This window comes from Myzus persicae, unplaced genomic scaffold, assembly GCF_001856785.1.
Source record: "Myzus persicae strain clone G006 unplaced genomic scaffold, MPER_G0061.0, whole genome shotgun sequence".
Taxonomy (NCBI): Eukaryota; Metazoa; Arthropoda; class Insecta; order Hemiptera; family Aphididae; genus Myzus; species Myzus persicae.
In genome coordinates, this window is record NW_019103902.1 from 34,394 (window position 1) to 106,482 (window position 72,089).

Here is a 72,089-nt window from a genome sequence, read left to right on the forward strand (position 1 = left end):
AAAACACTGTATTTAGTGTATATATATATAAGTACATATCATACATATACTTAAACCGGGCGATCCTCTCAACGTACGGGTACTTGCCTCAATAAAAAATTTAGTTTTGGACGGGTAGTGTATGTGTTAAAAATAATTTAACTATTTAAGCTCGATGAGCTGAGTGGATATGGTATCGGTATGTGATACGTCTTGAAATGTTTGTCCACTACACTCTGCTCATCAATGCTGTAATACTCATAAGTTGTTAATTATAACTGATAAACTACTCGTCGAAATTTGATTTTTATAGAATGAAATATTCCGAAGAAAATTGTGGTCCAAAATAAAATATTATAAATGTAAGTAGTCATATTCTGTCATTTAAAAGAATAAAAAGCTTAAAAATAGTAATAATTATAATGCGTGTGTGAGCTCGTAATAAATGTGTGTCCGCGTGTTTGTTTTTGCGGTACGTTCGTCTTTTTCGGCGAAGGGTTGACGGCCGGCGAAGCCGACGAGGTAGCGTTATATATGCCTTTAAATAGTATGTGCACTGATTTATCGTGTTTCGGACAAGGGCAACCGCGCAATGTGCCACTGTATAATAATAATAATAATAATAATAATAATAATAATATGTAAACGTCGGCGTCGGGGATGTGTGTATAAAATATAATGTATATGATATATATGTAATACTACGCATTCGAAACGATCCGCAACGCCAGTTTTCCGTGAGGTTATAATAATAATGCCCCTCGGCGTTGAATTTAAAATATATATAAAATGCGTGTGCACCAACATCCCTGTGGGTACCTTTGGGATGATACGTTTTTGGTTGTACGAGGCTGCGGTCGTGGCCAGTTACACCCCGTTGTAAAAAATATAGAATACAAAAATAATAATAATATAAACAATTGTTTTTTTTTTTTTTTATCATTTGGAGATTATCAAAATCTGCGAGTACATAATATTATTATCATATTATTTTGTGTGCGTTTTCATCTATTGGGTGAATGACAATATGTGTGCAGTGGTGTACTAGCGTGAGCGTGTGAGAGTCTATACAGTACACATAATATAATAAGATATGCGTGGTGTTTTTATATAGATTTTATTATCGTCGCCCGCCGGTGGCCGTTTTGCGGGGCAAATTCTGCACCATCATCATTATTATTGGTTTTAGAGCTACGATTCCGGTCGTCCGGGTACCTACCACTGCAAGTATATATATTCCACAACAGTTTCAAAGTGTGGCCGTCGATATCACTATCGATTGAATATTTCATTTGGTTGATATAAAACATTAAAGTTTTTGAAAATAATTTTTTATATTATATTCTAAGGCAATAGAAACAAATTTTTTTTTAAAAAAAGATAGTTTAAATATTGTTTTTGGTCATTATTTTTTTGATTTCCCGCTTTTTTAATGACAACATGCATTTTTAATTCTTTATTTCAAAGCAACATATTTTCTGGAGTTCTTCGATATAAAAAAAATCTAATTTTGGGCGAGCAGTTTACATGTTATGAGCATTTAAAAAATGGTTGAGCTGAGGAGAGTGGTACACGAGTACCCCACAAAATGTTGGTTTAACTACTTTACTCATATAAACTTTAAATGGGTACTTATAACTAACGAACTACTTGTCCAAAATTTGATTTTTATAGATCGAAATACTCAAAATAATAATACCCTCCGGGGTATAAAAATAGTGGAAATTATAATTTTTATATTTTTACTTTAATATTTTCCGTACATGGTCAAATAATGAGATTAGTGTTATACAGTATTTTTTTGGCATTTATTATAACAAAATATAATTTAAAATTGTTTACAAAAACTTACAAATAGAAATGATACAATAGAATAGGTTATAGGTTATATTATATAATAATAGAAGTATTATAAATAATAAAAGGGGTCCAGATGATAGTAAATACAAGAGTTTGAAGAATAGAATTATATAAAATATATAAGTATTTATTTTTTTGTAATTATATTAAATCATTATTGTTCATTGTTTGAGTCTACGAAGAATAGGCTCAGATGAAAATTGCTTGCATTATTTGAGTATTTTTGTAGGTCAAAAATGTTGATCGATAAATTGTTTATGTAAATTTTAACTGTAGAAAGTGTGAAGTCTATGTGAAGGGCTTCGTTTCTCTCTTCAAGCAACCACGGCGCATTTTAAATTGTTCGTAATATTTTGGACTGGAAAACTTGAATTTTATTTATATGTATTTTGGCACAGTTTACCTAAATGGGGACAGTATAGAGTACTAGGGGTTGCATAATTTTTTTGCAGAGAAGCAGGGAACATTTCCAACTTCAAACCGTTTGTCGATTAATTAAATGTTAACGTATTTTAAGTCGTTGGTATTTTTGTTGTAGTTTTAAAGAAATATGATGGTTCCGAGTAAATTTTTCATCTAGGATGTCACTTAGATATTTTTTATAGTTGGAGACCAAGAAATATTTTAACTATTATGTCCTAGAGTGAGTTGAGTTTTATGTCAATGAAGTGTGAATGATACTGTTGTACTTTTTGATGGATTCAAAATTATTTTCAATTTTTTCGAAAAATGCTATAATATTGTAATTTATTTCCAAAAACGTTGTCTTGTTACGACTTATATTATTATGTCAAAGAAATATTTTCAAAATTGTAGAATTTTTTTTTTGAATTTTTAGTACTTAAGTTGAATGAATTATCCCGTACATATCCTAATTACAAAGTATATGTACTCGTTACTATATATTCGCATACATTATATGTTATCATATATAAACTCGTCTAAGTTATATGAACAAGTGTGAAGTTTTATATGGTCCTAACTCAATAATATGGGTTTTATTTCTCTCTGTTAAAATGCTAGGTCTATATGTTTTACTAGCTGCCCGATCTTCCTCCGGAAGAAATTATTTTTTTATAATTTAATTTAAAAACATAAGACTATTTTTTGACTATACAAATAATATAACGATTATAAAATATACAAAAAATAAATAAAAAAAACAAACAGACATCGTTTTCGGTGAATATATGAAAATAATTGGTAATTAGTTAATTATTATTATTATTATAATGAGGGTTCAGAACCGGTTTCCTTCGTCTCCAAAATCAAGTTAGATTCTTATATATATATATATATAGAAGATAAAATATATTGATACTCCATGAAATATTTCAATTTGTTTGTAGTAGTTTATAGGGAAAAGCATAACATAACTAATAACGATATTATTATCATGTTAATTTTACTTATTTTTTATCTCCTCAAGTTCGAGGGTTTCCGCACTGGTGGGCCTCCCTCCCCACTCCATACGAGTTCTGTATATCTTTATAACCATCAAATTTACTTATTGTATTGTATATAAATATTACAGATTGTAAATACTCTTTAATTTAATAAAAAAAAAGGTATAAATTCATATTTTTTTTGCTATGAATTTATTAATAACTTTATAAATATTTATAAATATTATATATTCCGATGTAGGAAATGTATAATTTAGTTTTGTTATTTCTTTCTGTTTCAGTCTAAAATTATTCTACATAATATACTAGAGTAGATGTAAAAATAACAGAACTAGAATATTATAAGAAAATATATTGTAGGTAACTCTTAAAATGTTTATCAAATTATAAATTAATTAACCTACATGGTATTATATTTATTCTTAAAATGAATATTTTACGATTTTGAGGTATAGCAATCGAAATATCTCAGACTGTGAACAATCAACATTATTTAGTCGCTAGAAAAATCGTTTATCAAACGATATAATTACCTTAACCTAGATTAAACAGTATAATATATTTGTACATTACAATATCTATATGCATTATGATCAAACGACAAAAACTGCACCCTACCATGTGGCCCATCAAAATCCTGCAGCTGTATTTAATCTCGCAAATAGACAACTTTTTTTTTCTCTTTTACATTTTTTATATACATAAATGTATCAAATCACTACGCGTATAAACTTTGCACTCGAGTTTCACGATTCGCCGCGTCGGCTTCCGCAGTCTGTTGAGCAAATATTATACGCTTGAGTTTAAACGGTTTTAATATGCTACTATACATTATACATAATATATAATTATACTTATATATAATAGGTTATACGTTTTTGAAATATTATCGTAATATTTTGTAAGCAACTCTCCTTCGTGTGGCTATAGTATTATACCTAATAGTCTGATTTTTACCGCATATTCATCATATCCATACATTTATAACATACCTATACATTCTATACCTACATATATAATATAATAACATCAGTAAGTATCTATATTTTATTTACTACAGTGTCAAACGCTGGTTATCTAATGAATCCTTAAAGTAATAAATTACTATTTAATATTTTATCCATGTCTTTCAGTGGTGCTGTTACTGAGCCATTTCGTTTCACGATATCGGCATATTTAACTAGTGAGAAAATTATTTTCAAAAATCAATACCATACCTATCGTCCTTTGACGTAAGTAGATCATTTTCAATAATTTATTTAGTATAAATAATGATTATATTAATTATATGTTATGATTAGTTTCTATACTATATAGTTTACTACTTATGTTTAATTCAGTTCATAATAGACTATAGCACCTAAATAATATACATAATATATGTATAGGAATTTATATTATATTATATATCTAGAACCACATAGTTAATTGTATGATATCTCAAAACGTTAATATTTTATTTATAATTAAATATTTAATACCCACCTTGTTTCATAATGTTTTGAAATCATGTAACTAAACATTTTGCTATCTAATGAACGGAGTTGTAGCGTTTGATGTCACGAATGTGCTATTTTATTAATTTTGTACACGTACGTCCGCGTTTAAAAAGTGACGAACGTTGAACGCACGCAAACATAATAATATATACAATACACCAATTATTATATGGGTACATGAGTACTTGTGTACTCATAGTTACCGAGTACCCTAACTGAGATTCAATCACATTTTTGTAGTAAACGTTTTAACAGCAATTATATTTTTTTACGTTTACCCAACAAAACCGTAAACTCACGAAACAACAAATAACTAGAGTTTAAACATCAAAAGTTTTATATTAAGCTTATTGTTCTATTTTATATTATAATTATTTTTTTTTTTACTGAATTTGCAACAAATGGTGTATACTTTTCATAGTAATAATTATTAATACAAGCAACAATAAAACATCTTAAAATTAAAAATTAAACTATTTCGATTGAAATATTTAAAATACACATCATTGTGAACCAGGTTAACAACTTAACATCTAAGAGACCCATTATTTTAAAAACTGTGAGTGTAATTGAATAATTTTTTAAATTATTATTTTAAGTTGTTAGGAAATAACACTTATATAAAAATTAAATATCCCCAATTTATTTATCGTTATAATTATTTAATTTTTATTGAAAACATTTATTTTTATTAATTTATTTCAAAGCAAAATATTGTTTGGAGTATTTAGTTACATAAAATTCGAATTTTAGATTAGTATCTTATAAGTTACAAGTGTTTAAATTTTAGATAAGTAGATAAGTGGAGTGGAACAGGGTTACCATAAACAAATGCTGGTCCACTACTTCACTAATCAAAACCTTAAATACTTATGTATATTGTTTAACTACCTACTAATAAACTACTTATTCGAAATTTAATTTTTATGGATTGAAATACTTCGAACAATACATTGCTTCGGAATGCAAAAATCTATACTCGTATCGTCTTTCAAAAGATTATAAAACTTAAAAACGATAGCGATAAAAATATAAAAATTTAGTAACAACTTGATGATATAAAATAATTGTTTTCAAAAATGTTAGTGTTTTCTGAAATGATGAGTGTTTTATGTTAAATGGATCACTCCGTATATCTTGGTTAAATGTAAAATCGTAATTATTAATATTAGACATTAGTTCATTCAAAACCTCTGATATTATACATTTTCCTTGTATAATAATATGATTGTGAAGTTGACAAAAGGATTTTTTTCTCTAAGAAAGCTTTTACGATATTTCATTTACTCTGTTGTCAAAATTCTCGTCGTCGGATACTGCAACTATTAAAAACATTGTATATTTTTTTTAAATGGACCCACACTCGTCTGCCAAACAATTACGGAAACAGCTGGTCGAAGTCGTGTTTATAATAATGAGGCACATAATATAAAATATTTCGTCAACATCTGAAGTCTTATTATACTATTTTATAAAAGCATCGTCGTTACCACGTTCCGTCCTATAATATTTAATATAAATAATAATAGGCGCGTCGGCTTGGGTATTAAGTATTATAATATAATAATAATACACAAACGCCTTGAATAGTCATCAATTCAACTGAATAAAAACGAATTCGATTATCGTCTTCACCGTCTTCGATGGCTTTGTGTATATAAAGTCGAAACGGGCGTCAAGGACCCTATTCGTCGTTGATCGAATCGTGGACCCGACCGATTTAAGGTGGGGGGAGGGTGGAGTGAGAGGCATTTATACGATATTATTTATTAAAACGGCTGCATCCGATCGACCAGGGCGGGTTGCGAGATTAAAAAAAAAATATGTTTAATCTGCACCGTGCTGTACCGAAGAGAGTGCAAACGTCAGTAATTGTAGTATCTTATATTTATTATATATTATATTATATGATTTGTATTATTATTATATTCACCTCAGTACGACTTAAAAGTATAAAAACTATAAATATGTCTACAATCTTCTGCAAATATTAATTATACTCATATTCTGCTGTGGCCTAATCGTCGTTCAAAACGTGCTATTTGTTTTGAAACCCTTTTCTCATGTGATAATGCGGAGAGGATGGTGTAAGAGAATTAAACATCTGTATAGATAAATCGTTATCAAATCGACGCGTTTAGGAAAGGGAAAATAACTTTTTATAAAAATTGCGCAGTATAGGCGGACTCAAGACTGGCTGTTCGGAGCGTTGATCCCGCCCCTGATCAGCTTTTAGCCGACCAATTTACTTTCAATTAATTTTTATCAGTTCAATTTTAGCTTTTTCTCGAATACGAAGAAATAATAACTTGTTTAAAAGTCAAACCGGTAGAATCTAAAGATGGGCTCTAGAATTTCAAATAGGCGGATTTCTGTCTTCTATAGATCCATACAGCAAATGGAGCAAAAATGAAAATGAAATTAATTACTATACACACGAGTGTACTTTACAATGTCTTGAATAATATGATTTTCGTAGGGAAATTATAAGGAATGTATATAATATTATTTATTTTAAAAGACAAAGTTTCAGAATTTTCACAGATTGATTGTGGGGTGTGGGTGGTTCAAACCCCAAAGACCATACTCCACCCCGCAGATGACGCTCGGGAAAACAACACACGTTATAACACGAAAACGCCAGTGCCTAATAACAGTAACTGTAACAATAAAACCGTTATGCTATACGTCCAAAGTCGTATCAAAATTTAAGTATGACAATAGGCAGCGGAGTCTTTTAGATAATATTTTATAAATCTCGAGGACGAAGATAAAAATTATTCAACAATATTATATTCCGAGGCACGGCGGAGGGGCAAGCGCGTTTTCGTCGAAAGTTTTGGGCCGCGAGCGCGCCCGCTTGCACGTGTATCGAAAAAACCTATATAAGGTAATTGGGTGGTGTCGGTGGTGGTGGCGTATGTGAATGAGCGCGCGAGCGACCAGGGCAGAGTGAGGGGGTCGAAGGGTTGGCGGTTTAAGGCGAGGCAAGGCGTCACAAGGTGGCGGCAGCGGCGGTGTCGACGGTGGCGGAGGTCGCGAGCGAGTATTACGCGGGTGTAGGTGGGTGACGAAGACGGGGTCTCGTAGACGGTGAGGACGGAGAACCGGGTGTCGGGCGGCCCGTGCCGAATCAATACGACGCGCGCGGCGTACAACTATGCGCGACCGCCGCCGACCCCGCCACCACGTGCCGGACCACCGCCGCCGCAACGCTCGCGAGAGTGTTGGTGCGCGCCAAGCGGAATACCCGGGCGGTGGCGGCGGCATGGGGCGTCCCGTCGCCCAGCTGCCGGAGCGCGCAAACAGCCCTGGAGAAAGCTCTCCGGGACCGCGGCGCGCACGGACAATCGCGCTCGCGGACGGACGGTCGCTCGCGCACATAACACACCCGCACACCCACACCCGCACACACACCCACTCACTTACACACCTATACACCCGCACATCGTGCACATCAATACGCACGCGCGTGCGAACACGCTTTTTCCTATTTTTCCGGTCCTTTTTATTCCACATCTACTGTCGCTGCTCCGCGGCGGCGTCTCTCTTTCGGCCGCTCGGGCGCGCGCGGTCTCTTTCGCGCTCTCTCGTACCCTTGTCGTCTCCCTCTCTCACTCTCCATCGTCCGCAAAGCGCACGGCGCGCGCGTCGCACTCTGCACCACGTATAGGTACGTCGCGTACGTGTGTATACGCGAGCCCGGCTCTGCGGACATATCCCGGCTAAAGTCGTCCGCCGTGCTGTTAAACAGGTATATTAATTTTGTTGTTGTTATGCGCATTTGACCCGCCGGCAAACAGCAGCGCATATTTACCGCGTGTCGCGTTTTAGTGATTTCGCTTACGTTTTCTCCGACTGACAAGCCCGGCCGACTACGACCCCCTGGAACGTCGAGAGAGGAAAAGGCGGCGGTTGGCCAACCCCCACCCCCACACCTTGTACACCTAGCTACGACGACCGCGACGACGACCGCGGCGACGACGTTGCCGTATATGGTGCTCTGGCGACGGCAGTGCCAGATCGGTGGTTGGCCCGCGGGACGACCGCGACGACGCGCCGACAGCACCACAATCACCGCCCGTACCAGCCGCAGCGGCCACGGCCACGATGACGTGTGGCGGCCGGCGGCTATCGCCATCGTATTACCGACACCACCGGCGCCGGTGCCGGCACACCGGCGACCCGCAGCACAGCCGCCGCGGTCTGAATCACCAACACGATCACCGCAACCATCACCACTATCACCACAACTATTACCGTCATCACCACCACCGGCATCATCACCACCACCATCATCATCACCGTCAACACGACCGACACGGGCGCGGCCCGTCCCGGTTGCGGGCCGCCGTGGCCACCGATAGCCGCGCCCGACTGCCGTATCCGGCCGCTGACTCTGTGGTCTCGTCGGACGCGTCTCCGCTGCCGTTGCCGGCTATGAGGCACTCGCCTGCTGCAGCCCGCCGACATTCTTCTTCTTCTTCGTTGTCATCGGCGGCGGCCGTCCGCCGCATGTCCGCGTGGCTGGTGGCCTGCGTCGCCTTTTGGGCTCCATCGACACCTTGCACGCATGCCGCGTGAGTATACTGTTTTTTGTTGTTCCTTGTTATCAAAATTTAAACTTTTCACAACTTTGTGCACCAAGTCCCGCCGTTGGTTCATATCAGAATTGAATTCGTGCATAAAAACTAACCGAAATATCGTAAAAAGAAAATTTTTAAGAGTGTATTTCCACGGTATTTTGTGTAGGGGGAGGGTAGTTTGGAAATTAGTACTTTCGGCTATGCTGAATCGTTTGCGCACCAAGTCTCATCGTTCGTGCAGAAACGCTTTCCTATATAGGTACCACAAAAACAAAATGCGGAGAAAATATATTTTGTAGATCTAGTCATAAAGGACTTTGTAGGCAACACCTTTTGCACTTAAAAACCGTACCGGTGCAGAGGAGGTGTACACGTATAGTTAAATTCGCACTGAGCAGAGTGCCTTTTCGGGGAGAGTCTTCTTATTCGAGTACCTCACTCGGTTTCGAGGGACTCAGGGTTCGTATACACGTATATTTATGTACAGATAATAATATAATAACAATAATAATATAATAAACGCGATGAACAGCCACTATATAAACGACGCCACCGTTGTCGCGTCCTCGAGACGTAAAGAGCTCGTTCGAGCCGGGACTTCGGTGTATAGATATATAGATGTTAACAGCGAGGGTATGTCCTCGAAACGCGCCCCGCACACAATGCCCGGGACTCGAGTGTAACGCACCACTACACATAATAATATTATATTATAATATAGTATTGTTATCGTATATTATAATATATAATATTATTGTTGTTGTATATTCCAGTGCCCCCCTCTCCTAATCACCCCCTCCTCATTACGAGATGAAAGGCACATACAATGAATAGGAGACGTGTGTTTGGGCGGGACCTCGGTTTTTCACCAAATATGAGATACTTACTTTTATACTAAAAAAAAAAAATACTCAAGAGTTATAATTTCTCCACACGTTCTTTGTACTGTATAATCACGTCTATTTTTTTTTCTCTAAAATACATCAAAATCATCTTTTAATTATTAAAATTATTTATTTCATAATGTGCTTTATGTACGAAATGATGACAGAAACCATTCGAATTATATTCACAGGTAGGTAGGTTATATAATAGTATAAAGGCAGGCAATTAAAAAACGTACGATAATTTATAATGATATATTATATTTTAATTGGAAGTTAAGAGTTCACAGTCATATCATAGTTCAAAGCTATCATAAGAAAATAATATATCACTATGTATTTATATCAAGATGATTTTTAATATTCTTTACCAGAAAATGATTCAAATGAATAAGTGGATGGAAATTTATTATTTTGATAATGAAAAATTGATGGTCCAAGAAAACGGTCTAGATATTGTTTTATTATTATTATTTTTTTTTTTTTTGAAGGAATCAAACACTCGACGGTCACAGTATCTCATTTTTGAAGCAATGTGGCCACTTTGTTTACAACATTTTTCTGCTTAGGTTAGATAAGGTTCAGGCGGTGATGGTATACACACGGAAATACGTAGTTTGTCCTCAAAACAAGAACTTTGCCTGTACAGATATTCCAATACAATACTACTTGAAATTCCAGTAAAATATATCTGGTGTGTTGTACATTTCTTGTTGTCCAGTACAAACCATTCCAAAAAGTTTCGGTACCTATACAAGTGGAACTTAAACGGGTTTATTACGGTTCTCGCGGCTGAGGAGTAGCTATATCATGATAGGTTGGCGCGCGGATTCATTCTGCTCCATTCGACCAGCATTTAAAAAATATTTCGATTGTCCTTTTAGTTTTGATTTCCGTTTTCCATCAGGCTCACATATGTTATGTGTCTTTCTAAATATTGTTTCGGCGATTTCAGCGGTGTAGATACTTAAGCTTTGGGTGCATTTTAGTTATTTATACTAACCGTGTCATCATCAATATTATTGCACATCCGGACGAATAAACATATTATGTTATGAAATCTATCGATAGACGTTTCTTTCGATTTTCATTCCACGAGTTTTTTTTTCAAATAAAAGACTTTTTGCTTTCTCAGCAAAGTTTATTTTTATAATTTTCTCGTAGAAAATATTTAATTGCATAAATGTTGTTTATGATATGTTAACGACTATTCTTACATAATATGTATGGTGTGTTAATTGATTTAAGAACCCTCAATATTTCAGTTGGATAGAAATGACATATTTTTTGACAAACTAATGGAATTTTATTAAGATTTTGAAAATCGAACAATTTGTAACGTATTATTGAATAATATTAACCTTGGTTATTTCAATATACTTACTGATATTCAGCTAAAAAAAAGAAGACCTAAATACAATAAAATCATAAAAAAAAATATTATATAGATGGATTTTGACAATTTAATATATAAAAAGATATATTATTTGAAGTAATGACTTTTAAATGTACAAATAAGAAATTGGTATATCTCTTCGTATGTTTTTTTTATTTTCTCCGCAGCACTTGTTTAACTCGACCTCAGGGTTTGGATCGTTTTTTAGTTCGTTATTCACAATTAAAATATTTATGCACCTATTTGACAAATCATAGTAGTTAAAAATAACAATAATCATTAAGTAAATAAAATTAATAAAAAATTAATAATCAATAATGTAAATTAAATTATGTAAAAAGCTTGTACATAATCCTTAATAATTGTTATGTTATCATACACTTATCAGATATTTGTTATTTACAATCTACTAAAAACTATATTTAATATTATAAGTGTTATAAAATATTTGAATGTAAACAAAAAAAAAACAGTTTATTATATAATTTTATAGATCTTAGCAAATGTCACTAATATCAATAAGTATTAATATACAAAATAAAATAGTTTCTAAAATTATAAATCAATTTTGAAACCACTTTACAAAAATAAATATAATAATTAAGCTTTGAATGTTGAATTCTTGTTAATATTATTTCAAGATTAAACTGAAACAAAAGTCTAGACTAATAGGCATGCGACTCGTATGTGCCGATCTAATTTGTCCTTCGTGCTTGGAACCCTCGACATCGGTAGCCAAAAATAGGCACTTTTCGCCAACTTTCCCGCTAGTTGCACAGGCACTACAGATTTAAACTTATTCGTTTCAAATTATTTTTATTTGATACTTTTTAAGTTAATATTCTTCTAAAATAGAGATCCATAATTAATTATTATCAAAATATTTAATATTTTTTGGTTGACCTGAACAGAAAAAAAACATTGCTTTTTTTTTAAGTTATAATGTAAAATCGATTAGAGATATATTCATTAAAACATGTATTTTACTCGGTGGTAAATGATTCTTAATAATAGCTAATATTTCCATTAAAATAAATAATCATAATATCAGAATTATAGACTTATTTTGTGTAGCTCATTATTCCCTAAACTATGTGGAATGTTCACCTGTAAATATTGTATTATACGTCAGAAATAAAAAGGAAATAATGTAGAATTTTATTGATGATAAATGTATACCTATTTTATATAGGTATATTCTTATAATATTCATTTAATATTTAATATTTATCATTTATTAATTGTTGCAGAAAAATATGTTGGTCTTTTAGTTTATATCTCTACTGTGATATCTCTACCATATATTACGTTATCCATAATTGGACCAACTGCATGTTATTTAAAAAATAAATAAATAATATATAGAAGCTCTTATCGATTGAAACTCTCATATGTATATTTTTGACAGTTTGAATCCGTCGTTCGTTCGATATAATAATATTATCGTTATATTCGCGTACCTATTTAATATAATATGATTAAATATACGGACGGAAAAGTCATCGAACACCAAGCGCGTCGCACTCACACATACACACCCTCTCGCGTTCGGAGTAGAATGTCAGTGCCAGCAACAATGTTTTAACACTATACTGTCAATCGATGCTCTTATGCCCGTAATTTCCATAACACTTACACACACACACGCACACACACACACACACACGCACACTCTATTTGAAGTGCGTACTTTTCGAGTGTTTTCGCGGGTGCCGTAATGCTGTGTGTATTTATTTTTCGAACCGGAGAAATATCAACATAATACTATAAATAGCGTCGTATATATTATTATGCAAAAGAATACGTGTGCGTGTGTGCGAATCGGTTTTTCGCCGTCGTATACAATATTATATAATATTATTATTATACGCATTTCGTGTGTATATCGACAAGAAACGACGAGTACGTAAAAAGTTTTAACTTTCGAGCAACACGTGTTCTATAGCCACGAAACTCTTCCGATACATAAAACTACGCAAAATTTGTTACAATATAATAATATTATACGACATCGTATGCGCATAATATTATTATTATTGTTATAAGTACACGAGGCGAGTTTGTTATAGATAGGTCCACGGTCTGCGAACACATTTCTTCCCTCCGGAAACTGCAGTGTTATGATTATATTATATCGACGATTGTTGCAAGGGATCAAAAGATGTAAGTACATCAACTTTTCTCAAAACCGCAATTCTATGATCGTTTACTGGGTGAATAGGTGGACGATTTTATTGTTCGGCCAAATATCATAACTTACAAGTCTAGTTTAATATTCTCTTTCGATATATCGATATATCTTACTTTAATATATAAACAATAACTGACAATGTCTAATGAGTGATCGATATAATATACACTTGAAATTATTATTAAAAATGTATTATTGATACCTAACTAGAAGTAAGCAATTCTTAAACACGTTTTTTTTTCATAGTAACTTCTTAAGTAACTTTATTTTCATGCCTTATTAATGGTCATTCGATAACAAAACATAATACAAGCCAATAGTCACGGCTATCGAGGCTTTTTATTTTCTTAAATAAAATAAAAAAAAGAAACATAATGAGCAATTGAAATCTCTTGAATTATAATTTATAGTTAGTATCGTTATCAAAACATATAAACAATATCCCGTGTGGCACATTATCTAGTAGGACATTTTACATAAAGGATGGTTTTATTTCATATATTTCACTTGTAACCACGTGGGCCAGTAGTATTACATAAAACAATAAAAATATATCATTATTGTTGATTCTTTATGATAAGCTGGAGTGTCCAAGAGTCATGAAGTCTATGATCAATGGCATCCATGTATATAAACGAAAAGTATGTACGGTTTTCGTGAGCCAAAATTAAACTAAGATATGATTAAACCTACAGCTATTTTAGGTATAATATGGGATTAGCAACAAAACATTTATATATAATATAAGTACATACTATATAGATAGATAATATTGTTACTGAATTTTGAGCCAGTACCAAATATGACGCTCAATTTTTTTTTTTTCAAATTCCAGTAATAACAATTTTAAAGAACCTTATATTACCTTTTTAGACATTTTAACTAGCAATATGTTTTTTTATCAACAATTACCTATTTAAAAAAAAACCCCCACTAAAAATGTCAAACATCTATAAACATTTTATAATTAATATTCTATAAAAAATATTTGTAAAATTAAACTATAAAATATTATAGAGAATACTAAAACCAATACTTGGTTAAACATGTCAAGTGTATACAGTTATTAGTTTTTGAATTGCAACAAAATAAGAAATTCGAGTTCGTCAAAAACTTGTTTTGTAAAAAATTCCCATTTCCCATATTTTGATTTTGTTTTTTACCAATAATTATTAACAAAAAAATTTGAGAATCTTTTTATATTGTCTACCCTAAAGTGAAATTGAATTCATTTTTCTGCTAGAAAAATCTACTACAAAGTGTCTTCAGACACATTGAACACTCATATCATTGTTCTTCACTCAGAGTCTAAAACCATTTATACTTCTTCGGTAACAATGTGGGAAATTACTTTTGTTGTTAAAAATATCAATTAAAATAGTTACTTAGAGGATACTTTTTATTTGGAAATACAAGGTAAAATGCATAATAATATGATGCATTACATTTTTAACAAATTATACATAAACTCATTTTATTCAAAAATTGTTAGTAAGGAGCACCTCGCTATTATTTAACATTCGTATTTAAAGTCTAAACAAAGTCTGTCAGTTAATAAATATTTGAACTCGTGTACCTAAAAAAAAATCTTCGAAATCGTCTGAGGAGTGCTCAACCGGAGAATACTCGAAAAAACTTACAGTTTAAAGTGTATAGCAATATACCGCTGTTGCAGTGTACCGAGAGATAATTCTTTGAACTGATTAAACGCTGTTCTTCTCGACGTTAGCTAATAACGTTTTATCGATTTTTCTCGTCCCCCACTCTGTTTTTTGGATAAAATATACTTTTATTTTTTTCTTATTGTAATTTTGTTCTTTCAGCCACGTGCAGTGTATAATGATATATTTTTTTTCTATTATATTTCCTCAATCATCGGAAAACTGCAGTCGTGGATGAATCTTTCGAGTTGCTATACAATTTGTCTATAGTTTTATCGTCGTCGAGAGAAAAGAAATCTCACCGATATAATTATATAATTAGACATAACAGAATACTATTGTAATAAATGTTGTGAATAGTCTCTGTAGCAGAAAAGTCAGTGCGAGTTAAAATTAAAGTTTAATATTACTAACTTGTAACTTCGATTTGAGTCTTATTCGATGATATCATACTATTATTATAATGTAAAGTGTACGTTTTAATGTTTCACTCGGATATGCATAATGCATTACAATAATAATTTTATTGTATATTATTAAAACAATTTATTGTAGTCCAAATGATTGATCAAAATACATATCTATTAGCTTTAACCAACATTGATTCTCCACCGGATTGATGATATGTAATAAAAATGTGATGATGCATACATCATACTGTGGTTGTAGCAGTTATATAATAATGATAACAATAATCTCGGATATAATATATTTGTATTGTAGCGACAGACGAGTGGTTTAAATTTTAGATAAAAATAATATCACGTCTTTCATAAATCTATCAAAGCGTGTTACTCGAACTTTTCCATTATCCGTTTCCCACGCCGCATTGAGTACATCTAATATGGATACAATATCATATGTATCGGCGGACTCCCCGCATAGCCTTTGCCAATCTTGGCAAAATCTCAAAAAATAATAATAAAAAAGAAAAAGAAAAATCCGTTTGCAGTAAACTCTGATTCGTATCTTGTATTTTGTTCCGTCGTCCTAACTACGGCGTGTGAGTACTGCGTAGATTTTGGTTGTCGATCGCCCGACCAATATAATAATAGTACCTTCATGTTATAAAAGAAAGATTATTTTAACGATAAACGAACATCATCCCTGGAAATATTAACTTGGTTTAAACATCTTTCTGCAAAAAATATTCACTCTTGGAATATTAAATTAATCAGATATGTACGACGCTGTTGAAATAACTAAGACATTTAAAAATTATAACGATACAAACAAATACATATAAAATATGAGATTTTAATAAATTTAAAAACAAACTAATGCTATCGGAATTAAGCTGTCCCGTGGTATAGTATAATATACATCACACTATTTATTAGTATTAAAATTATCAGCAATTTGATAGTAAGGTTTTCAAATAATTTATCGTTAAAATATTAAATAAAAAGCACAAACGAAATATTATGATGTTATACTTGTTATAGTATACTAAATATTACAAATTATCATGTCATATTTTTAAAAAAACCCGAATTGAACGCGTGCCGACGAGTCTAGACGAAATTCATTTCGATTACACTTTGTGTTGACAGTTCTATATACACAAAAACTCGTGTCTTTTCCTGGGAAACACGCATCGCGTATCGATACCCTTATAATAATATAATATATAGTTAGATACTGAGATCTAATAACTGGGTAGGAAAGTAAATATTTGTTGAGAATTTGATGACGTGTCGGTAAAACGTCATTTCAACCCACCGGTGTCGGACCTTTCGTTTTTAAAAAGGTTGCACACACACGACGTCACGACGGCTGTCGTATACTGACGAGTGACGACGAAACCAAACAGAAGAATCACGTTATTTTACGCTTATTTTGAGGAATAAGTTAGCCACTTATTGAAATGTTGATTTTAATTTTTAATAAAATTGTTTCAAGAACACAAAGCATATTTATCGCATTGATCCCTATCATGCAGTCGTTTACCTTTTCCAAAGTCGCTGTTAATCAATACAATAACATTGTGTTTTTGTTTTATTTCTTTTTGCTTCAGGTAGTAGTTAATCTGTAATTAAAAGACTCGTGTCGGAATAACATAATAAATGTTATAATGTCGCAATAAGTCACGAGTAATTGTGTTATTAAAATCATATTATTTAGGTTAGGCCCACCGTCACACTATTATGTATTATTTTTTATCTTCATATTTTCTATCAGATGCAAGACGCAAGGGTAGTTGGGACGTTCTTCTTTTGCGTTCTTTAGTCATATATTTTTTTTATATAATCGGTATTGTGTTTTATATGAAAAATGTGGTGTTTATAACTTTAATTAGTATACGTAAAATAATAAACATTCAGAATTAAATAACTGTTTTAACTCTAAAGGTACTATTGCACTGTCACAGTATTTCGTTTAACTATGTTGTTTGTGTTCAGAATATTCTTGTTATTCATCAAATTAAATAATATTGTTTATGTAATTTGATTTCACTAGTCATTAAACAACACATTTAAAGAACAACCTAAATCCTAGTGGATTAATTGAATATTTTCAACTATTTAGTATATTATGGAAACGTGTTACGGGTATACCATAGTTTACACGGAATACGGAAACAGTGTAATAGAACTTTAAATTAGGTAATATTGTAATAATATATCCATTATACAAAAACGTGTTGTCAAATTATTAAATACAATAAACAAATAATGACAGTTATGACTATTGAAACAAAATAGACGTAAATAATATTTTTTTTCCGACTACATTTTTATATCAGAATTTTATCATTCACTAGCTGCCCGATCTTCCTCCGGAAGAAATTATTTTTTTATAATTTAATTAAAAAACATAAGACTATTTTTTGGCTATACAAATAATACAACGATTATAAAATCGTCTCCAAAATCAAGTTACATTCTTATATATATATAGATTACAAAATTGATGTAAAGAGGCTTTAGATAACAGCAGTTGGCTAAGAGCTGGTTACAAAAAAGAACGATATAAAAAAATAAAGAAAATATCAGAGAAAGAAGCAATATAAGAAAACGCGAAGAGTATCACAACAAAAATTAGAGAAAGAACAAAACGAGCTATAATATTTAGATATCAGTGATATGATAGAAAGTTGGCAAGTGAAGCTAGCAGGAGGCAAAGTTCTTACAAAAAAAATATTACCATTGAGACAAAGGTTTTTTATAATTAAGTAGGTTTTTTTTAATAATATTGTATTGCATTTTATAAGTATGACATGAAGTACTTGATAACATTTAAAAATAATAATTGGTCTAAAGTGTTATGGTACAGAATGTTTGATTGTATAAAATAATATATTGGGGGACGAGGTGACCGAGTGGTCTGACGCGTCCGCTGCGACGCAGCCGGTCGCGGTTCGATCTTCGGCCACCGGGCAGCATTTTTCTCCGGACAAGTCGTGGTGACCGGAGAACAAGTGCTGCCATCCCCTACCCCCGGGGCATGGTAGAAACCTACGGGTGCCCCATTCGAAATTCTGCCAAATCAAACACACACGTGTTCCCCCCTACCGTCCCAAAAACCTACAATACAAACCTATGCAACACAAACCTACAATACCTACTCTACAGCTAATGGCCACAGTTGCCGGGCTCAAGATCAATAAAAAAAAAAAAATGTATTATATTTAAAACATTTAACTTGATACTGAAATATTATTATGTCACAGTGGTAATTGGTAATTTTAGGAAATATGTTTATAAAGTATAATGTAATATCTTCATTTGGACAACATTTCAAAGAAGTAGCAAACATTTTTTTAAAAAATTATGCCTTGGACCATAAAGTCTTTATTCTTTAATGTGTATTATATTATTATGACAATGTTATATTATTAACTTTATCAGGTCTAAAAGCTACATATGCTGTAATGTAGCGAAATTGCCTACATGCTGCGCCGGCTAACATATTTAAAATCATCACTTAATAACTAAAAGGACGTTTCTAATTATTGAAAATTCATAACTAAGGACTGTTTTTTCTCCATAGTAAATCGTACACCATAGCTTACACGATTTTATATGCGTGCAGCAGACTATAAATGCGCTGTAGTTAAAAAATCAAATTAATATTCTATAATATCACGTGACTTAAAATGTATTTATTCAAAACATTAACGATAATGTAAAATATATCTTGTACCTATATATAATTACGTTGTTTGAAAATGTCATAAATTAAAACACTTCAATCATTTCCTTTTTAATTGATTTACTGGTAATTGCTAGTGTGCATTTTTAGTGCATAATATTCAATATTAATAATTGAAAAATTATAATTATTTATATGTTGTTATAATAATATTGTATTTTTCAATACAGCATTTATACTTTTTTACTTTAATTATCTTACGTAAATTACTAATAATATAATATTTAAATATACAGTGTGTCTATTTTTATAATATGTACTAATATATGTCTCCGCCAAATTACCTTAGATTGAAATTTGGTTTGTTGTAATAGTTGTAATACTATCTAGTTAATGAATGGTGAAATACACATTTTAGAAATTTTTTGCAATTTTTTTGATGACATGAAATTTTTTGAATACTGTCCTCACTAGTGTTTTGTTTTTATTACCTATGTACAGTTTTTCTAAATATTTTAGTTAATTTTGATTCATGAATATACAATAATATGATGCACATTAACTTAAAAATAAACTAAATATAGCAATTGTAAATATAAAAAAAACTATTGCACAATTTTAGTTGAAAGGGGATTATAATATATAAAGAATAAGATATGTTTTTTTTTTTGTAAAAAGTATCCAAATCGATGAAAATAGTTATTTTTAGATGTAAAAGTTTTTTTTGAAAAGTAATAGAAAGGGATTTAATTTCATACTTTGAATATCTATTTATTGGAAATTGTTGTGTTCATCATTGGTAAAAATAAGCTTTGCTAAAAAAAAAAATAAGGTGTAAGAAATTCCAGCATTTTCGATTTTTTTGAATTTTCCCAAAATACGAGTTTTAATTTATAATTAACAATATTACCATTACTGATAGTAGAGCCGTCATATTTCTGAAGTATTTATTATTGTGATGATACATTTATAATGAAACACTGTACATATTAAAGGAAATGATTGATTGTACTTTTTTAATTTTTTAGTACCTATATACATTATGATATAATAATTTGTTAATTAGTATATATCTGGCAGCTGCCAAAATTTTACCAAAATATAAATTATTTTCTATATCATATCATATTTTGAATACTATTATGTTTGTTCTAATAACATAATAATCTTGAAACAATTAAATATTACTAGAATTTAAATGATACTATTGCAACTTACCTACTGTTATTAGAAGGCATCGCGTTATTCGTTTTGTTTAATTTACAACAATATATTGTAAGTCGGTCTTTACCATATATTAAGTATACCACAGCATAATACTAATATTTTATAATGCACTACACCATATTGCACAAGATCTTTGTGGGAGATACTAAATGATAATCTCCCACGATGGTCGTTTTCATGAACAAACACACTGTGACGATTGCATCGATTTGTTTCAGCAGTAGTATGTACGGAGACGTCAACATATCGGCCATACTCGATTCATTCAGCGGCAGTTACGACAAAAGAGTAAGACCGAATTACGGAGGTGAGTCGATATTTTTTTATTATAAAATATATCCATAAAATAATAAAATTATTACTATATTTTATCATAATAATCATTATAAAAACATGTACTTCGTGTATTATATTTTATAATTATTAAAAATCTCATAAATATATTTATACAACAATAAATTACTGTTGGATAATATCGGTAATGATTGTACAACCATCGTTTAAAATGCTCGACTTCAGGGTACTATATTATGATATCATAATATCGGTACCCAATTATGATATACAAGAGCATTATCATTATAACTAGGTGTTGTATTGTACATTTAATATATAATGTTAATAAAAATATTCGTGAATATGATATTTCCTTATCTATCTATTGATGATAACAGATCTATTATTCTGTAGAATCTTGGACGTAAATTTTTTTTGACGCAAGGCATTATATACTGCTCTCTCGGTAAATCGTTAAATCAGTTAATTATATTTTTATTTTTTTTATAATCATAATATTTAATGTTAGTACCTATTATATTCTCATATCCTACATCCTCAATTGCTTTCATAACTCTAGTTGTATTTCAATGATGGACTATTCCAATTTTATTACTATAAACATTTACATATTATGGTTAATAATTATTAAATTAATTAAGTAAGATATGTTTTTTTCTAAAACTCAAACTGAAACATGTGTGTCTAATAGTACGTCAAAATTAAATTTTCACCTCGTTGTAGTCTTTTTGTACATTTTATGTGACATCACTGAGGAAAAATTTCGGCCTTTCAACCACCTCTTCAAACTCCATTATTTTTTTTATATCTTGAAACCGTATATATATACAGTACAAAACATAATATAAAATATAATATAATAAAATAGTAATACATTTTCTCTATTTTTTTCAATAACTCACTCCAAACGTTTTTTCAATTGTTACTGCTTTGCACATCAAAATTTCATGATATTATTGTAGTATCGTGATACTTCCATTGTACAATTTCGTTTAACGTTTGAATTTAGTGGTTTTATTTATAATTATAATAATTCTCAGATGATATTATTCATATTATTATATAATAAGTATAATTATCAATACTAAGTGATATAAATATAATTCAGTTGTATTATGATCAATTTAAATTCGGATTAAACATACTATTATGTTCAGCACTTCATTATAATAACTTTACTTCTTCGTATATGTGCGACGTGTATATCATAATTGTAATTTAAGTATATATGTTTAAATCTCGAAAAAGTGTATGGAAAAAAACGGTGGTGTTACTATATAAAATACATAAAATGTATAATATGTACATTATACATATTATATATCTATTTATATCGTTGTATGGTTATATATTGTGCTTATAGTAGATATATGCGTTTAAAGTTTAAGCGATCCAAATGTGGAAATGCACACATAGTTATATGCGCACAGACGAAGAAACTGTGTATATATTCTCCTCCACCGCCACTCTTGGAAAATACACGTCTAAACTTTAAACGGATCTCACACTCTCTCTCACTCTCAGCTGTATACGAATTGTGTGTGTATATTGTTATGAGCGTGCCACACGCACTGTTTGTTGTTTAATAATTTATAATATTATATAATCGGTACCTATTAAATACTATGTTAATATTTAGAAAAATTGAATATACCCATCGCATATACGTCACGTCAGCCCGCCTCCCGAAAGTGCTTTGTATACAACAGCTCTTTAGGGATATCTGTACCTACAACCAGAATACGAAAATGTTATTGGTCAAATATGTTTTCAAAAATTAAAAATCGGTGGGCTAATGTGACGTTCGTCATTGTATCAGATAACCTATACGAAATACAGCAAACCGTGTAATGATTTGAATACAATATACATATTGTGCGTGGGTGCGTGAGTGCATGTTGAGGTTTCATGTGGTTTGAACTAATTCCGATCGATCTATACTTTATGTATTATACGGAACCACGGAAAGTTGATAAATAATTAAAATTTAATAATTATGATTATAGAAATATGTATGTAACTTGTTGAAATACGACACATAATTATTTCAATTTTCGTTTTTAATTTTTTTTTGAACATATATGTCCCATATTTTAATGGATAAAAAAAATGTGCCGAACTTCTCGTTTAAAATGCATAAGACAGTCTGCTTGTATGCATACAAGCCAGACGATTTTATATCTCAATAAAGGAACGTTTGTATCATGCTTTATTATCTATTAATCACTGAGTATAAACGGAATGACCGCTCGCCGCCGTCGACGATTTACTTTCAATAAGCACCAACTCTGTGGGTCTCTCATAACGATAGATCACACCCCGCAAAACGGGTAGGTGGATGCACTTCGTTTTAAGCGAAGGTATAAAATCGTCTTACGTTTTATTTATTTTATCGTAAGATATTTTTGTCGCATGCAATTTGGTTTCATCCATTAGGGTCTATCGATATAATATTTTTTTTATTCCTATTGAACATGTAAATTATAGGGAGCAGCAGCATTAGCCCATAGAATCAGTCAAATGCGCCACTCACACATACAGAGTAGTATTTAGGAATTTGTTACTGTGCTAGAGGCAACAAAAACTGCCCAATTGTAAATTTTTAAATAAAATTAACTTTAAAAATTTTAATTTAATTTGTGTATTGTGATTTGTCACTTAAACAATCCTTTAATTTTAATATCATGATTATTAATGCGGTGGAGGTCAGATCACTTTCGGCGATATTCCCTACGACTCAGGAATTTATTCGCTTATAATATGAAAATACATATTATAAATTATGGAAAAAAATAACAATTTTATATTTATCAATATTATCAATGTAAATAAGTCCAAGAGTTATGATAAGATTAAGACAATGGTCAAAAAAATAAAATTATATCCTCCCCTGTATAGGCCACTCGCACACACACACAATCACACACACAATATGTATGTATTATGATATATTTATTTACACTAGTTTGGTGAGTGTGCAGTAAAGGGTAGGTCATGACGCATGGGAAATTACATTATTCTTCCTCGCGCCACTTAAGCACGCGGCCTCCACTCTGTATACCTAGGTACAATCGACGTGTACAATATCTGCGTCGATGATAACGATGACGATATATCGTATGTGTTACGAGTTGGCCCACATTAGCCCCAAAGCGCACGTTTAATGATATAAGTATAATAATATATGATTATACATATTATATATAAGCATATACCTGATACTCGACGATATCGTTACCGCGACACCACGGTTGTGCTGCTGGGATTTTGGCTATATTCAGCCGAATCTGTAGCAAGGCGGCGGTCGTGTACGTAGGTCGATCCGTTGGACACTGGTACAGTGGTACACAGAGTGAGGGGCTGTAGCTAGGGAGGCTAATATGTGGGTGTGCGGAGCGCATAGCGTACAACCCTTCTGGCCATACATCTCCGGCCCACTCGACCACCGTCACCCATCCACCACGGGGTAACTATACATTTTACCTATATAGGTCGCACTGGTACACCGTACCAGATCTAAATCATATTACTCGCGATGTAATATATAGATGCGCGAAACTTGCGTATGGAGAGAGAGAGAGAGAGAGAGAGAGAGAGAGAGAGAGAGAGAGAGAGAGTAGAGTAAGAAACGGGTGACGGGTGGTGGTGGGAGGATGGGTCGAAGTAAATGCGTACAAATAATATAAAAGCACACTGTCGCGGTGTTGGGTGCTTCTGGTGGTAGCGGTGTACACATCGTACGGTTATGAAACAGCAGCAGCAGCAGCAGCAGCACTGGCGTGGACCGCTGTTACACCGACACAGGGTTTTGGGGTGGTGTAGCATATACTACGGTGCAGGACTCGACGACCGAGCAGCGGTGGTGGCGGTGTAACGGTGTATGGGCGTGTAAACTCCGGCCATCATCTCTCCCGAAATCGATTTGACCTGTAGCGCCGTGACTCTATTTTCGATTTCACCGGCTCCCGGCTTTTTTAGGCTAAACACGCCCCGGAACACGATATATACACCTAGCTACTATACTACATACACACTCGCACTTTAGGTGTGTAAGACCTAAACTGCACACACACACACACACACACACACACACACGCGCGCACACACACACGCACGCGCACTTATAAATAAATGTATATATACGCGTTGTTCGACTTACGTCGCGGTCGGCGGCGACCCGAAAGAGGTGTACGCCGATCCATACATTGTACACATATACAATATAATATGATATCCTACGCGAATATAAGCTTCGGTAGCAGTTTTTTGTCGGCGTACATACGACAGTCGAGTCATCATTTTCTTTCCAATTTTCGCCCCCGGCGTTCTAGTATTCATGCCGCAGTTTTCGATTGCCGTCCCTACAGTTTTCATCTGGTGTTCAAGACAATAATATTTTTAATCAATATTGTAAAATAAACTATAGTTAAAAGTGTTCAATTACAGATCCGGATACTTATTTAATACCTTATAACAGCTATTTGGCAGAAAAGAATTCTAGTAAAAAATACGGACACATTAAAAAAGTATTTACAAATATTGAATAAGTACATACACATTCAACATTTTTCAACTTTTATTAGTACATAATGTTTTTGTTTAATCTTAAAAATGAACAGAATCAAATTTTTCAGAATTTTTCATATTTAAACAATGTCCGAGTACTTTTTCAAAACACTAAAAGCACTTATTTGAATACTTCAACTAAAGTATTTTGAAAAATTGTGTAGAATATACGTAACATATATGTACAATTGCTTAAATTACAAAAAACCAAACGAAAACACTGGGCACACGTTTTCATGGTCAGCAATGCGCATTTTATAGAGTTGAAACATAGGACTTGACGATACTTGATTTTACGATTGTTTTATCAGCTTGAGTCGTACCATCTCGTGGTATACAATTTAAAATGTGCAATATATTTCTTATATTTACTATTATATGAACACACAAACACACCCACACACCACTGCAGCTACTTCAGGAACGTATATAATATTATATTACAATAAAATTATAGTTATACATGAAGTTTACATCGTTCTGGACGATCGCGAATAGCTAAAATGTATTCATCTACGGGTCATACTGCAGTAGGTATAACCTGTATATCTGTATGGCCTGTCTGGTTGATATTTTGTTTCATATCTAGACCTCGAAAATGAGTATAAAATCCTTTCGAAGAAAATAGCGTGAAAACAGTAACGGCAACATATTATTATTATGTGTTAGCATTGCTATTATAATATTTTAACTACGCCGTCTCTGCGGCAATCGAGTTCAAATAGCACCGCGACCTCAGAATTTCAACCACGCAATATAATTACAAATCGGCTTGGAAAATATATAATATCGCTGTATATTCACGCTGTGGTAGCTTTTGAACGAAAAAATAACACAAAAAAATGAAACCCTTATCCCACGTCATTAATCCTATCTATGGGCCACAACCTCCTCACCTTCATGCGCGACTGGTCAACTGAAATAAATTAAAATCTAGCGGCTTTCGTCTGCAAAGCATCGTGAGGTATACAATATACATACAGATTCGTCGGGATAGGTTTTATTGTTTTAAAATGCATTATACGGGGTGAATCAATAGTCACGCCCATGTTTTTTTGATTTATTTGGATTATAATTTTTATAATTATTTTTAAATACACGTATAAACAATATTTTCAAATTCTTTAGATACATTGCATCACATAAAAGAAATCTCAAGGCGATACAAACTTCTGTTTTCCTAACGAAAATTTAAACTTTTTACTGCAAATTATTTAGTGGACACATTTTAAAAAAAATTTAATTGATCCAATTCAAAATTAGAACAATACGTTTTGTTAAATATTACAATTTTTATACTTACTAAGAATTATTATTGTCATTAAAAATGGTTTTACTAAAATATAAAATACATTATGATAGATTGGAGTTAAAATGTACTTTGCTTGGACTATTTATACAAATTACAAATGTTGAGATATTAATATTAATCATTAAAATGTTCAAACCACCATGAGCCGCATCTTCTAAACCCATTATCATGCACCTAGTACTCGTCCAATTTTGATTTTGATGAGTCAAAATGTTCGCAAAAATTATTTTTTAAATAATATACAGTAGAAAAGTGTGATTCTCAATTGGAAAAAAAATCAGAAATTTGGATCTTCCAAGATACTTATAAATGCACTGCTTATAAAGTATAAAAAAATTTACAAAAATTGAAAACATTATGTTTAAATTAGGAAGGTATTTAAAAAAAAATTCTTATTTTAAATTTTGGATGATTCACCCTTTCCTTTATACTTATACTTACGCCGTCTAAATTTCTCCTCTTCAAACACTGATTAAAAATGTCGACCATCATAATATTATGTCGTATAATAATAATATCGGTCTAAGATTGTAATATTATTATGACAGCATTGGCACGCCGTGAGAGTCATGTTTTGCGTTTTCTTCGAAAGCACTTGATAGTTATACTTTGTTTTCAACGTTTTACTATAATTTTTCCTTAATTGACTAATTATATAACTATAGGTAGGATGAGACGTATGTCTGTGTTTATCATTTATTAAATCAAATTTCACGTTTATTGAATGACATTTTGAATTCAAAGCATAGAAATTACCTGTTGTGGTAAACAAATAATAATAACTGCTATGTTAATTCTTGATGGAATAGAATTACTCATTCCGGTTACCTGTATAAAATACAGAGGGATCTTCAAATGAGTGTGTATATATATATTTATTAATACACATAATATATATTATGTACCATAAAATTATATAATATAGATATTTAAATTGATCATGTATGTATGTCATAGCTAGGACGTACATATTTTGGTCCTTGTACTAGTATGACGTACGAATATAGTATTAATATGACGTAATATAAATTATACTGTAGAGCTCAACTATATTTTAGTATAATTATTATTGTTACATATTTACAGGCTCATAGTCGTCAGCTTAGTCGTTATTTATAAGGTCGTCGGTAACATACATGAAAATGTTTAATATTAAGTTGATGATGGTACAGCGTATGTACTTCCTTAGTCCTTATCGATGTCATATCATTGACATTAATATAATGTGTTTTATAATATCTTACGCATGTATACCATGATAATATGATAAAATGTATATATTATCGCTGCTTCAGAGAATTTCCAATAATTCGTATCATTTTTAATTTTGATTTTGATTTTTTTTTTAATCTGCCGGGTTTCAGGTACTCCAGTAGAAGTCGGTGTCACCATGTACGTGCTGAGCATCAGCTCATTGTCTGAAGTGCAAATGGTACAATAAAATATACCTATACATTTTTAAGCAAACTATATAATATTGATGTGCATATCGGACCATATTTTATATTATAATGTGTTTATTTATTACTATTATTAATTGTATTATCATTTTATAATTTAAACATTTTTACGTAACTCAAATACACACTATCTATTATTATGTTATATTATATCATCATAGCTGAACTAGTTGCATCCGAACGAATATATTCTTAAACCATTAACCTCATCTAGTCTCATTATTGTTATTATTACTTATTATTATTATGTTACAAACCATTTGGAACGCTTTGTTGTAATACATAAACGTTGGGTTTGAAGCACGTTGTAGACTATCGTTTTTTCGTTGTTGCGCTATATATTATATATAGGTATATACGTATATTGTAATATAATAAATATCCCGGAAATTTCGTAATAATATATAAACATTAATCTAATCTTTTCGAACCAACAACGACAAGAGTATATGATATAAAACAAACTGTATGATAATAATCCAATCACGCTACATTTGATAACGCAACAGGTTATATCGTAGTAAGCTTTACGCGTAGCGTGTACTACTTAGACGTGTACATACTATTACTAATAGACAGAATATAATAAAAGAGAGTCAGGAAAAAATATATTTTGCGATGACTGAGAAATGTAATTTTGTATTTATATCGTCATGAATGCTCAAATTATAATGGTCTCATTTTTGCGACGAGGGGTAAAATTCGAGGGTTCACGGATATGGGTCGGGGGTAACGAGATGGACGTCAGTCTCATTGCCGTCTGTAAAATTTAAAGATGAACATTTTTAAAAGACTTTTACTAACCTTAAAAATGCTCATAACGATTATCACTGACTCCCGCGGTCAGCCTCTCCCAAACGTTGTATACGTAATCATACGTTATGAAACACCCACACACCCACACATCACCCATAATGCATTCGAGTTGTAGAGTGCGCGGAGTACATTTGTTCACCATTTTTCCGGATTTCCACGAAGAGTATATTTTTGATAAATCGTCGATCTGATCAGCCAACCTTCGGACCACACGTTTATATAATAGGTACATGGCGTAAAATACTAGTAGCACCGGGAGGAAGCCTGCAGGATCGCGGTGGAAAGATATTTGCTGAAAATCATTTGCGTTTTAGTACGTTTTTATGTAAATTCAGCGATGTTGGCGTATACGTATATTATTATAATATATAATATAATAACACGCTAGGTTTCTCGTGGGAATACCAATGAAGTTTAATAGTGGCCGCCGACGCCACTTTTTACGGACCTCGCGTCTTCTGCAGCGCGAGAAACCCCAACCGACTGAGTAATAATAATATTATTAATAGCTATGTATATATATGCACACATCATATTATACAATATAATATATTACAACGTTTGCAATATTATACTGTAAGGATCATCGCTGGTTGTTTTTATATTATTATTTTGTATTTTTATACGCTCTGCGCGTCATATATTATATATTATATAGAACATCAGCTATATGATCCGTTTAACTGGCTACACACTTATTTGCTATAACTAGCTAGACGCTTGTGCTTTTACAATTTTCAAATAACACACAACATATGTACTAAAAAGACCCCAATTTTTTGGTATTTGTTTTACATTGTGTACCTTTTTAGGTTAGTTTTTGAAGTACATTTTTATATTGGAATTGGTCCGGAGTTTATTTGAAAACCACTATTAACGTTTCGGAAAACATAATTTTTACACAATTTTAAGCCTTTATGAAACATATTGTTTCTAAAAAATATTTTTTACTATTTATACCTATAATTTTTAAATTATTGTTTTTTTTTATTGCGACTTGCATATTTTTAATTCCATATTCAAAAGTAGAACATTTTTTGGAGTTCTTTAATCCACGATAAAAAAAAATGAAGAGTATTTTATGAATTATAAATTATTTGCATAATTATAAATTTAAATAGGTGCTAATATAGCAATAACTACTTGTCCAAAATTTGATTTTTTAGATCAAAGTTCTATGAACAATATTCTTTCAGAATATGAATTTAAAATAGCACGGTTTTGAAATTAGCAAATATTTTTAAAAAAGTATTGAAACATATTAATTTTAACCAATCATTTTGTTTTGTGCGACTTAAAATTATACAAAAGAAATATTTAAAAAAAAAAAATGTTATATATCAAATAGAGAGATCACTCTTTATAATATAATGTCGATTAAAACAAAAGTGTTTATTTTTGTTTTACATTAGATAAATTCCTATCATATTATAATGATTAAAGCATTCAAAATATGGCATTAAGTTTTGGGGGTATTCTTTACCTTTTCGCTTTAAAATTTGACTTTGAAAATCAATGCTTAGGACTAGTCAGTCAAACGGATCGCGTCTATGCACTTCTTCAGCGTATCTATAGCTTAAAATAAAAAAAGTATATATAAAGTCGTCGACATCGTGATACGCACCTCTAAAACCAAGAGGATTTTCGTAAAAAATCGGAAGTAACGGTGGTATCGTTCACCACACGCGAAACACGAAATCGTGTATAATATAATTTATAAGCGCGATGAACCCTTTCTACCAGAAAAGAAAAAAAACACGTTAAAAGAATATTATCAGTTATCACCCCTTATAATAGGAAAGCGAAGATTTAGAGGTCGAAATTTCCGGTGAAAACAAAAATCGATCAAGACATAACCTTACCCGGAAAATATCACCCGACCGGAAATGGTTGATATTATTATTATTATTATTATTATTATTATTATATGTTATGTGAACGCTTTACATGGCAGGAATCGTTTATAAACGTTCTCAATTTTACGATCGTATATGATAATATATAATATAAACGCGTGGCGTATAATAGTGTACAATATTATAGTTTTTTGTCGACTGGAAAATCGGCCGCAAGAGTGGACCACTTTTCTTATTTTTTTCGGACGACGGTTTCGCATCTGCCGCTTATAATATGCCGCCCTTTTGTATCGCCGTTCGTTGAAAAGACGGACGTAGGTACCTACGATATTATGTTCGGACGAGGATGGCTTTGCATTATTGAACGCGGCTGACTGTTTTGATATTCATGGGCTGTACGGCGGCTGCGTTGGTTCGTGCCATTATTACAACGGAAACCTGCGCGCAACGTATACATATATTATTATAATAACAATATAAACATATTATATATATTTATGTGCATACAGGGTGATGCATTTCTGTCTCCTTTAGTTCGTTTTTTTTTTTTGCGTCTGGGCGTATCACAACATTAAAAATCGTCAATTTACCCAAATATCATCCTAATAATAGTTTTTTTTTTAGTTTATATGAAATGACAACTGTTTAACATACTGACTCGCGTTGTGTATGTCGCATTATGTAAATTCGCTCAGGTTAACAGAATACAGGAACTTCGAGTACGAGCGTATTATTTATTATTTACACAGACAGTGTAGTCGGTTTTGGATTGCGAAGTAGAGACTAACAACAGTCAACTTTTAAATCGATTTACCAAGGGTATAATAACCAACGTTACGGACAAATAATAATACATTTCGCCATCATAATATATTAATATAGGTACATTTAATTGTTCACCTGGTACTTCGCCACTCCTCTGTTTCAATTGTACCCTTAAGAACAGGGTTACTCAGGTGATAGTGAACTGTATTATTTTATTACTACTTCAGATATTTATTAAATCTATGCATACGTTGATATATCGTGTTAGTTTGACACAGGTCATACGGTTCTATAGTAGCTTAAAAACACTACTTAGAAACTTTATTTATATCGGACAACTACACGGTTTGGGAGGCCGGATCATGTAGAGAGAATCACCAACTATAACTAATCGTTAGTTAGATAGGATTAGGTACAAATGTCGTCAACACCTATTTGGTTCGAAAGAACAAGGAAGGTGTGGTCCAAAATAGAAAACTGTAAATTTGAAGCGTTGACTTTTCCCCTATTTCATACATATAGTCTATTTTTTAAATATATTATCAATACCTGTTTGGTAAATATTTAAAACCTTCCACTATTTTACTAATTCCATTAAAAGTCATGTATGTTTTAGCAGTTTGACAAGAATAGTTGGGGTACAGGGGCGTGCTTTGTGGCTAGGATGGCGAGAGAAGTGACGAAGACAAGCACATTGAACACTCTGTGTACTCTGTCGTCGTCTGGAGCATTTGCGAAATCGGAGGGTTATTCTAATATTTAGTTTTTATAATAATAATTTTTTTGCTGACATTTTGGGTTTGCAAGTGAAACGATTTTCCAAACATCATATCCGCTGATCGATCTCTATGAACAAGTCCTCCGACTTTATGATATCGTAACCATTTCGAGTTTCATTCCGGTTAATTACAACGTTAAAATTACCAGAGAAAAAACTCTGTACAATAATTAGGTCAACCCACGGTTCAGGCATACAGAAGACGACGACCCGGTCAAAACGCCGCTGGGAAATAAACAGAATACTAGGTAGATTATTATTATTTTATATAATACACGTCCCAAGTACGGCGGTTTTGTCGTCTCGCAATTAAAAAAATAAAACGAGGCGCCGAGTTCTGATCGTTTTTCTACTCTTTTGAAAATATATAATAACGACACTTGCGGTTGAGTGCTGAATAACAGTCGTATATATTATACATATAACTATATAAGTATTATAATATATGCTTTTTTTCCATATATATTTTAATTTAAAAGTTATCGTCGTAAGCTTTTTAACAACGGGTCGAGGTTCTCCGTAGTAACTGCGTCTCGTAACGAGTCAAAGACGTATGTATAAAGGTGCTGTATAGCCACGACACACGGCAGCATGCCTTTGTGAGACAGTTGTGTGATTTTGTTTGTACCCCCTTTTAATTGCGTCACTAACACAAAGCGATTGGTTTTATCCGCGTTTGCGATTCATAAAATCCATCGGGTAAATTTCCCGAGGTTTATATATAATTTTTTTATTTACATCGTATACGTTTCTAAAAAGCACAAAGTTATTATTTCACTTTTATGTTTATACCGTACTTTAGTTTTTTACTTGGTGATGAGTCTTTTGATAAATTCATATCACTAACTGTCTGTCCTTCTGTATTCTTAGCTATGTACATAATATATTATATACATATATGTACAAGATAACTCACATATATGCTCAACCCTATCATCTATTTTAGGCTTTAATACCTAAAGCATTTATTCAAAGTCTTATCATTAAAATTTTTAGATATGCTTAAAGACCATGTTTCATTATACACCTTACATATTGTGTTGAACCATGATTCTAGTCCACACAGTACACTGACTAGTAACCTATTTTGCCTAAACATTGCGTCTGTTCAGACACATGAAAGTACCCTGTAATTGCGGTTTTAATATAACCCGTGATTTCGTAAATTTTAGCATAACGAAGTTTTTTTATTCTTTAATAATCTTAAATCAAAGATCGGGCACCACGGCTAATGCCATATTCAATATAATAATTTTATTGTGATTAATTATTTTGTATTTTATACGATTACTATGAATATAGGTTTTCAATGTTCACTATGCTATGAAGGTGGCCAAATAGTGGATAACAGATGATTTCATAATTGATCCCTTCTTTGTTAAAGTTTATTATTAAACACATAGTAGTCCTACTAAAAAAAACCACTGACCACTGTCGGCAGTTGTATGCATTTGTATTTTGTATGGTCTTTCGAAGGAAAAATAATATGTTATCAATACCTATATCTTAATCTAAAATCAAAACCCATACCAAACTACACGAGATGCATAAAAGAGAAAATTTGTACAGTTCATAAGGAACAAAATGGGTTTAGTAAAATGGGTTTTGGCGAAGACGTTTTGTCTGATGATCATAATTATAACAATAGTTGGCGTAATATGAGAGGAAAAACACCAAAGAAAGATCACGATAAGGACAGCTTTGAGGAGCTAATAAATGGACTTGGAGTGGAATGGAAAACAGCATAAGATAGAAATCTAGGAAGACCGGGGTAGACATTTATTTTGTCGGAAAAAGTCTAAAAAGAGATCTTTAGTAAAAAAAAGTTTTTCCATGACCAGAGATCTCGTCGTTTACATTTTTAACGATCTAGGTTATTCGTTTCACGATGACGGTTATACGTGTATTATATTGATATGGTAATAATAAACATCTAAATAACTTACGACGATTTAATAATATTACAAAATAATTACACTTTTCGTCCACAGACGCATCGGATCGTAGCACACATAACAACACAAACACGCCATCGTGTACCGGGTACGCGCCGAAGTAACGCGATGTCTTACTATATTTTTGTCGAATCGTATGCATCATAATTTATTATGCTATGGTTCTAAATAATATATCAAAATATGTCGTGGCCGAGTTTTTATATAATGACATGAACGAAATAATAAAAAAAACGGTACTCACGATTTTGGAGGAAGTCTGCAGCGGGGCAATACTACGTAGAACTATATTATAATAATAATATAATATTGTAAGTACGTACGGACGGCGTCGCATTATTATACATTACAGTGCCGAGCGGCGACGTCGTCGTATCTAGCGGAGGGACAATTCCGCAGGGAAGTTAAAATAATATTATATTTTATATATTATTATAATATAAAATATGATATATTATTGTTATATGATCAAGCCCGGAGAACGGGTTCAACATCGATTTTCCCATTAATGTTCAGTCAAAAATTCCATGTTCGTTTGTCGCGCACGTTCATAAAATATATAAAAATAATAATAATATTTTTTATACTTAACCAGCGTTAACAGCCCCGGTGTGGCATTTTGTATAAACCTCTAAGTTGTATTATGCGTTCACCAAGCTCGATTGAACTAATAATTATAAGTTACTATTAAAGTCATCGCCGAGTACGTCATTATTTGAATTTAATATAAAGTCCACACTATGTAGTCACACGTTGGCAGAATCCAGAGGAGATTGGGGAAGCTTAGCTGCAACCAAAGTAATCCAAGTCACCCTCTTAAAATCAAATTAAAAAGAATATTAATATTGAATTTCTAACATGTCCATAGAAAAGTATCATGTATAATAAAGAATATTTTTTTCAGTAATATTGGTCAATATTTTGACTGAAAAAAAACCTTATTTTCCTTGGAGTGCTTTGTAAACAGCGATAAACAGCTATTATTTTTTTTTTAGCATGTTTCTGCCACAAAGTCAGTTTGAATTCATAAATTCGATAAACCATAATATGTTGGTATACGAAAAAACAATTCTGATCAAAGAAGACAAACAATTTGAACTTAAAACGATTATCGAAAAAAATTACAAATAAAAGTGCATGTCTTTTCAATATTTAAAAATATCGAAAAAACAAAGAACAACCGCAGAAGGACATTGTTTCACAATAAAAATGTTAGGTATTTAAATCAAAAATTGAATGAAGTTTTAAATATAAAATAATTAGTGAATTTCCGGATTTTAATAAATATTAAACGAACCAAAACTAAATAATTTTAAACTTTAATAACATTCATTGGTAGGCGATGAGAGAATATTTTTTTATTACATTGTCAGGTAGTAGTTTGCTAGAAAATTTTACCGATACAAAAATAAATATAATTTGTATAGATCCACAAACGACAATATTGTAAGAGATACACACATTAGACATCAATGATCAGCGTCGAATGGAAATGCAATATGTTGTAGTCACGAATGAGGTAAAAGAACATCTTTAAGTCCTCTGAACCCCACAAGTGATGGTTAGGACAGTGTTGTTACGTTTTCGTAAAATGTTTTATAATACATTGTCTTTTGACTAAAAAATATTTGAGATCATATGTTGCAAACATTTTTCACATCTAACGGAAGTCCTAAAAAACATTTCAACTCAGGTCCTAGTACAAGAAACCGAAGTGGCGTTTTTGTAAAGTATAAAACAGTTTCCGGTTCCGGTTTCTGATATTTTTTAGCATCTTTTGGACTGTGACGGAAAATAATATGTTTTTACCTAAGACAATTATAGAGCCGTTTGATCAGATTTCGAACCATTTCACATATTATATGATAACATAATATTATGTTTTGAAATGCACGCTGTATAAACACACAACGACCCGGGCGGGCCCCCGGTGCAACGTCTCGGGAAAATGGGCGAAAAACATTAATCAACGTTTCATCATAATATTACACACATCGTATATTATAATGTTATATATTATTATGCTTTTCGTAACGAATATGAAGCCGTTCGTTATAACAATAATAGTAATAGTAATATAATATACTGTCGGGAGACGTATATTTTATAAGTATATATGATATATTATAAGTGTATGAACTCATAGTAAAGAAGATGCTCAACACCAGCCAATGCTAAAATAATTTAGGTGGTATACAATTGTACAATGTCATTGTATTATGAATTCTATATACTCAACCTCGGTGGTGATAATTACTTTTAATAATAATATACTATTATAGTCTTGATTTGGAAGTTTTTCATGATTTCAATGATTTCTAAGATCGAGTATTTCTAGTTTACAGCACAACCATTCTTAAAAGTTAAAATTTATATTATATTATATAATTACAAAATCGAGTATATCTCATCATTATATCATATGCCTTCGGTAAATTCGGGAACCGAGTGGAAGTGAAGTATTCATTAGACTTTCAGATAAAAAAAACCAGAACGTTTTAAGTTTCGTAATAGGAAAACGATTATGTCAGGTGACAAGTATGCCTTGCTATGTCAGTGATAATGTAAGCATGTGATTATTTTGATAGTAAACAAATTAATTATATTAACCTTAAAATAATAACGTCGATCTGCAGTTATTAAGAGACAACACTTTCGAAAAACAAATTTGTATTGATATAATATCTTAGGTTTATAAATGTTTAAGACACAGCCGGGTGTATTATTTAATTTCATATTCTGAAGCAAAATATTTTACTGGCAAATTCGATAAATAAAAAAATTGAAAAATATAATGTTTAGATTAATGGAGAAGTGCACAAAATCTTGCGGGATACCAAAATATGCCACTCTGAAGTTCTCGGAAAATATTCTGCTTAGAAATATAAAATTTAAATTTTGTAATAAAGTCATTTAAAAAAAATAAATAATAATAGGTATATATTATACAGTGGTCTAACTTTGGTGTGTACATTGTGCATATTTGTATAAATTAAATTTTTAATACAATTTTTGTCAATGAATTTAAATTATGTTTAAAAATATTTTCAAAAACATTTTTATACTTCGAGATAATGAGTGTCTACTATTATATCAACCACTCAGTACTACGCCGTGCCGTCTCTGTCGGGGGTGAACATAACGATATACGCTCGTCAGTCATACATAATAATATTATGATAATATTATTGTAAATAGCTAGTAGGCCAATTACGAATTCCCCGGGCTCGGTCGCATAGCTGCCAGTCGGTCGATACGATTTCAGAACGCGAACCACCGCACCGCGCATCGCCACTAGCTGTTATATTGTCGGAAAATTGACGTTAACCAAGCCCCTAAAAGTGATACCAAAATTACAATAACACCAACTTATTTACTACTGATGCTGCGTGCGTCAACGAGATTAACTGGAAATATACAGAGTGGTTCACCATCATCAAGCGTGGTCCCCTCATTTTTTTCCAACGATAAACGATCTGATTTTTTATTATTTTATACTTCAAAACTATATTTTCAATAACTTACATTTTTTCATACCATTCAAGGAAAACAATTTCGAATGGCGATACAAACTTAAAATCTTACATTTTTAACTGTAAATTATGCTGATGATTTTTTTGAAAATTTCGATGTATCGTAATCCATATTTTTATCATTAATTTCTATGTTATTTAAATGTATATATTTAGGACAATATTGTCCTTCAAAACGGCCCCAAAAAAATCTAAAATCTTATATGAGATACTAGATATAGTATTTATTATACTCGAGAATTTGTACAAGTTATAAGATGTTAATAAATGAACAGTAAATTAGTAAATTATAATTATTACTAACATTTTAAAATCATCATATCTCTCATATCTTTCCAAAACGTTATCAAAGTCAGATACCTATATTATCTTCAATACATAAAGTTCAAAAACTACTCGATAAAATTTAAATTTAGATACATATATATTTTTAAAAATGGTCATGTGATTAACAATTTAAAGGAAAAAAGTGGCGATGATTCACATTTGAAAAAAAAATGCGATATAGCCATAGGACACTGTTTAAATGGTATAAGTGATATAAGTACTTGAAAATATCGTCTTTAAGTGTACTTAAAAATTCTCAAAATTGAGATTTGAAATTCATTTTTAAAGGGAAATATTGGGATGAGCATACTTGATTTGCAGGAAAGATTTACAATTCAGTAATATTAATATATTACTAACGATTATTGTATTAATCTTTTACTTGTTTTTTCACTCATCCTAATGTTATATCTGTAATTTATAATTTTTTAAAACAAAACTAAGTAAGTTTTTTGCAGTACCTATTGATTATCTTTTTTTTGTCCAAACGGTGTAATAAATAAATCAGAAATTAAAATCTAAACATAAAAAATTCCGATCATATTATAATACCCGTCAGTTATTATCTACGATTATTTTTAAAGAACTACGAAGAACAACATTCAAATAATATAGTTTTGTAAAAATATGTTTAAATATCTGCTCAAATGTCGAAGAATGAGTTTCTATATTATTATAGTATAATAAATATATGTTTGTATCGAAATTTCATTTTACAGTGCACCGGGGCTTGTTCTCGGTAATGGGTACTCATTGAAGTCTTCAATCGTTTATTCGCGTCAATTTAATTCAAACAGTTAAATTAATGATAAAAAAATGCTAACCTTTCGGTACTTTTGAAACATAGGTACATATTATTATTTATATCATTGTGATCTATAACACGCCTGAAATTAAATGTTGTTTTTGCTCTCCTGTAAAACGTACCTATACATAATACACATGTTATTCATAGAAAGCTGCGTGAAGTGACTTATGGTTCCTTTAAAACATTCAATAGCTGTACGCCCATGGTATCTCATATATACAAATATATCTACAACAATATTTTAACGTTTTTATCTCGAACATATAACAATTATGGAATGGCGTTATGATTTTATTACTCGCGTTATTAAAATATCGCACTTTTTGTCGCCCGTTCAGATTATGATAATATCATAAGCGCCGAACGTTTCTTATTTAATATGGTTTTAACATATTGGTATTTTGTAATTACATCAGGACGTTCGGTCTAGGGTGTTAAAATTAACGATGATGTAAATAATTGTACCTTACATAAGTCGATTTCGTTCTAAAATCGATTAATATAATATTATTATACACGAGGTGACGGTTTTAACTGCAAACAAATAAACGGTTGGCGAAAATATCGATAGTTTTTCATTTTATAATCGTTTAAAATTTACAAATGAGTATCTTACCTAATAAATGATTATGGAATTAAAAATCGAACTGCTGTTTTGAAATTAAAATTTAATAGTGATTTTGACAACAAAAAACTGTATAATATATAAATATACCACAACTGTGACAAAACCGTGGAAGGTTAAACCTAACCTAACGGAAAACGTACGACACAAAGAAACCAACATTTCCAATTAGAATATTTCGAAAAGAAAACTATAATTTCCTACTAATTTCGACATGTGAGTGTTTGACGTTAAGACTTGTCAATATAATAAAGTACGTGAATTTGCATCCCCCCTCCCAGAAATATTAATTAAAAAGCAGTATGATGATATTTTAACACATATTATAATATTCGTGCAATATGTGGATGTGGGTTATTTTTCGAATTATCCGCAGGGTTTTAATGGTCGTAAGTGGACAAGGTCGTGATAAAGATATCTGAGGGAGAGAAAATATTACATAAATACTGCGGTGAATTCGAGCGTTAATAACTGGTTATATAGTGTGGGTGGTGGTGGGAAAAAAAATCGAAACAAAAAAACTTGTTGTCCACGCGCGTAAGCGTTTCCGTCAGACTTGTTCGCACACTTTCCACTGCACGGCGGCCAAGAAGTTTTTGTACACCCGAAAAAAATCACCAAGCAAAATCGTATTATCAAGATTCCTCACCCTCATGTCTACTCTTATGGATGAGTTTATTCAGATTCGGATTTTTAAGTATAAAAACCATATTTACAAAATCCACTCTAAATTATGCGGACAATAAATTTCTACCATTTACAGATTTAAAACAAAGATTAAGTAACAAAATAATTAAATTTATATTGTAATTTATTGTCAATCGTTGATAGAATATATCGTTATATACTTATAAATATTATTTGTTTATAAAAGTGATTGCAAAAATTATAATATTATTTTGATTTTATTGTTGGTGAATGGATGAGAAGGAGAATATGACGTTTAGGAGGAGTGGACGAAAAACCGCACATCAGTTCCCATTAAAAAAAATATAAGTGTGCCTCGAGACCCTTCAAAATGATGATTTAAATCCGTATTCAAATAACAAGGTACAGCTTATACAGATGCTCAAAAAAAGTTAAGAGATTTAAAAATGCTGGTTTGTAGTTTGTCGTTTTATTATATTATTCAATTCTCTATTGGAATAATAAAAAAAAAAATACAGAAATAGTTGAAATCGTTTAAAATGAAGTTCTAGAGACAAGATGGGAGAAGGTCATAATAACCAATAGCCATAGAACTACCCAAATTAAAAAAAAAACTTATAATGAAACATATGCACAAGATATTTTGATTCTAATTATGTTTACTAGTATTAAAATGTTAAATGTAGTTTAACTAATATATTATTTTATTATTCATTACATATTTAAATAGAAATCTGTTATTTTTGTTTGTAAGATTATGTTCTATTTTATAAAACTCTTGCTGGACCTACATCTCTACTGTTTTTTTGAATTTGTTATTGAAGTTAGATATATAATATTTTATTCCGATCGTCAATATTTTGTCTTTTCTTAAAATGTACTCTTGTCATAAACCGTCAATAATACGGCCCCTATTATTATATTGCGTGGTCATTATAGATGAAATATTTGTTTACATTCATTGAATATAAGCTACATTACAGCTATATGGTTATTATATCTCTTAAGTATATCATAACAACCAATTAAAATTAAGATACAATATTACAAAGAAGCTTGGCCGTTACCTCCCATTTTGGGTATTAAACCTAGTATGTCACTACAATCGGTTTTGTTATAAAGATAAACTATTTCTGCTGTAACTGTATATGTTACCGCCAATGATGATAATTAGGTATTGTTAAAAATGACTAGTCTATGTTAACACTGACTGTTTTACATAGGTATTGATATTATTGGCTAGTCTTTTTAGAGAATACCTAACTAAGATAGACAATCATAGAACAAATTTAATATTAATACATAATTTCTATGATTGACCAGTCATTGTCATTATTGACTAATACTATGTAGCCATTGATAATTTTAGATATAATATATTATATTTACTATTTAAGAATAAACAATGAAAAAAAAATATAAGAAAAAATTAATTTTTTCATAATAATTATTATTTTAATACTTGTATGTTGATTATTGATTATGACGTATGGGTATCACTTATTCTCGCATGATAAGCTGTTATGGCATTTCGATGTACAAAGCCGGTTATTAGATCTACAAGTACATTTATTTGTTTTGCATTTTGTTTTGCAGTGGCACCGTGCACAATGCATACAAAGACTTAAATATATCATAATAGTTTCCTTGGTAATATTAGAATATTTTGTCTTTAATTCATAAACCATGCGGTCCCTACCACCATGACCTATTGCAATGTGACTATCGTGTAAAATATCAAATAATTCGTCATTTGATACATAATAGTGTACATTTTCTGAATTATTACTTATAGATTTAATAAGTCGTTCTTGCCCATTGAGTGTTATTATATCATACTTACGAATGTATCTGTAATCCTTTGCACTTTTCTTCCCAATTTTTTCCTTAGNTTCACGTTTATTTTTCAATAAATCAGATAATGCTTTGTAAAATTTTTGACGCATTTCATTTGAATTCATTTTTTTAATAAAACAATTCAACACTTTTCGAAATGAAAAACTATACAAAACTATAAACTATATTATACGAAAGTACAACGTAGACTGTAACAATACTTATGTTAGGTTAGTTGCCGTGAGTATTAAAACTATAAAAGATACCTATTATTATTCGTTATAAAACAGATACCTAATCTTAACGTGGGTTTTTAAAGTTAAAACGATAAAAGATAACATTGACTACACGACGATAGGATATGTTATAATAACTAGTGAATTTATCAAATTATAACATCGTCTGATTTACCAAGTCAATGTTACAAATATATGTTGATTATAGATAATGACCAAGTTACCCAGGCATTATATTAATTGGCTAGTCAATATCATCATTACCTGAATTTACGACATTGACGGTAACATATACACAGCTTGTAATTCAAGCGTGTGGACTAAATAATATAAGCCATGAGCTTATCCACAAGACTTGGAATGAATTGATCTGTAAAAATGTTTATATTAGGTATGTGAAAAAAAGCTTAACTTCGAGACCTCGTCTGCGCCTTTCTAAAAATATATCGTTTCTAGACCAAGTCGGCGGTATTGAGCTCAGAGTTATCTTGTAATAATCCGATTTTCAAAAGATAAGAGACGGGGAAACCTTTGTCGGAATTTTTTCGTGACAATGCTCGCTTATTTGACCGACATTTCACAATAGCTACCTATATAATATGCTTTCTATAATACTCTGACAATAATATTGTATAAGACTTCAGAATCATTTTCATTTCTGCTGTTGGTTATGATGACAATAATGATGTCCGATTCATGGCATTTTGAACAGACGTAAAAAACTCATCTCCGGTTATACATTATAAATACGTTTATAGTTATAATATAAATATATAAATAGTTGTATTGTGTACTATATTTATGTGCGGATTATATTAATATGTCACGTTCAGTAGTTGATCCGTTCGCGACTGAATCTGATGATTTTATTCAAAAATTTCAAAAAAATTTAATTTAATGTATTGATATTTAAAATACGACATTTGACCTTTTAGGTTGATTATGTTTGTCAACGGGATCAGAGGGGAATAAAGGTAAAAATATGAGATTTGTAATTCTAAACGATACAAATATTAAACGAAATTCTTTGTTGTATTAATCTTTTTCTGTTTCGTTTTGTTTTTGTTTTGTTTTATTTTGGTTTTTTTTTTTTTTAATCATACCATATTGAAATTGTAAATCCATTACTATTATAATACATAGCAAAATAAACCCTTTTATGTATACTTGTGGAATAGTCATACATAATTAGTATTGACGTTTTAACCTATCATTGCAGGTCCCCCAGTAGAGGTCGGAGTCACCATGTATGTTCTCAGTATAAGCTCCGTGTCCGAAGTACTCATGGTACAAATAACCTAATAATATTTTTTGTTTTTAAAACGTTTTTGTTATTTTTATATTTTTTAATTTAATCATATGATACGAAATAATATGATTTTTTATTTTTAAGAGTGTTTCTATATTCGTATAATATATTATGTTGTATTAATTGATATTATATGTCTCTCATATAATATTAATATCTATGTGTGATGTGTATGAAATACGCATATATATTTAAAGATTTATATAATACTATGTGTGTATAGTGTTTACATGTACAGGTTGATTGGAATTTCATGTGGCAGCGATTTTTTAATGGAAATATGCAAAATTGAGAAAAACGTAGAAATATGAAACTGTGTAGAAACATATACATTTACAGAAATTCTGATTGTCTTAGGTACGTCAAAAAAATTGTATTATCGTTACTTAGCTGGTTATACAGTTGGAATGATCTAACCTAAGCAGGGGAGTTGAAAAAAGCCATTTGAAAAATTGTATTTATTTTAAAGTTTCAATCATATTTTAATATATCCTTCTCCATTTCGAATATTTATGTATAAGAACATTGCTGGAACACGAAATCCTGATCATTCTGTATACATAAATAGATATATAATATATATATGCATAATCTATATATGGGCGTATAATATTATCTTGATGCCTTTATTTTTTAATAATTGTTTTTATTATTTTGTGTTCCAATAATACGTCCGTTTAAACAGACGCTTTCTTTTGCTTATTGTTTTGTTTCAAAACAGAATGTTTAAATAACTCGTGGAAACATGAACAAATATAATAAAAATATTATATTTTTTTACAATGTCGATTTTGTTTAGCGAGCCAGTTTTACTGTTGTTATTAACTATATAAATATATTTAGTTATGATTCGTCATAACGACAACTCGCTACGAAAACTATGAAAGGAACCAAATGACGTTCCCTGCATGCAAGTCTGCTGCTTGACAATTGCGGTATCCGCACAATTACCTGTGTCACGATTAAAATACGTACGGCCCTATGTTATCACTTGATAAATCGTGTAATGACATATTGTGTGACCACTACTCAAATAATAAATACCATAATGATGTGAGCGGCTCAACAGTGATCGATGTGAATAAAAATAAGTAGGTGAATGGCTCGAATTCAGTTAGTTCCAAGATGTTAGGTTTGCATTAGCTCCATGATTATTCAGCAATGTCAGTAATAACTAATTATTTTATTTTTGGGAACTGCCTATTATAAATTAATATTATATGATTGTAGATAGGTTTTTTAAAACACGATAATATATCTTAAGTGACTATGTGACGTTTTAGTCTAATGACTTTGAATGTAAAATGTTAAAGTTTTAGAAAACAAAATATATTTTTTTTTAATTTCCTAGTCTTTTATACGACCTATGCAATTATGAAAACAATTCATCTTTCAGAATCCAAGATTTCTTTTTAATTTTATAAAATAGAAGTGAGGGGATGGTAAATTACTATTTTGAAAGATGCATCACCTCCACTTCAACTACTATACCTTGTCAATAACGAGCACGCAGCAATACGGATGTTATCCGCTTAACTATATACAGAACAAATTTCCGGGTGTTCTAAACCATATTTTCAATCGAATAGTGAGTTTATTTAAATTCTGATTTTCAAAATGTTTAAATATTATTTAAGATGCCATATTTAAGTATAATAGTCTACGAGTTTAAAAATATGGGAGCATTAATGATATGACAATTATTTTAGTAATTATCACTAATATATTAAAACTTTATGATTTGTAAAAATGTTATGTTCTAAGTAAAGTGAGTACTGGAAAAAAAACTACATCATTTTATATTTTTAAACTAATGGTTTACTGTCAAAAATTAAGCTTCTTATTTGAAAAAAGTTCGTATAGTGAACACTCCTGATATGGTACAAAAAAATCTAAGTAATTAAAATAGGGTATAGCAGTATAAAATATAAATACTTAAAATTTTCAAAAATCAGAATTCCAAAATATATGCATTATTAAAGAAAAAAAAGGAGTTAGCATATTTGGTGAATCATTCTGTGTAAAGCATCCAAGAGAATCACACAGATGCGTACAATTTGTCATTTTTGTTAATGATCTTCGATACATAATATTAATATTATAGTATATTATCTGTGCCTAACGGTTGCGTTGAATCTGGACGGTTTTACCTGCCACCATTGCAGCAATAATGCAATATATTTATTCAAAAAAAAAAAAATACGATGATCGATGATGGTCTATATTATTTGTGACAAAAATGTTTAACCGACGCAGAATATTTCAGTGTTAATACGGTTATTGTTGTACAATGGTGTGCAGTCGAATCGATAAATAATAATTTAACGACCAAAAAATCTGTAGGTACCCTCATATTATGGATCAAACAGTAATGATTATGCGTACACCGGCTGCAGATAAGACAAACTCGTTTTGTATAGATTTAATACATATTTATTGTTTATAATAAGTGGAAACGTTTCCGACAGTGCATAACTTTTAACTTGGAGTTTTCTCTATTTAAGTTGACCCATTGAAAATGGAGTTTATCTAACTTGCATGGATGATATCAATATTCGCTTTGAAAAAACTGACCGGAAACAAATTTGTGAGTTGCCAATTCATTATTGAACATTCAAATCGTTTATACTATTATAATAACGTTGAGGGCTCATACACTATCGAAACTCGTTACATAAATTTTGAAATATCCATCACGTTGTGGAGGACGGGGAGTGATCGAAATTAAATTAGGCCACAACAAGAGTGTTCATACAACTATAATATAGGGTAGAAGATCGGTTACGTCTATAATATAACATAATATATTATACGACACAAGTGTGACGAAATCGAAACTCATGTCAACCTAAGGAAAAATAAAATAATCGTTATGGTTTTCCAACGAAATGTCCGAATTATTTGTTTTTGTTCCGCCCAACCACATATAACGTGACCTTATGACAAAAAACATGATTTGTATAGTATTATTAGTAAATTATTAACACTCCGTTATAAAATTATGCAGACTGCTTATATTACTAAATCGTTTCCAAACAATAATGTCGATCAGTCGCCATCGCCGGACCTAATCTTAAAATAATAATATTCGAAACATGCGTCACAAGATCCCGGGCGGAGAATTTCATTAAAATTATATTCGGAAGAAGTGAACTACTCTATATACCTACGTCGTAATAGGGTGAGTGGCTACATGGAGGTAACTTGATTTTAAGTTCATAGAAATCCCTTTGTTATCATAGATTTTTATTTAAATACGATTCTATGCGGTTAATTAGTGTTCAACATAAATCCCTTTTATTATAGTTCACTTATATATCACTCTGTTGACCGAGTAATTTGAGTTTGTGAATAACTAACATCAAGTCTCCCATCATTGGGCTTTCCAGTATTTCCTCGACGCTTCCACATTCACATAATATGTCAACATAATCATATTTCCTCCAACTTACCAAGTTCTTCTCTGTTCTATACGTATATACCCCTTATCCCAGTCATTGAAGTGTTTTCTGCGCTTCTTATTTTTTGTTTTGTCCCGCCGGTAAACCTGACTATCAATCGTGCTAATTTCGGTTCATTCTCTCATTATACATTACGTTCATTCCATATATTTTGTCACTCCTGTTTTATGAGGGCCTTTTGTACTATACATCAAACTTCTTCCCTATTTGAAGCACTTTGTATAGGTACCTGTACCCGTGTATGCTTTGCATCCTGATTGCATTTTGTATCTTTCATAGTTTTATCTATTGAGAAATTGAATCAACAATTGGTATTAATGTTCTTCACACCCAACGTGTGAAACACGTTTAGCTCAAACCAGCTTCCTTTCTCATCGTATATTATGGAAACAAATCTACTGACATGTGAGTGAAGTCACGGGGAAATATCTTATCTTGTAACGTATATTATTATATTTTTATGTCACTCCGTTCGATTTTCTTTAAAAAGCAGCAATGATATAACGGTATATCTATTATTGTTATTGCCGTATTACGTATGCAATATATTATAATATATATATGCGTGTTTGTAGGGTTTCTTTATTATTATTATTATTATTATTAGTTTCTCTTGTCGCAATATTTTTCTCGAGTTTTATTATTATATTGAGCCGTCGAAAAGTTTACCGCTCGGAAATATCACGCGAGACCGAACTCGCGGCGCCTAAGACACAATGCAAAAACACATATTATTATACGATAATAACAATAATACTGCATTACGACGTGATTTATATATTATACACACTCGCCAACGGCGGGCGTCATACTATTATCTGCGAGCACATCACACTCCGTAGCAGTATACTTATGTACACGTAACGGCTCTTTTTGTGAATAAAATAACGATACGCATCACAATAATATTATAATTTTATTTATAATAATGTCGTGCACGTCGCAATGCTCAAACATAATTTGGCGCGACACGAAGACTTAGGCGAGACCACGATCTCCGTCGTCAAAGGCCTCTCAGGTGTACTGCTTTATTCACGCGCGACGCTTTGCTATTTATATTACCTATTATGTAGTTATGTCACTGTAATACGTCGTACGGTAAATGCGTCGATCAAATTTCGTCGTCGTCTCGATTTGAAAGAGAGAGGTGCCTATGTTACACGATATTATGACGTATAGCGTGTAAATATAGAGTAAAGAGACGCTCGTGAGTGATGTTTCTTTCCGTTATTAATATTTTCCCTCCACGCTTAACCCCTGATTCAAGGTCATGTTTGTACACCGAATAAACGCTCCACCAACGACCGAGTGTCAAAAAACATAAACACCCTTCACTCGAGTTGTTCTATATAATGTGCGTGTAATGTACACCGGCTTTGAGTTTGTATAATATTATATATTTACTTTTCGTGTTGGTTTCACGCGAAACTCCTTATTGTTCATTGCGCACTAGATCATAAAAACGACGTCTCCCTCAACAAGCGAAAATCTCAAGCAGCATAATATTATAAGTCATACGTGTTAAGTACCTCCCTATGTATTAACAAAACTGGACAAGTTAACCGATTTTAATAACTCGTTCGAGTTGAGTTTGAATAAAAGTCGTAAGTTAAATTTATAAAAGTAACTTTTTTTTGTTTTTAACTCATAAAAATTACAAATTACATAGAAAAATTAAACTTAACTCTGTTCAAAATCTGCTATATTATTATCTTAATTAACCAAAATCCATACCAAAACAAAATATATTATACATAAACACAAGAATAGATATTACAAAATAACAGAGAGGAAACTCATTGGATGTAAATCATACTAAGTGTAGTAGTCATTAATTTAATTTTTGAGAAATTACTGCACCAACATCACTTTAAATGAATAACTGAATTATCTAATAGTGTTACTATTGAAAAATTTGAAATTAATGTGCTTGGAGGACATTGTATTTTTATATGCAATAAAATAATTAATTTTTATTTGAAGAAAAAATTAACTTAACATTACAATAAAATTAATTAACTGATTAATAACAGTATAACCATGGGAAAAAAATAACTTGTTAGGTTATAAATTACTTTTTAAAAATGTAACTCTTTATGTAGGTAACTTAGTTAAAACTTATAAGTCTTTTAATTATTAAACTCAACTTAAACTTTTTAACTCGTTAATGCCCAGCCTTGCGTATTAGTTCGTCGCATTTACTACCTACACGGAAAATAATCTTATAATAATTCTTACGCTATAGCATACAATTTTATTATGAATGGCCGAACACGACTATTTTTGGTTTTTCATTTTACTTTTGTCATCATTACTGCATATCGATTTTAGTTAAGGTCTACAAAACGTTTGCACTGAATACCACGGTACGGTGTGGTTTCAGTTATTCAATGAACTATAATATCTACAACTGGTACATCAAACCGATATAAACACCTTTCTATTCAGTCATAGAGGAAACGATAAAAAATCACCTAGTGTTAAAAAATAAATATTATATCCTCGCAGTAAATATTATTTGATTCGCATGACTAAAAAAGCGTACAATTCAATGTAGTTACAATTTGACCAGTTTGTAGAGGTATTATATGGTTAATGTGGTGAATTAGGAAGTTTCACAAAGTCATGATTAAAATTAAATGTAATATTTCGTTAATTCTTAAGTTTGAAAATCCCAAAATATGTTTTCGATTGCAATACCATGAGATTAATCTAGAATTTTGCAGGATGAAAACTAATAAACAACTTAATTTATCTCTCGCATTCAGTAGATAGTACACTTAAGAACGGACAAAAATATTTTCGTGTACTCGATTTTTCTGATATTGGCATTAATATGCTGAAAAATAGATTACACGTGGAAAAGTGCCCAAACCGGTTTTTTTTCAAAAATATTCTTCTGAAATAATAACAAGTTATGCTGATGAATAAAAAATAGATAAACACTGTGGTGTTATTTAATTGTGTCGTGAATAAGCTAATAACCTCGATAATCAATAACAATCAGGTTACACCACGCAGTTCTGCAATCTGAATGGATATAAAAATGATAAAATTGTATAATATCATAATAGTGTAGGTCGTTTATATATGCAAACGAACACGATCTCATCGTGTATTATTGTTGTAATGGACGCAGAATGGTCCGCGAATGGACTAACGCGATAGTTCTAATGCCTGCATCGACGCAGTTTCAAACACTGGTGACATTCAACCCTGTCTAAGCAGGCAACTGTCCTGGTTTAAAAGAAGCCCCTCCCCACATGGAACTAACCTATACTTACAGTTGCTTATGTAGAAATTCCCGGGAAAAAAAAAAATGTTATTTTCATGAACGTTCGTATATAATATTGGTAAATTTAATACTATAATATTATACGATTTGTTTAATTTATGTGGAATAGCAGACAATATAACGATACACAGTAAAACTACCTATGTATATTATTAAATGTGATGATATCGCATGTTTGATGCATGACGTAGATTGCAATTATTACACGCCACGGTTTTTCGCGTCAAAGCATGATGTCGAAAAAAAATAAATACGAAAAACTCTAAAATGGTTTCAATCCACAAAAGGTGTATAATAATATGATATTATTAGAAACTAGGTGATTCTTTTGTGGTTTTCATATCTTAGAATTTAATACGAGGAGTTTTTAGATTTTAGACTTAAAGAACAAAATAGTTATACTGATCAACGAAGAAAAATGTTGAATGGTATAAATTTGTATCGTTTAAAGTATAATTAACAAACGATTGCTTTGAAAAAAAATCCTCGTGAGTGCTAAGATATTGCTTTGAACACGACGAGAGAATCACCACACATAATATGTATAGTATATATATACATGCTTATGCATAATAATATAAGATGTACCTAACGAAAGACCTTAGCGTGTGCGTTTTAAATCTTAGCCCTGTTGCATGTTCTACCCATCTATTCTACTTGATTTTACATTGTTATCATTATTATTATTATTATTATCATTATTATTATTATTATTATTACTACTATTATTATTATTATTATACTTGAATCTCACAGTAATATTTGTACTATTATATAGTATAACCATAATATAATATTATTACAAACTGAAATATTAGTTACGCATCTTTATCATTACGATCCACAATATAAAAAATATATACATATAGACATAAATACTATGGTAATACTTTATCTTCAAGATTGGATACGTTCAAACTTCTTGGTGAACTTTTTGCGTACTATTTGACTTTGAAAAAATGAGTTTCTTTTTATCTCTCATGCGCTTTGAACGCGTGTTGAACTGTCGCGAATTAAAAAAACCGATGCCAACACGGACAACAAAAATGTATGTCTCTACGGCTACACGCCGACTATATGCGTAAATTTAATGACGATTATTGAATGCCTTGTCGTTCTGAAAACTCGCCGACACGTCTTACAAATTGACAACTACAACTGCTGATCTGGAGGAAAACATATTAAGAGGACGCTACAGCCGCATGTGTTGTCTCCATCTTACAAATTTACAACACCAAAAGTTGTTTTGTGGTTGACAATTATACTTACTCTGTATCTATAGTGGAACTTCCAAAATTTCATAACATATAGAGAAGAACTTTATCTGTGTTTTGGTATTTTAATTTTTTTTAGAGCACTAATCAACATTTTGTAATAATTAAATGAAAAAAACAAAAACAACTTAATGATCTCAAACTGATAACTATGTTAGTATGTTATCCAAATAATATAAACGCCACGAATAAAGTTCTCCTCTATGAGTTTTGGAGTTTTGTTATTCGTATGATTTATAAACAGCGAGTATAGTTGTCTCACTCTAAACAGTTTTTCTTATGTTGTACATTTGTAAGACAACACTTGCGAGCGTAGGGTCCTTTAAAGCTCCGTCGTTAGTGACGTGTCAGCTGCGAGTCCGAATAACTGAAGCACTGGTAGTCACGATGTTTAGCTGTTCCAAAACCTTATGCGATTGCTTGGGATGTTTGAACGTATCCAGTCAGTCCAGCCAACGACTTAGACGATTATAGATCGTAGTTTATTGTACAATTCATAGACTCAGTCTTGTAAAGTAGGTACTTTAGTAATAGTATTCAAATACTTTTTATGTACCTAATTTTATTTTAAATAACTTTGAAAAAAGTCCTTTGACAAATACTTTCAAATCGGTAAAAAATACTAATTCCTAAATACTTTTTATTTGTAGTTAATATTTGCATATTTTCAATTCAATCGTGTAATACATATTTAAAAAAAAAGTTGCATACAATCATGTGTAAAATACATGTAAGTCATGAAAATTCTAAAAAAAAGTTTTAGATGATTTATAAAGCACAACAAATTATATGCAAACAATTTTTAAGTACTTGAAAGTATCTATGAATAATACTTTTAAAACGTACCTTTTACAAGACTGTAATCATAGTAATATATTATATTATCATTATAATATACCAATACGCGTATACTTATTCCTACCGAGTACTAACTGCCACCGTCGTTGCACGCGAATTTTCCAGGACTTCACGCTGGACTTTTACTTCAGACAGTTCTGGACGGATCCCCGGTTGGCGTTCACCAAGCGGCCGGGTGTTGAGACACTGTCCGTGGGATCGGAGTTCATTAAGAACATCTGGGTGCCCGATACGTTCTTCGTCAACGAGAAACAGTCGTACTTCCACATAGCGACCACCAGCAACGAATTCATCCGAATACACCATTCGGGGAGCATAACGCGGAGCATTCGGTAAACGTTACGACTGTATACATAGTAGATTATCATTATAATACCTGGAGGCTCACAGAACTACCCCACCGAATACATTATTTCAAAATGAAATATTACACCCCCCTCCCTCCCACTTCAATCACTAATTCCTTGTTGGCATATAAGCGTTTGTATCACCATCATATGACACGAATTTATAATTTTATAACAAATCAAAATATTTTATGATTATATTTCCCATCAAGACCAGAAATCAAAATTCGAAAAATTTCTTTTTTAAAATATAAAATGTGTGGCTATGTTTAGCGAATCACTCTGTATATAAAAAATTGCTTTCCCCAAAACACCACATAAACATTTATCTATATAATAATATTGTCTTGTCTTGCAGGAAAATCACACCTATAGTGTGCATAATATAATTTTTATTATTACATTTTTGTAGTGCATATCGTTTACCACAGATTTTTTTTCCACAGCTTGACCATCACCGCGTCGTGTCCCATGAACTTGCAGTACTTCCCGATGGACCGACAATTGTGCCACATCGAAATTGAGAGCTGTAAGATATTTATTTTAACAACCCTCGTTCATAATAATATTAACCACCATGTGCATTATATTATATAAAAAGTGATAGTTGTCGAAAACTAAAAAATGTTGATTTGGAATTTACGTGATATTATTACTGTTAAGAAATATTTGTCCTACTACGACGAACGACTACGGTCTTAATACCTAATATTCATAAAATATTAATAACATTTATAAAATAAATAAATCGTAAAAACTTGTGATATAATAGTAAATTTCTGTTTTTTTCCATCCGTTTTCAGTCGGATACACGATGAGGGACATCAGGTATAAATGGAACAAGGGACCAAACTCGGTGGGCGTGTCCAACGAAGTGTCATTGCCGCAGTTCAAGGTGCTGGGTCACCGTCAGCGAGCGATGGAGATCAGCTTGACGACGGGTACGGCGTTTGATAAACGATCTATAATAATAATACAAATAGAAAGTATCTATTTAGGGTAGAACTCGTTTCGGAAATTCTATAATAGCATTTTTCGGTCAGTTTACTATTGTTGTTGTCAATTTTTAGATTTTACTACTAATTTGCCATCAAAATATTATACCATCCGTTGTATAGACGCAGACGTTTGCGGTACAATGTTATTTTCTACTGTAGGTTGATATTTATTTGCTAAGTAGTTACTTTTGCAGAGTTTGGACTTACTGCAACATGTAAATTAATTTTTATGTCGGCAACATAATATATAGAAAAAAATCGTGATAGATGTTGGGGTTTGAAAATTTGAAATTTAAATCAACTTTATATTTATATTTTATGGTTTATGAATCTATAACATTTCACCTCTTCATTAATACAATGTAAAAATCTTGGTATACAATAAAATGTATTTATTTAATGGTAGGATGGAAATGTCTTACTCTGTAATGAGGTGGGATATCCGTTTACCATTATTTATGAATGCAATCGAAAAATAAATATAATATAAAATTGTATGGGTTTTTATAATTGTTTAAATATTACACCGATGACCAAAATCGTTTATTGGCAGAGTGGGGGAGGTTCGTTTTGGCCTCAATCGGTTCAGCCCTGTAGTTAATAGCACCGCAGTGTACGCTTACCACAACCGTCCACCATTGCAGGCAACTATTCAAGACTGGCTTGCGAGATCCAATTCGTACGGTCCATGGGATACTACCTGATCCAGATCTACATACCCAGCGGGCTGATCGTCATCATATCGTGGGTGAGCTTTTGGCTGAACAGGTGTGCGACACCCGCCCGAGTCTCGTTGGGTGTTACCACCGTGCTGACCATGACCACGCTCATGTCGTCAACCAACGCGGCGCTGCCGAAGATATCGTACGTCAAGTCCATCGACGTGTACCTGGGCACGTGTTTCGTCATGGTGTTCGCATCGCTTCTAGGTGAGTAATTAAACTATAATAATGTTATTTATATTGTGTACAACAATTTATTCTGGCAATGTGATTACGTTTTCGATCACCGTGTTTCCGTTTTTGCATACCACCATTGACACTACCATGGAGTGGTAGGTGCTGTTTTTATATCGATACAGTAATATACTTGCGTTATATAATATAAATAAATATGTGATCTTATGATTTAAAATTAAATTAAATCATGAGACTTTAACATTTTGATTTTTTAACCAGAGCTTATGAACTAATCTCGACCCTCAACGCCCCAGAACTCGTCAAAAATCAAAAAAACCAAAACCCGTTCGGCATTTTTGAATGGTTCATTTTTTTTCAAAATAACCAAAACCCGAAACCAAAATATTTTTCGTTTCATCAATTTGAATAATAATTTAAAACAAATAAGAATTAGAAATAAGTTATACCTAATTATTAAATATTATAACATACATCATAATACATAGGTGGGGGTGGGGTTGGTTATTTTGATGATAACCGAGAAATATCTTTTTTAATGGTAAATATTTGCGTTGTGTATCTGATCACTCTTTTAATATTCTCTGGTTTTAACACAACTACTAGACACCTGTGTTCATCCATATTAACCCGGGTTACAGTGGCTTTTAACATCTTAACATTTGTTTAAATGTTGTATTTGAACACCAATATACAATTAGCACTTGAAATCTAAAACTAGGGTAAAAGCTCTGTTTAAAACAATATTATATATTGTCCATATCGTGTTCTTTTCTAAAGTTGTTATGGTTGGTCCTTAATAGTAAAATAATATTATTTTATTAATTTGCGCCTTGGATTATCAGTTCCTAATTCATTATATTACGATTGCGATATTGGTTGTATGAAGTTAATTTCATAACATGATGTTTATCGACCGAAGACAAAAAAAAAATTATTCTCGGGGACGGCGTTGAGCCATTTATTGCAACAACCTCAATGGATAAACTTTTCCGTCGGATCATTACAATATTATTACTATTTCAAAACCACGTCTGTGTTGGACTTCACCATTAATACCATATTGTTATATGTACCTTTGATGTTAAAATAAAAATGTACGTCCAATTAACGGCCCGGAGTGAAATTAGTTTGGTACATCAAAGCCCGCATAATGTTGTACACACCTAACACCCAACACCCATCCTCTCCACCTGACCAATGGTCCCCACCCGTTATTTATCACCCGAAATTCTGTCAAGAGGGTTGAGATTTCAGCAAAGTAATAATCGCTACTTTCATTCAAGGGTAGTTAATAATTAACCGTCAACTGTGCAGTGGAAATTTTGCTGTGTCCGGTTGACGCGTCACCAACGACCATTTTTTCGGCTGTGCCAGGTCCGCCTACATTGACGGAATAGAAAACAAATAGATTTGTGTCTTATCATTCATTGTGCAAATAAATTTGATTATATTTTACGATAATACAATAAATAATATGTTAATATTATCAGGTTTTGTTTATATTTGTTCTGAATTTATACGTTTTATGATCTATGTCTATTTCGGGAGAATAATATCATACCTAAAGTATACAATTTTAAAAGTACAAATATAAATATAAATAAACATAATATTTTACAAACATTTTTAAAATAGTTATAGTGCGTCCATAAAAACGTTTTGAACTTATCGATAACTATAGAACTACAATAGGAACAAAAATAATTAATTTTTCACGATTCACATTTTGGATTATGTAATGAATTTTAAAACAAATATTTAAAGTTACCGAGAAACGAAATTTGAATATAAGAAATTAAATTATATGATTAAAAAAATTAAGTGTCAACAAGGTTTTTATTTCAACTTAATTATATTATACACAGGTTTCTAGGAGAAACCTATAGGTACTGTAACTAAAAATTGGTAAGAACAAAAAACGTGAATATGCATAGGTTTTTCCATGCATACAATATTTATATTGTAACTCGAAATTAGCTAACAATATACTATTCATTTATTTGTTAATGTTATATTTTCATTGCAACTGAAACGTGAAATGGTTAAAAAAAATCATAATCATCATCGAATAACGTTCAATATAACTAATCGATAAACATAATTTCAACTATGTTATTGTTTGGTTAAAATGACAAGAATAATGTCCAGACAGATTGTTTTGTATTCAGCCCAAAAACATATCCATGTTTAATAAACGAATTCAAAATTTAAAACTGCTCTTCCATAGATTTTATGTTTGCACCAATCGAATTCTGTCGTGGTCTATTATAATTATTGTTATTTTTACTATATCCAAGTTTAAACCGGAAACGGTTGCCTTTTGTTTTCACAGAATACGCCACTGTGGGGTATATGGCCAAGAGGATACAGATGCGGAAGAACCGTTTTTTGGCCATACAAAAGATTGCCGAACAGAAAAAAGGAGGCGGTGGAGGAGGAGGCGCCGGTGGTCACTCCTCTCACGACGGCCATTCGCACTCACATCCCCACCACTCGTCACGTCATGGTCACGGCCACGGCTCTATATCCGGCCACAGCACCCTGTCGGGACACGGCACCCTGTCTGGTGGACACGGGCCCCAGTCTGGCCACGGCACGCTCCCTCACGGTATGTCCAGCCACGGACTGGCGTCGCATGGTACCATGTCAAGTCATGGTTACGACGGCGGTGGAGGTGGTCACCGGCACAGTCACATGGGCCACGGAGGCACGTTGTCTGGATCACTGATGGCCGGAGACTTGGATCACACGCCTCGACAAACCGTAAGCGTCGCAAATATTTACTCCCCAAATATTTCATAATTGAAGGGCTCGAAAAAACCAGAAAAGTGCCACTTTTTGAAACTTATCAGTAATATTCCATCTTAAATACAACTAATCAAAAGTAGAAAGTAACACATTATCACAATTATTGTTAAGAGTTAAGAGCGAAAAAAACTACTAGACAGTAGAACTCGATATTTTCCTTTGAAATACTACGGGCCCCCTGATTAAGATATAGGTTGCAGTGCCCCTTGTAAGTGATTCCCGTTTGTTCCAGGAGGTGCGATTCAAAGCCCACGATCCGAAAAACTACCTGAAAGGCGGTTCGCTGGAGAACACCATCAACGGCCGCGGGGATGACGACAACATCACACCCATCCCCACACAGCACGTCATGCACCCCAACAAGGACATTAACAAGCTGTACGGCATCACACCAAGTGACATCGATAAGTACTCGAGGATTGTGTTCCCGGTGTGCTTCATTTGCTTCAACCTCATGTACTGGATCATATACTTGCACATTAGCGACGTGGTCGCCGACGATCTGGTGCTGCTGGGCGCAGACTGAACTCATCGGTTACTTTCTATACCGGGCAGCTGTTTTCCATACCTACACACCCATATATATATATATATATATATTATATATATTATGTATAATATACTACTTACATGCGATTAAATAATCTATATTGTACACTTAGACTTAGTGGTGGTGATAAGAGCTCAAAGAAATACAAATTTCCGTAAGATTTATATATATATATATAAATATATTATATTATACGATATTTAGTAGTGTTAACGCAATTATTATTATTATTATTATTATTAAATTTTGTTGTACTTCGTACGACATAATATTCTCTATAATATGTATATTATGATATAAGTCTATAGACAGGATCGATCTAACACCTGCAGGGTTTTTCACAGATTCTCATACGCGTAGGACTAGACTACGTTATAATAATAATATGATATTAATTATTATTATAAACTAAATCGGAATAATAAATTATTAACATACTATGTTATTATAATTATTGTGTTAAGCGATGTGTCGATCACGTGACAATGATTGCACTAAACATGCACTCGATGGACGTTGCAGGCGTGGCGTTTATTCGTCGCGTTTTTCCAAAATTGTCGATGAAAGTATAATACTATTATTATATAAAGAGATTATCATGACGGTAAGCCGGTTACGTACCTCTTGGTCGATAACCAACTCGCCGTTTTCAAGTGAAATAAATTAATCTCTCACCAAACGTCCACAACAATGATAATATTATTTATGATGATTCACGCGGTACAAAATCGAAATTGTCCCAAAACATCGAAATTCGTGAAAAACGATAGCAATAATTATTACGCCGATGAGCAATAAACAATATAATTGTAACGCGAAAGCAATAATATTATAATAATATTACGTCGTGTTCGCCGACACTGGAAATGCACACAACGGAGACTGATATGAATAATATTATCGTGATAATAATGTTGTATACTGAAATCGATAACTAAAACGTCGCGGGCAAATGATTCACCGATTAACGTTATTTTTTCAAAAGCTTGATAATATAATATCATTAAATAATATTATGTGTTATTAAAATTCGTGTAAATTAAACATTAATATTTATAGATGACAATACCTTATAACGTTTTCAACAACTATTTAAACCAATATATTAGCTCACAATACATAATACAAAATACATAACATTTATGTATATATATATTTATATATTATGAATTATATATACATATGTGTACCTATGTTCTAATATCAAATGTGTACAATAACGTCTATGTAAATTATATTTTTCGTACAAAAATATCATCGTCAAAACGACATTTTCAAACGCGAAATCGAACGCAACGCACGGAGTTAATTATTCACACTTGCACTTTATTCCGATAGATTTCATGTCGAAAACAAATTCGTTTTTATTTCACGACTCGACAAAAATTTCTAACACAATAAATAGTATACAATTAAAATGTACCATAGGCCGTATAGACCCACACAGTATTATTATACGAGGTGATTATACCAGCCACAAGGATGTTCGGTCTACTCTCCTTTATCTCTTTGAAAAATAAATGTATTCAATTTATGATTTTTAAACTTTTAAATTCACTTAGAGACGATATCTTCAAATTCTTGAAATTCTTTATAATATTTAAGGAGCGTCCTATACTTTTATGATTTCTAATCGAAGTTTGAATCTTTAGAAAACACTCCTTAAGCGTGGTAGGTACAAAAAATCTAGAAATGTAAAATGTAAGTACATTTTTTTTTTTTTTTGATATTTTTCCAAAAAATATCCATAAACTCCGCACACTTGGTAAATGTTGATATTTTAATGATTTTGGGTATTAAACCACAGGACACAGGGACACACCCAGGGACGCTACTCCACCTGTTTTTCTCATACATATATTATCAGTTATAACCTTATGAGTAGTAGTGTGTTATTGACTTTTCTATATATTTTCAATTATTACTATTTTAAGTTAAAATAAATTTTGGGTTGATAACAATTTATTACAATATACACAACCATAGGATTAATCATGGACCACGATATAGATACAACCACGTTTAATAGTATTGATGATATTGCCCATAACGATTGATAGTATGATAAAATATAATATATCAGTAGTATTTGGCGTAATATAATATATACTCTGTAGACAATATTATATTAGACGGAGATCGACTGTACGTAGTTCTAGCGACCAGAGCGCTGTCCGTCTATTAGTATAATGTCTACGAAATATTTACCTCGTAAAGACGTTTAATTTAGGGGGAAGGGTCACATGCTTATTTTATTGGTAAAAAAAAAAGTTACTCGTAAAAATTCAATTCGTAAATTTACCGTGCTTACATCTCTAGAATAATCTCAAGAATTTGAAAAAATATTTATATTGTGTACGAAATATTGTGGTCTTTAGGTATATTTAAATACTCCAAAAAGCATATTTTTAGTAACTGCATTGTTCGACTAAGAAAATAGAGTGAACGTGCTTGTCGCTTGGTGAATCATTCTGCAGTATAATCAAGTTGCGAAATATGGCTAAGATTTACCACTCTACCGCACTGTATACGACATTCGTGTTCGCACCATTTCCGGTTTTGCGTTTGACTTCCGTTCAAGTGCACTATTTGGACGACTCTGTATACTTACGCTAAATGTACGTGCATATTACTATATATACTAACATATAGGATAATATGTGTATTATCGTATTTCCATGGCCGCGAAATGCACCTGCGACTGTTTATAATTATTATAATTATTTAAAATAGGTACTAAAATTCTATTATATTATTATGGTTACGTTAAGTTAATTTTAGGACTGAAATTATGACGATTAAAGCAATTTATGTAATAATTATTATATTATAATATTATACAAAGTCGACTATTCGTAGTGTTTTATACTGAAAAAAATATATCTAAATATTATATATATTATACTAATATATTATTATGTATATTATGCCATTTGTACATAAAAATACATATTTGACCGTAGTTGTTGTACGATTAGGGTAATATATATACACATATATATATATACATATATATGTTTATATAGATAGCGTTGCCCTGTGATTAGCTCATTGTTCCAGTGGCATATTTTAGGTTACAAAACTATATATTATTATAATATGTATAGGTATAATAATATGTAATATTAAGAGGAAACGAAAACGAGTATTGTAATAATTAGTGGTAAAAGGTACATTTTTTTTTTTTATAATTGATTGATTTCCAACATATTATTATTTGATAGGTGTCGCCGTTCTAATTTCTCAAAATTATTTTTGTAAGTCGCAAATTATATATAAATATATATGTATTATTACTAATATTATTATATTCGCGTGTACAAAACTATAATACAACTTGATGATGTGTAACACAGTGAAGATATTATGTATTAATGTAAAAATTGTATGCGCGTGTGTGTAGTATGTGCGCGAGGTGGTGTACGCGCATGCACTACCGATTATACATAATTAATTGATATTATATAAAATGTGTTTATGTGACGTTTTATGCATATTAATAATATAATATACTATATTGTATTAGAGTCGGTCGAACACATTGTATTAACACTTAACAGTGTTCGTATTCGACGGTATTATATGATATTATATCGAGAGAAAACGAAAAATTAACAATACGAAACGCACAATATTACACGATTTTATTTTAAGTGCATTCTATTTTGCTATACCCATAGGTAAAATACGATTGTTGTGTACAAATATTTTTTTTTTTTGTTTCTTACGACGGGTTTAGCGTAGATATCGACAATTTACAGTTAAAGTATCTAGATAATCATCTGGTAGCCTATTTTTATATTCCGCAGGGCGCTTTGGTAAAAAATCCAAATCGAAAGCCTCCACTGATGGGTGATGACAGTAATAATAATAATAATTACTTCATCGCGATCGGTGCAAAAAAATCATTATCGTCTACGAAAACTATAAATTCTAAAAATGTCGACCACTTTCTCCTCCTCCGCCGCTACATCAACCTTCTTCTCATCCGACCAAACCAAAATAATATCCTTGAAAAAAAACAGAATCGATTTCAAAGATCCAGTTCATTTTTTCTATAATATAGTTATGTCTCGTAGGTACATAAATCACGACTAAAATCGAAATCAAAAGAAATTATTTAATAGTAAAAAATGAGTCAGTAGAGGTATCCCTTATAGTATTACATAATACAATATGGTCTTGATTTTGCCCCTTTCTAGGTGGCGACATGAGAACCCAAATCGTATTTTATGTATATTTTTTTGTTTGCCTTTATATTGATATTATATAATAATAATATATGTACCCGCGTAGTTGTATGTGTATTGTTAACAACGGTACATTGTTATTATTATGTATTATTATAAACGATATAATATTATGTAATATATTTATGATATCGCATATGTTTAGACATTAATATAATTATTTAACGAAAATATTTTTAAAAGCACTTTCAGATTGTGATTCGCACATTTTAAACGATAATACAATTTGACTTCCTTAGTGTTTAAATCAGCAAACGGTAGCGCGTTGTTATTTGAAAAGATAAAAAAAAAACGAAAAAAACGAAAAAAATTTGTAAAAAATGTGAAACTACCGTCGTATATTCTAAATCTCGTTAGGTAATAATAATATTATTATATTATATTAAACTGTTATTATTTTAAGTTTTTGTAGTCTATTATTGTAAGACCGTTATTCGTTTGCGTTCATAAATAACATAATAATAATATATTATTATTATTATTATATTGTATATTACTATGATAATAATATATATATACTATTATATAATTATATATATTATATTGAATATGTATATATATTTATATGTTATATTATGTTTCCCCTTATTTATGTCAATAATAAGTATTATTAATTATATACAAATAGTTTATAAATTATTATTATTGTGATGATTATTATATTGTTTGTTTTAATTGTATGCTTCCGTTATTTTTTTTTCTTTCTTTTTCTTTATCAAATTATTATTATTATTATTATTATTATTATATATTTATATATATATATACATACATATATGTATATTATATATAATATTTTACACGTCGATTAAGTTACAATAAATATAATTAAATACTCAATTGAAGTGTATGAAAAAATTATATTAGTCAACTGAATCTCAATACGCTCAATAAATATGGTGAAGCAAATATTATATGTTTTGTTTTTTCGTTTGGTTTTTTGTAAGCCTTTTATTCATTCGTTTATCTATATGGAAAAATACCTATTATAATTTATTAAAGCCGAATAGAATCCTTTCCTCAGATTCCTGTCTCAATACCGAGTGATAAATTTATTCTTTTATTTCAAATGTATATTTTTTTACATAATTTAAAGTAGTTAAAAAACATAATGTTTCTAAACAAATTATAATGTTTCACTATTTTTTACTGTAATAATTTTCTAATGTCTTAGTTTTTTTTAATGTCAACTACGTGCATTTTTAATTCCTTATTCCAAAGCAGACAATTTTATTTTTAAAAATACTCCGATAGTTCGATATTAAAGTGACTTTTTACACTCTTTATATCTGCATAACTAATTACATTTAAAAATATTTTATAAGTAAACGTACAATTGTGCACGAATTCAAAGATACTCTGAAAGTAGTGCGTTTTAAAGTAATATAAACTAAAAAACTATTAAAAATATTAAAACGATCCAATCAAAACCTATAATTTTGTTAAACAACAAAAGAAAAAAAAATTAAATACTCATTTTCTAAATGTTTGACAAGTCAAATATATTATATCAAACACATTTAAATTGAATAAGAAAATCACGTTTCAAGGTGGGATGTGTAGGATAGACCAGGTGCTATATTATGTAATACAGCTGTTAATCTACCAATTAACAAATAAGATTAGAAAATAATAAGCTTATTGAATAGGATGCAAATCCATGCATTAATTTCATATTTCAAGTTTGTCGAAGTTACTCATTTAGAAGTAATTAACATACACGTGTAAGTATACAATTAACTATATATTATACTTATAGTATAATAATTAATCAATTATATTTTGTTTTTAATTGAAGAAAATATTTAAAATAAACGCTAATGCACAATCAATACATTTTATAAAAGTTAGTAAGACTCACTTAGACTCAGCACTTCACAATTTTTTTTTAATTGTGTTAAACGCAGAACAGAAAATGTGAATCTATCCAATTATTCTTGAATTAATATGTGTCATGTGTAGGTACATCAAGTGTGCATATAGAGAAATAGTTAAGCTTAAGTCAAGGATTTCAATACATATAGTGCATTGATTTTGGATTTTCGAGGATAATGATTTTTAAGTATAAATAAGTCGTTTTATATAACACATAAACGTAAAAATAAACTTTTATTTCAATTTTTTAATTTTTTCCATTTTTAAAGCATTTCTAGGTTATTTTATAAATTTTTAGTAAGTAATATATACAATATTATACATTAATATTGTACAAGATAATTAGTATGTAAATTAGAAAAATCAAAATAGTGCATCATAAACCATTGTTTTACTATCACTTGCGAATAAGTTACACTCTTTTAAGGGCATTATTGCGTTTAAAACCCATTTTTAAACAATTGTTTGTTATTTTTTAAGATTATTTTTCGATAGTTTTTAGGGAATTTAAATCCGGTACAGATTATATTCATAAGTTTATAACCATACACCTCAAATGTGTATAAACTTGTATATTGACAATTTATACTCATACAGGTATTTTTATTTAATGAACTAATACACATAAAATCCCATATCGTCTTCAAGTGTAACTATTACAAATATCAAATAATTTAAAACGTGACAACAACAGAATGCAAAAATAAGCTTTACAACAAAGAGTATCCATTAGGTATTTATGAATTGTTTCATTTATCTATCCGTTGTTTCTAAGAGTTATCTATCACTATAGTGAATATTATTTTCCTTTCTAAAAAGCCATATAGTCGTACAGTTAGAAATTTGATGTTGAATTTTATATGGATAGGTATACCTAATTCACAGTTAAATGTTAAATAATTTAACACAAAACGCATTTTAATAAAAAAAAACCTAAAACGTCACAATACCACTGAGTGATTATTTTGCCGGGTCATTTGTAATGTTTGTGGACTGGGCCTTTTCCTTTAAATCCGCCTCGGTGGCATATAATGACATTACTATAATAATATAATGCATACAACAATATTATATAAAGAGATTTCCCGCCCTCTTGAGCCAATTATGTACACCGCACCACGCACGCACGCACCCTTACATATTATATATTATATTATATTATAGAGCTCGGTGGGTTTCTGGATTTTCGTCCCATTTCTCTCCATGGTAACATATATATATATATATTCGGAGTAACCTAATTATTGCATAGTGCGGCCAACCATTTTGTCATCCGCCAGAACCGCACCTCGGCTATATATATATATGTATAATATACTTACATGCAATATTGTACGATGTAGCCGGTCGCCGCGCCAAAAGTCTGCACGATAGCTAAACCTGCGGTGAAATTATTTCGTAACTCAATTATTTCTCTTATCTACAATCCCGCAGACATTTATAATACACTAAATATAGTAATATATTACGCACATAAGTACATAACTGCATTAGGTACATTGTATTAAAAGTAACGCGTGTGATACTTGTTTATAATATCATAATTATCGTTATTATTTTATTTATTGCGCGCACTCTCAGCCGCTTTCTACGCGATCGTGGTTTGTGTACGGCAGGGCTTGAAATCGATTACAACAATTATTTAAAAAAATATATTCTAAGAACTCAAAAGTGATAAAAAATGTAAACATAATATTTGAATCGATAGCTTATACATATCAAAGAAATGTAATCATTTTATAATTGTACAAATCGATAAATTTTTTTTTTAATCTAGTATTTTGTACAATCTTTGAAGTATTTATTTTTACAATAAACACAAGTGATGTATCAAGTACATCATTTACACAAATGTGGATTTATAAGAAATATTGAAACAAATAGAATTTGATTAATTTAATTTAATTTGCAATATTTCAAACAAGCAAACAACCTGGCCTGTGTGAAGAGATCATCTACTTAGAACTTAATAGATTTTAATTTTAAAATGTAGCAATAGTCAACAGGTTTATAACACTATTAACCTATTATTGTTCATTAGTAAGAAATAAATAATAAATAGTGAGTAATATTTTGTTTTCATAGGCTCATTGTTAATCCACTTACAGGATTCGCAAAAGGTAGAAATCAAAAGTGATATTTTAAATCGAAAAAAGAATAAATGTTTAAAATCCAATTAAAAATCATACAGTTATGAAATAAATATTATAGAACAATATAAAAACATGAAGTTGGAAATTGTGCATTTAAAACCATCATAATTTACTTTAAAAAAATAATATCAATAAAAGCCTACTTGGAGCCCTAAATTATAATCTTACCTTTAAATTGTATAATTGGTGAATGCACTTTAATAACAATTCGAACAACACACTACTGAAACTAGTGAACGAACATTTGATATTTCGTACGTGTTTAAGACAGACAACACATTGCCGGTGCGGCGTTCTCTTCAATTGAAATTTCGATAGGTAATGTTTAAAATAATTCTGTATCGGAAGGTCTTAACTAAGAGTATCCAAAGATGATCATAACAAAAATAAAATCATAAAAACGTGAAGCATTATTACAATAATTATTGTTGGTTATAATATGATTGAAAACAAAGATATTACCATCATCCTACAGAGTAAGTAGAAATATTGTTGTCACTTTTCCCTCGTTCTAATAATTCTAATAATTTAGAATCAGCGCTGATAGTTAATTATTTATGCATGAATAGTTGACATTGTACATAATATATTTTATATAAGTAGAAAGGAAAATGATTATTTTTATGAAGGGGGAAAAAATGCTTCATTAGGTAATGAAGTAGATACTGATATTGATCGCACTGCTCTCGAAAACATCCGTTCAACCGATACAAACGAAGAATGCGCAATTAAAAGTATTAATTAATGTTTTTGATTTTAGTTATAAATATTCTGTTAATTTTGTTTGTTAATAATTGAATATGTTCTTAATTTGCAAGTAACCAATTTAACCCTTCATTTTTAAATATTTTAATACTTTACTTACATAGTAGTTACATATAAAAGGTGGCATGTTTTTGTCCTGCATAGCATAGCTTAGACATCGAAAACAAAAGTGAACACTATGAATACGAAAGGCGAAGGAGAGACAGGTAAACATTTTAATTAAATTCAATTATCAGAGATTATAAATTTATCTTTTGAGTAAAATGTGTTTTGCTAAATTAAGTTGAAAAAAATTGACAATTTTGTGCATTAAACTCTGATTAGAGATAATTTATTTCAGAATCAGTCTACCAGTAATACATTTCATCATGTAATCAACTATTTTTTCAATACATGTATTTTAACATAATTACTTAATAGTTCATGCACTTTATACACTTTAGTATTTTACATAAATGTATTAACTTTTATAATATTTGATAAATTAAATAGTAAGTATAGTTGTATTAATATATTACCTATAATTAAACTTTATACGATATCTATTATGTTTTTTTTTTTTTTTTTATTGATCCTGAGCCCGGCAACTGAGGCCATTAGCTATTAGTAGGTACTGTAGGTTTTTTTGTATTGATGGTTTGTAGGTTTTTGGAACGGTAGGGGGAACACGTGTGTGTTTGTTTTGGCAGAATTTCGAATGGGGCACCCGTAGGTTTCTGCCATGCCCCGGGGGTGGGGGATGGCAGCACTTGCTCTCCGGTCACCGCGACTTGTCCGGAGAAAAATGCCGCCCGGTGGCCGAGGATCGAACCGCGACCGGCTGCGTCGCAGCGGAAGAGTCAGACCACTCGGTCACCTCGTCCCCCTCTATTATGTTTATTTTTGTGTTTAGTATGTATAGATAGGTGTGAGTAAACGACATTTTTTTTTGCACTAAATAGCTTACTTACAAAAATTAGTTATTTTGATACCTACAAAATCCCAATGTTTTTATTATATACACCATTGTATTGACTATTTAAAATACCCTCCTTTGTTCTAACAGTAACTGATTTTTTCCTCGAAAAAATAGTGTTAAAAAACCAAAAAAAACAATTGATTTAAAATTGAAGACATAATATTGCATATATTTTATAAACATCTGTTTTACTTTAACAAAATACAAATAAGACGTTGGTCTTCAAACGACTACAATTATTATTAAATTATTGTTTTAAAACACTGTTTATGACTTTAGTACTTACTCTCTATAAAATAATTGATTTTATTTATAAATTCAAGGAGTCTGGAATCTGATCGATATAAATGATATTCCAGAAATTACAGTGGTAGAAAATACCAAAATTAAATAAGATATGACTTAATTTGAATTTCAGGAAATATTTTTTATACAATCATCAATATTTCTTTTAGAGGTCAGTACTACTATGGAAGAGAAGATATCAATTAGAGTATTATACCTTGAATTATAACAGATTCAGATAATCATAGAATATATTATTCACCTATATAATTTTAAGGTTATTGAATTTAATGACTGGAATCAAAATGTATAACACTTATCTGTTTTCCTTCACACTAATGCGTTATTTATCAAATCCAAGAATCAAAATTTAAAAACAAAAATTGTAATGAAACATTGATAGAAATTCAGATTTGATGTCAACTAACATACCTATCTACAATTTTTTAAATTTTTAAATAAAAACTAGTTTTTCTTAAACAATCACACTTTTAGGTAAATAGTTTTTTTTTATTTGTACGAAATAAATTCATTTAATTTCATCGAAAGAAGTAAACGTATTCTAATCTTATCATTGTACTATATTATTTTATATCCTAGTAGGAATCTGAGTTTGTACTCTAAATATTATATAACAATCAACAAGCAATATGTGAATATATTTTAATTCAATCATCTCGCTCGTAGTAGTTATTGTTCAATACGAAGCTGATGTATTCTTAGACATGTCTCTACGGGGTAGTGTTCAATGATTGAAGTCTCCGTCCGGATACCTATATATTATGTATGACATAGTTTTATTTGTACTAATTTACATGTACTCGTTTATTGAACTAATAATATATTGAGAAGCACTTTCATAGATTTCAAGTAATTCGAGTACCATTTATTGGTAAGTTCCTACGATCTTTAGTGTAGCTATCATCCATAATATTATGTTAGTAGGTATCGTATTTATATTATAAGCTACTAACTATACGTCTATAAGTTATACAGAAATTATTTATTTATATTCACTATAAATTATCTTAGATCTTAAAATAAGTTCCTACATTTGTATAAACCATAGGTCATTTTTTCAGACAGCCAAACGTAGTTTAAGTTATAAGATATTAATATATTATATAATAATATTATTATCCTAATTATTTAAAATACCTATTTTTTATGATCTATAAATAATATAACTATGTAGTAAGTCGTAAATTAATATATACGCTTTAAGAATTGCCTACACTCGTGACTACCATACCTCAATGTTTCTGACAGCTTAAGTTCCGAGTATAATTTAGGTTATTATAAGTACGTAATATTGTATGTACTAATGCACTGATTTGTATGAATTTGCATACATTTTTCTTTCAAAAATATAAGTTGCAGGGGAAGTTGGACTTTTTTTTGTAACGTGAATTATACAAAGGTTAAATAATTATGTTTTTAAAGTATACTTTTATTACTTTAGTTGATGTTTTGAAATATTGTAGCATACATTGATTTTTTAACGCATCATTTTGATATTTGATGATATTATAGTTATATATTGAGGTGTAAATTAAAAATAAAATAAGAGAATATTTATTTTAAGCTATTTATGATTTTTCAAATTTGATTTCAGTCATTTAAAAAATCAAATGTCCAATCTTGTATACATCAAACATTTTCAAATATGTTGATATGTGTATGCTTCTGGATAATTTAAAAGATTATATCAATTCTTCCATTTAACACTTTTAGTATACTTGTTAATATTTTAATGCATATTTTTATACTTAGTTGCATATTTTGATATTTTAACACATACATATTATATTGATAAAGATGCCAACATGGACATTAATTCACTAATTAATCAAATCGAATTGAAAAAGTGAGAATCAGAGTAAAAGATCAAACGACAAAAACTTGGTATTTTATTACGCTATTTTTAGGTACACCTAAGCCATCTTTTGTTCTTCAAGACTTACAAAATTATCCAGCCTTCTTATCCAAATATTACCCTCATCTCACTAAAATGCCATTTATGAGTATACAAAATATAATATACTGGAGTTGTAGAACTTTTTTAGAACGGCCTTCTAAAAATACTAAACGACATAAAAAAAATAACAATTCAAAAATTGTATGACTTCAAGAAACTTATCTCAATAACAACTTAATCCTATATATTAAAAACTTCAATTCCTACATCACTAACAGATCCCACTGTCATCGAGATAGCGGAGGGTTTTCCCTACTGGTTCGATCCGATTACCCAAGCTCACAAATCAAAGTTCAATCTACCCTGGTAAAAGTTGTAATATCTATCCAACTACAAAACCAAACTAACCAAACCGAAAAAAAAATATATAGGCATTTGAAATTGAAAATATAATTCAACAATTACCAATATTCCTTTTCTTTTGGTTTGATATTTCAATTGCCATAGCTTATGCTATTAATCTGACAAAACCGACGAGAAAGGAAAAACATAGACAAAATGCTTGGAATTGACAACATTACACTGCTCAACAACGGCGAACCTACTCGTCTAAATACAACAACCAATAGTACATTTTCATATTGACCTGACATTGTGTATTGCTTCTTTTATCCAGCTCATTCCCGAACCTCCCAATCCTAAGACCCGGATAGGAAAAACTCTATTCAGGGGGAATTCAATTTTAAAGAAGCTTTTAAAAATAAATCGTCATAAATGTAAATATATTAACTAAATTAATTGTATTTAACAACGCACTTAATATTGATCATTGAATGTATAATAAACTATTTGTTATAATTTATCTCGCAAATAGATTAACGAAAACGAAACATTTAAAAGTAATAAATAAAAATATTTGTACTATGTTATGACCATCTTAATCATAATACTATTGCCATTTTAAAATTAAAAGTTTATTGTGGTTCAACCAATAATTAATATAATGTTTAAAATTGTGTATGTATAATATATTTTTAGGGTTTATAATCATGTAGGTACCTTTCAGAAGTATTGTTTACAAAAAAGGAAATACTTTTCAAAATAATGAGCTTAGACTGTAGTAGATATAATGGACAACCATTTATATAAAATATGGAAACATCATACATATTTTTTATTATTTCCAAAAGATACTTATTGTCTAAACCTTGAGGCCAATAAGAATATGTGGCAAGTGAATAAATAATATGATGATGTGAATTGCTTGATAGAAGAAGCCATTTTTTATCATTATTATTACGTCTTATTATTTTAACAAGTCTCTACACCAATTCACTGCAGGCATCTTGGAGGAATATTTCAAATTACATTGAATGATTGTTATTGATATGAAACAAAAATCAAACACAGTTGAGTTACACGTCAAGAGTATCACCACATATCTTATTTTTGCTGTTTATATA

At 30.9% G+C, this 72,089-nt stretch overlaps 1 protein-coding gene across 3 annotated transcripts; it reads left to right on the forward strand.

Annotated features, from left to right (window-relative positions):
• Positions 1-8,738: 8,738 nt before the first annotated feature.
• Positions 8,739-59,808, forward strand: LOC111036118 (gamma-aminobutyric acid receptor subunit beta-like). 3 transcript variants are annotated; one of them, XM_022318022.1, is made up of 9 exons: positions 8,739-9,324; positions 21,006-21,091; positions 28,324-28,391; positions 52,905-53,131; positions 53,593-53,675; positions 53,950-54,087; positions 54,789-55,073; positions 57,397-57,827; positions 58,108-59,808. In XM_022318022.1, the coding sequence occupies exons 1-9, from the start codon at positions 8,855-8,857 to the stop codon at positions 58,396-58,398; spliced, it is 2,079 nt and encodes a 692-aa protein (XP_022173714.1). In that variant the 5' UTR covers positions 8,739-8,854; the 3' UTR covers positions 58,399-59,808. The 3 variants fall into 3 exon arrangements, with proteins under 3 accessions (XP_022173714.1, XP_022173712.1, XP_022173711.1); XM_022318020.1 differs by lacking the exon at positions 28,324-28,391 and adding an exon at positions 43,822-43,889 and having other exon boundaries at positions 58,105-59,808; XM_022318019.1 differs by having other exon boundaries at positions 8,855-9,324; positions 58,105-59,808.
• The last annotated feature ends 12,281 nt before the right edge of the window (positions 59,809-72,089 follow it).

What these genes read in the sequence shown, in the direction of transcription:
- LOC111036118 (XM_022318020.1), top strand. Translation starts at nt 8,855, where the DNA reads ATGACGTGTGGCGGCCGGCGGCTATCGCCATCGTATTACCGACACCAC. An exon ending in CCACATCGAAATTGAGAGCT is followed by an intron (nt 53,676 to 53,949) that starts GTAAGATATTTA and finishes ATCCGTTTTCAG; the next exon opens with TCGGATACACGATGAGGGAC. An exon ending in GGTGTTCGCATCGCTTCTAG is followed by an intron (nt 55,074 to 57,396) that starts GTGAGTAATTAA and finishes TTGTTTTCACAG; the next exon opens with AATACGCCACTGTGGGGTAT.